Source organism: Sus scrofa, chromosome 5 (genome assembly GCF_054392235.1).
Source record: "Sus scrofa isolate SSC_HxYL_T2T_F1_AM1 chromosome 5, Sscrofa_HxYL_maternal_Yorkshire_Landrace_v2.0, whole genome shotgun sequence".
Taxonomy (NCBI): Eukaryota; Metazoa; Chordata; class Mammalia; order Artiodactyla; family Suidae; genus Sus; species Sus scrofa.
The window spans coordinates 54,380,845-54,452,933 of record NC_139387.1 but is presented as its reverse complement, the minus strand read 5'-3'; the positions used below and the strand labels follow the sequence as shown (position 1 = coordinate 54,452,933).

The window sequence follows — 72,089 nt, the reverse complement described above, 5'->3', positions numbered from 1 at the left end:
TTTGGGTAGCAAATGTGGTTTGAAAGAAATTGGCTGAAGATGATGGTTGGGCTGGGAGAAATGTGGTACCATTAACAAGATTAAAAGATAGAGAAAGAAAGTAAACTAGCTTTTTTTAAAGAAAGAGTCTGAGCCTAGTTTTTTTCTTTTTTTGTCTTTTTGCTATTTCTTGGGCCACTCCTGCGGCATATGGAGGTTCCCAGGCTAGGGGTCGAATCGGAGCTATAGCCACCGGCCTACACCATAGCCACAGCAACATGGGATCCGAGCTGCGTCTGCAACCTACACCACAGCTCAGGGCAATGCTGGATCGTTAACCCACTGAGCAAGGGCAGGGACTGAACCCGCAACCTCATGGTTCCTAGTCGGATTCGTTAACCACTGCGCCACAACGGGAACTCCTGAGCCTAGTTTTGACCCACTAGTAATTTAAGATAATGGTGGGTCATCCTACATCAAATGTCTAGTTAGCTGATTAGACATATAGAATTCTAGGGAAACTTTTGAAAAGTAAGCATTTCTTTAGTTTTGAAACTCCCAAAGAATTTGATTCTGCTTTCTACTAACAATTTTGGCTCTTTGTTTTAGCCTCTCAAAAACAGTTGGAAGGCTCTCAGTTAATATGCAAATTAATGTTGCCTAATAATATTGCCTGAATTTTGAGTAATGAAAATCACTCATAATAGAGGATATTTTTTGAAATATATTAATTAGGTTTTCTCATATATTTTCCTTATTCTTCCAGAAGCATCCATTTGCCTTGAGAGGATTTAGGAATGTTATAGAAGGAAAGAACACAACAGGCTGGGAGGGATTAGAATTTAGCTTTTAACAGGAGTTCCTGTCATGGCACAGTGGAAATGAATCTGACTAGGAATGATGAGGTTGCAGGTTTGATCCCTGGCCTTGCTCAGTGGGTTAAGTATCCGATGTTGCCATGAGCTGTGATATAGGCCGGCAGCTACAGCTCCGATTAGACCCCTAGCCTGGGAACCTCCACTTGCTGCGGATGTGGACCTAAAAAGACAAAGGACAAAAAAGAATTTAGCTTTTAACATTAAGATAGGGTTTCAAAAAGACAATAGTCATTTAAGCCAGATTCTTCCCAGAAAGAGTTTTCTGAATTTCTTTAACTATCAAGACAAGCTATAATAATTCATATCACAGATTTTCTTCCATAATGCAGAGGCAATAGCCCTTCCTCTTAAGACAGTTAAACTAAAGGATGGAAGACTAAGGAGAAAAGAGGATATGACACAACGACACAGAGGAAGCAGAAAGTCTGAGTCCTGCCCCTTTTGGTCCAGGGAAAGGAAGACAAGAAATTTGAGGAGGTTAGATACCAAACTCACACTCCTACCTCCCATGTGAGGTTGAAAGCTCAGTAAGTTAGGTTTTGGAGACCTCCAGATAGGTATGTGGAAGCTGAGGGACATTTGAACTAAAGTTTTACTTCTCTAAGGTTAGTGTAGGAGAGGCTGTGGCTCCTACAGAAAGCTCCAAGATAGCATGAAGGAGTTGGCACTGGAGTAGAGGACAACGCGGCTCAAGAGATGAGCAACTGGTTCTTCCTGAAACAGGTGTGACCTTAAAGTGGACCCTCACTGAAAGGTCTTGGGGGTGTGGAAAGAGCCTGTAAACCAGCAGAGGCTTAGACACAGAGAGGGGAGTTTCAAGAATGTGAAGGCTTAGCGGCAAATGACCTGAACAACAGATTCCAGTGTTGGGAACTAAGTTTTCACCTTCAAAAGCCAGAGAGAACCTGTCGCACCTCAGCAGCGCCCTTTTCGTCTCCCCTAAGCTCATGTAAAGATGCACAGCCTCAGCCCACTTTCTTACAACCAGAAGCTTCCAAAGAGAGGAACAGAGGAGGGAGGCAACTTCTGAATAGCTGAGCACCGACCTGAAATTATGCAAGCAGAAGTTGAGTTATCTGAGGTGATGGTGCCAATGACTGGATAGGATAAACCTCTGCAGATTAAACCTCACTGGCCAACCCACCCTCTCCAGTCCCCCAACAAAGTAGAGACTTAAGAAATCTGACAAGTCAAAATGAAATAAAGAAACTGCAGGGTTTTTGATACATTTGAGTGTATACCATGTGAGTGAAAAATCAGTGCTACTGAATCATTATTATTAAGATGAGAAGTTAAGTGAGGAGTGACTGCAATCTATTATTCTCAGTGTAACTCAATAGGATACAGTATAGGATAAAGCTGAACTAAGAGACTTGTCTTCAAAACATATGGCAATATTTCCGATCGCTCCAAGAATTGTTCTAAGCCATTATCAGACCATCTTCCTTCGGTGACATTAAAACAGACTTCAGTATATAGAGCTAATTTAAGAGTCTTCATGTGTTACTAAGAGCCAAACAAGTAGATTGATTACCATTATTGAAATCCTTTCAAAGTAACAAAGCACTATAAAAATGTCTATACAAACATCCCTGAATTGCATGCTTTACCTCTTGTTCTCTAATCATCTATAGTCATTACTCTAATATTTCCCTGTGGTCCATGATTTGCTAATTCCAATTAAGCTTGAGAAAATTTGCTTTGATTCAGAATCTGATATTTGAAATTTTGAAGTTCATTGAGTAAAGAATTGTTGAGCAAGTCCCTCTTCCGAGGGAGGTTTTTCCCCACTTTAGCCCCTATTAGTCAAAAGGTAGATTGAGAGAATGACAGCTTTGTCCACTCAGTGACAGAAGAAATAATAAATGTAAAAGTGCTCATCATTTGTCCAGCATTGTAAAATGATTACTTTATGTAAATTGCCATGTTTCACTATTACAGTAACTCTATAAATAGATATTATTTTAATCCCTATTTTACAGATCAGGAAACTGAGATGTAGAAATTAAATATCTTGCTCAAAAATCAGGCAGCTAGTAAGTGGCAGAGATGAGAATCCAACCCATTCACCTGCTAGTTTTTCTTGACAGCGTGATTGTACTCTAGCGTGGTTGCTCTACTTCTTCATTGGCGCATTGGTAGCTAACACTATTGTGGTATATTGCTGGGCTTCGTTTATCTATTTATCCCACAGTGATGGGTATTTCCTAGGTCTATAGCCCTGTATTAGGCACTAGGTGGGGGCTGGACCACAGATGGATTTACTTAGTAGAGTATATGTATTTGTCAACAACTATTACACAAACGGTAAAATTAGGACTAAGTTAGGTTCAAGGAATGGATTGTGGGAATGACATCGAAGGTGATTGAATTCTTCCTGGGGAGGCCATGGAAAGTGTCCTGAAAAAGTAAAATTTAAAGTAGAGTCTGGAGTCCCCTGGAGGTCTCTGATTCCCTTTCAGAGGGGTTATAAAGTCAAAACTATTCTCTTAATGTTACTAAGATATTATTTGTTCTTTTTATGTGTACAGTGGAACCTTCCCAGAGGCTACCGCATGTGTATTATCACAACACAATGCCTGCAGAGCAGTTATGAGAACCCAGCTGTCTTTCATCAATCCAAAGATTCATGAACAAAATAAAACAATGTCCCTGTTTTTGCTATATTTTTTTGTTTTGGAAATTATATTTATTAAAATATTTATGTTACTATTTGGGTTTTTATTTTGCTTTTAAATGGATTAATAATATCTTAAAAGATCTCAGTTTGAACTTTTAACACTGTAAGTATTAGCAGATGTGATCCACATAAACAAAATATCATTGGGATTCTTACTAATTTTTAAGAGTATAAAGGAACTGGGAAATCAAACATTTGAGAACCACTGATACAAAAGAAATAATATTGAAGTTGGCACTGGAGAACTCCAGCTCAGGCTTCACCTCTGCCACTCATTCCCCTGTGTCTGGAGGGAGATGTCTGGCCCCAAACATGTCTTGATTTTTCCCTGATACAAGAAAGTAGCACCTTGGGAGTTCCCCTCATGGCTCAGAGGAAACAAATCTGACTAGTATCCATGAGAATGCAGGTTCGATCCCTGGCCTCGCTCAGTGGATTAAGGATCTGGGGTTGCTGTGAGCTGTGGTGTAGGTTGCAGATGTGGCTTGGATCTGGTGTGTCTGTGGCTATGGTGTAGGCATGTGGCTACAGCTCTGATTCAACCCCTAGCTTGGGAACCTCCATAGGCTGGGGGTGCAGCCCAAAAAAGACAAAAGACAAAAGAAAGAAAGAAAGAAAGAAAGAAAGAAAGAAAGAAAGAAAGAAAGAAAGAAAGAAAGAAAGAAAGCAAGCAGCACATACACTGCTGCTAAGTTTAAATCTCTAGGCTTAAATCAAATGAGATAAATTATGTGAAATTGCCCAAATCATGAGAGTCTCTCATAACTGTTGATGGGCAGTTGATCCTTCTGTTTTCAGTGTGATGTAATACACTCATTTTAGAATTTTTAAAACTTGTGAGAAAATAGTTCAAGAACATGGTAAAAAATCCAAATATTCCAGAAGGATTTTTTGGGGGGTGAGGGGTGGGGGGACTCCTGGTCTTCAGGCCAATCGCTCCCGCTTCCCCAGGGGTAGTTCTTATCACAACTCTAAATAATAGGCTTACTCCTTTTCTACAATTGGCAATTTTAAGCAGTATCTGAAGGTCCCTTCTTTGAAAGATGGGGATACAGCTCACTGTATTATCCCTAAATAGATGCTAATGTATCATTTTAAGAATAAATAAGATAATTAGACCACTACTTGCTGTCCCATTACTTCTTTTTCCTTTTTAACCTGAGTTTGTTGACTCTACCCTATGAAAGAAGAAGACAGAACTTTCATAGCCGTCCCTCCATCTTCATTCTTCTCTTCTATTTCCATATTTCTGCCAGTATAACTTCACATTGTCAAAACTGAGAACATCAATTTTTTATCTTGTATCAAGATCTTTTTCCTTTATCCTATCTATTTGTTGATTGAAAGGTCAACAAACAGCTGAAGGTTTGGAGATGGTTTCAGCATATACTCAAAAATATCCTTTTTTTTTTTTTTCCATGCCTGCAGCATGTCTAATTTCCTGGGCCAGGAATCAAAACCTTGCCACTACAGTGACCCGAGCCACTGCAGTGACAACTCTGGATACTTAACCCACTGCACCACAAGGAAACTCCCCCAAAGACACTGATTTTTTTTATCTTTTTTTTTTTTTTTTTTCTATTTCTTGGGTCGCTCCTGCAGCATATGGAGGTTCCCAGGCTAGGGGCTGAATAGGAGCTGCAGCCACCGGCCTATGCCAGAGCCACAGCAACGCAGGATCCGAGCCACGTCTGCAACCTACACCACAGCTCACAGCAACGCCGGATCGTTAACCCACTGAGCAAGGGGAGGGACCGAACCCGCAACCTCATGGTTCCTAGTCGGATTCGTTGACCACTGTGCCACGATGGGAACTCCAAGACACTGATTTTTAATCATTAATTACAAGGAGTCTACTCTTTTACAGAGGACTCTCTCATTTTCTCTCTCTGAATCATCTGACCTCTTGTTCCAATCCATTGTTTTGAGAGCTTCCAATTCTTATTTTATGGATGCTATATCGTCACTGATAGTCCAAGGACAGTGATTAAAAATTTTAACCAGTCCTCTTCTGTTTCCCCAGTACTCCTGTCCCTTTTGAGAACTGTTCATTTTGATCCTTCTGTTCTGTGCTGTTGACTTTATTTACACAATGTGATCCTTGGTTGCCTGTTCATACGTAGACAAAGGGACAGGACATCATGAGTGGCAGGCTTCTGGAACTGGGGAAATTTTACTCTGGGGCATGACCTTCCATCCTAGGATCTCAGTTTACTTCATTTCTTTCTTTTTTTTTTTTTTTTTTTTTTTTGTCTTTTTGCCATTACTTGGGCCACTCCCGTGGCATATGGAGATTCCCAGGCTAGGGGTTGAATCGGAGCTGCAGCTGCTGGCCTATGCCCAAGCCACAGCAACATGGGATCTGAGCCGAGCCTGCAACACTGGATCCTTAACCCACCGAGCAAGGCCAGGGATCGAACCCGCAACCTCATGGTTCCTAGTCAGATTCGTTAACCACTGCACCACGACAGGAACTCCTTTACTTCATTTCTTTAGAAAAAGACGTGGGATAAATGTCAGGGTGGTTTTTAAGGATGCTGTTCTGCATCAAAGAGTGGAGGTAGAGATGGGGCTGATGGGTGCCGATGTTGCCAAAGGAGAGTTTTAATTACAACCCCAGTTTTCAGGTCCACCTCTGACCTTGGCCCTCTATTCCTGCAGATTCAGAGCCCAGAGCCTCCCAGTGGCTCTTCTGAGTACCCTGACTCTAGAGCCTTCCTTTTGGGGGACCATTGGGGCTGCTTCTTCTGTCAACACGCTCCCTTCCTCTTCTCAGGGTCCAGATATTTGTTGATCTCCTTTAAATGCTGATGACTCCTTCCCATCCTCTTTACTCTTATCTTTTTTCTGCCTTTTTTCTTTTTTTCCTATAGGGCCGCACCCGTGGCATATGGAGGTTCCCAAGCTAGGGGTCTAATCGGAGCTGTAGCTGCCGGCCTATGCCAGAGCCACAGCAACTCAGGATCCAAGCTACGACTGCAACCTACACCACAGCTCACAGCAACGCCGGGTCCTTAACCCACTGAGCAAGGCCAGGGACCAAACCCATAACCTCATGGTTCCTAGTTGGATTCATTGACCACTGCGCCACGACAGGAACTCCTCTCTTTACTCTTATAATTGGTTCCTCCTCCCTTCCTCCTCCCCTGCCCTCCCCTCCGAATCTCCTTTTCCTCCTCCTTCTCCCCCCACTCCTCCCCCTCCTCCTTCTTTCTGGCCATTTTAACAGGGTCTTGAGAAAGAGGATAGGCAAATACATATGCTCAACCATCTTATATCAGAAGCCTATGGTATTTCTCTTAAAAGGCTACTTACTTTAAGGATTGATAGACTAGCCATTATCTCTTCAAATTTTATATATATTTCAAAAAATTTGGAAGCTAAATCCCAATACATTAAAATACATTGCCCAATCATTTTTCTTGTCTCTTTTTGCTGTTATATTGACTGTGGCCCATGTATGTGGATGATTAAACTTAGTGTCTTCAAGGATGAATGAAGAAATGGAGATTTATTTAATATCATAAAATCATTAGACAAGGGTAAATTCATTTGCAACCATCTCAAAAACACAAAGGAAATATGGGATGCGTGTGATTTCTGTATTGAGTTCATAATTTTTTTTTTTTTTTAGTGGAACATCCTAGGACATGGAAGGCAGAGCTCTCATGGTTAAAAGCATCCTAGGGAGGAAATGGCCAGGGTTTCATTGGTCACGAAGAAAATAAATACACTTTGTTTACAACTGAGTAAAGATGAATTAAAAATAAATCAGGAAACTTCCTCACAGTAGCCACAAAAAAAATGTTAAACTTTTGAAGGTTGGACTCATACTTTCAGGGCATCATCACAAACTTATTTACACATCTGATCTTTAAACACCCTCTTGGTTGAATATTGATTATTCTTCAAGGCTCCACTTAAACCATAAATATTGGCCACGTTTATTTTTTTTATTTTTAAAAGCTTTATTGAAGCATGATTGGCACATGATAATTGCATATATTTAAAGCGTACAATTTAATAAGTTTTGACATATGTATACACCCGTGAAATTGCCATGACAATCAAGATAATGAACATATCTATCACCGTCTAAAAACCCAGCCCTCCTGTCCCTCCCCATCTCCACTACCTTCTCCAGGAAACCACTGATCAGCTTTCTGTAACTAGAGGTAAGTGTGCATTTTCTAGGATTTCATAGCACCATAGGTACGTTTTCTGTCTGGCTTTTTTTCTCTCAGAATAATTATTTTTAATTCTGCCGTGTGATTATTTCTACTTTAGGGCTGCTACAAAAGTTTCTATGAACATTCGTGTACACATCTTTGTGTGGACATGAGCATTCATCTTTCTTGGCTGGTTCACACGAATATATAACTTTTTAAGAAACTATTAAACTTTCTTCTATAGTGCTGGTACTATTTTGCATGCCCACCAGCTGTATATGAGAGTTCCATTTCCTCCACATTCTTATCAACACTTGGAATGCTGATTCTTTTAAATCTAGCCATTCCAATGAGTGTCAAGTGAATCTCATTGTGGTTTTAATTTGTATTTCCCTAATGAGCAATGATATTGTATATCTTTTAAGGTGCTTTTTCCATCCATATATCTTCTTTTGTGAAGTTCTATCCAAATCCTTTGCCCATTTAAAAAACTGGGTTATTTGTTTTCAACTATTGAATCAGAGAGTTATCTATTTATTCTGGGTATGTCTTTTATCAGTATGTGATTTGCAAATATTTTCTTTTTTTAAAACAGTTATGACAATCATATCATATCAGGTTTGGTTGTCTTAAAGAGCTACATGGAAAATCTGAGGTGATGCCTCAGCATTTCAGACTTATATTTCCAAGAGGTAGTTGACTTCAACTGTCAGTTATATGGGTAATACAATTCTATATAATTAATAGCCTTTATTTCTTAAAATTGAAAAATTACCAAAGCTGTATTTTCATGTTTTTAAAAGTGAGTTATATTCTGAGTATAAAAATGTATTTTGAATTTCTTAAATTATAGAAAAAAATTCAGATGCAGGAATTCTTTTAGCTTGGTCTGTCTCTTTCTACTTTTTTTCATTTAGATAGTTTTTTTTCTTTATTTTTCCTTTTTTCTTTTTTTTTTCATTTTCATAGTTTAACCCAAATTGCTCCAATTAAGTCATTTATTCAGTCTCTCTTTCATCCTCTTTATGGATAGAAGACTCATAATCATTAGATTGGCCATAGACAGTTGGTCTATATGAATCACATTCAGTAATAAATGAAAGGAGGATTATGAATGATGGCCCTGTCCCTTTTACAAGGCTCTCTATATTTTTATAAAGATAAAATTTCTGCTAAGTTTAAACCTAGAATTAAAAACAAATTCTAGAGAAGGGCGTTCAAGCAGTATATTTTAAAGCCGGCAGCCTTGACTTGGTTATACTGCTTTCTGCAGGCAATGGGAAGCTCAGCATTACTGGGCAACTCTACTCAGTAACTTCTTTATAAAAAATCTTCTTTATTCCTCTTATTCTTAAAATCTTGATGCTTGTGCAGAGTAAAAGTAGATATTCCTTCAAAAAAGGTTGAAGCTGCATCATCTAGATATCCTTTGGAAAATGACTTAATCCTCTATCATGGAAACACCATCCCCACATTGCTTAAGTCAGACACTTGGGCTCTGTTTTCTCTCTGCTCTCATCCCCAGTTCTCTGCCTTGTCCAAGCCACCACCGTATCTCTTCTGGATACTCACAGAAGCCTTCATCCTGATGTCCCTGCCTTCATTCTTTCCTTCTATCAGTCCATTATCTCCATTATCCACACTGATGCCGGGTTATGCTTTCAAAATATAAATCTAAACACATAACTTTCCTGCTCAAATCTTGGCCATAGCTTTATATTACTGTAAGACTCAAATCTAAGGTAATATAAAGTTTAAATTTCTTAATATGACTTCACAAGGCTCTTCATATTGAACTTTATTTTTATTTTTTATTTTTGGCCTCCCCTGCAGCATATGGAAGTCCCTGGGCCAGGGATCAAATCTGAGGCTCATCTGCAACCTATGCCACAGCTGTGGGAATGCCATATCTTTAACCTGCTGTGCCATTGAACTCCAATTGAACTTTATTCTTAAGGAAATAAGAATATAAGAACAGAGGAAGATAGAATTAAAAGAAGTTCAAAATATAAAATGTGCAAAGCTCAGTGACTGAATGCATATAGGGTTGTAGCAAGGGTCCAATGAAGTGATTTAAAAAAAGGCTTTGTGAAACATAAAACATTATTTTAATGACAGTTTTACATTAGTATTACTTTCTGTCTATCAGTGAATTTCTGGAATTACTGAATACCAGAATTTTACTCTTAGGTGGCTTGCTATTCCAGGCTAAGCTTGTGAAACCCTGGCATGTGAGGTTGGTTGCTACATGGCTCTGAACACTCAGATAATTGCTGTACCATTGGGTATTTGATTTGCATCCCCAGTCCTGATAGGTGTACAGCCTTGAGCCGTCATGCTGCCTCATGGCTATTCAGGATCATCCTGGGGGAGGGACCATGAAGGTAATGGGAGCCCTACCCCCACCCTAGAATCACACGGGATTAAACCCACTTAGCACACCTGTCGCTTTCCCTCCCCTCAACAAGCTCCTTATTTCCCCCTTTTCTTGGGTTCATCTGGGAGGACCAACTGATGGCCTTGGGGACCAGAAATCTTGAGGCAATGGGTATTAGTCATAAATCCTTTGGTTAGAAGGAGCAGAGATCCCAGAAACTGGGAACTAGAAACATCAGGAATTGGAGTTAGTCTCCCAGTCTTAAATGCCACATGGTCTCTCTCACATCTGTTTCTGACTATATGTTCTGCTCATCTACCTTAGACAGCTCTTGACTTTAGTAAGCACTCAAGAGCCAACATGACACCATCCAATTCTCTAAATACTGTGTATATCAGGACTGACACCCACTAATGACAGGACTAGGTGCGCATTTCCCAATTTCAGAGTTTCAAGAGAGGAATCTGATTGGTCCATATTGTCACTGGAACATGGCCCCAAGTCTCAATTCACTGCTGGCCTAAGGATCAAATCTCCAGCCTTGTCTATTTAGCAGTTGTCCTTGAGGCCATGAAAGGCAAGGTCACCTACTTTTATGCAAGGAGGGACTTAGAGTGAGGATTCCTACAGAAAATGATGTGTTTAAGGCAACAATGGGCATCCCCAACACATGAGAAACAACAAAGTGCAGTTAAATGGCAAATATTTACTTGGCACTAGCCGTGGGCTGGGCTCTGTGCTGGGGATGCAGCAATAAATATGTCAGAGCTCAGATTCACAGGCTGATAACTGAGGAGGGAGCACGGCATGACACAAAGGATTAACTGTGACATGGGGACTTTTTTTTTTTAACTTGTTTTTAGGGCCACATTCATGGCATATGGAATTTCCCAGGATAGGGGTTGAATCGGAGCTGTAGTTGCTGGCCCATGCCACAGCAACCATAGCAACGCCAGATCTGAGCTGCATCTGTGACCAACACCACAGCTCACGGCAACCCCGCATCCTTAACCCACTGAGCAAAGCCAGGGATTGAACCTGCATCCTCATGGATCCTAGTCGGATTCATTACCTCTGAGTCACAAAGGAATGCCGACATGGGGACTTTCGAAGGAGAAGCAGAGATGCTTTTAGAAAGGGCTTGAGGGGTGGGACTGACCAAGGCTTCAGGGTCAAGCTTCAGGCTTCCTTGGAGATGGCTGGGGGAGGGAGAGAAGGGTGTTTGGTGCATGGAGAGCAGAGGGTTCAAAGTCAAGAAGGGAGCAGAGCTTGCAGAAGGAAAGGACCCTCCTGCGGCTGGAGGCTGGACAGAGAGAAGTAGAGCATGGAGGGATTGGCAAGGGAGTCAGGCTAAGAAGGCAATGGGAAGGGACAGAAGAGATGAAGCCTGTCACTTCTAGACTAGATCTCACTCACACTGATGGATGCCCTCTCCTGTTTTGCTTGGGAGAGGAGCCAGGCATGACCTCCCATGGGAGGCAGGCACAGAGATGTGGTACCATCTGGACATAGGGGGATTCAAACGCCAGGGGATTCAAAAGCCAGGTGGGCTTATGGCAGGAGAAAGCCCCTCTACTTCACAATTTGGTTTCTGGGATCTGTGTTCCTTAAACCATCACCAATAAACCAAAGCTCTGCATGGCTATATTTTTGGTTTCTTGTGACTGCACCCATCACAGCATTGGAAATACTTGCCTTAGTTCTCAATTGCCTCCTAAGAGGACTGACAAATGGTGCCAGAAAACCAGATGAAAGTCATCAAGAACAAACAAACTAAACTTCAAGCCCTTAGTTTAAGGCTACCTGCTGAAGGAGGCAAAAAAGACAATTCTGTTTGGAGCTACGTACACCCTCGTGGATCTCAATCCCCCCTCACACATGTAGAGAACTGCAGTCTCTCTGCTCAGGTCAGCACTTGGGTGATGGAAATCTTTAGAGTCAGATCCTGGGTTTAGCCAGGCTTTTAAAAAAATTAATTAATTAATTTAAGTGTCATAGTGAAGTATTTTCTTGGGATGCTGTCCTTTTGTATGAAGAGGACTCAGCTGGTCCTGATGTGATGAAGGGTGCCCTGTGCTACGTTTTTATCGGCACAGCGGAAGATCGCTCCCCGCCCACCCCCCACCCCCCCACCCCCGCCCCCGCTCCCTGACTGTTTCTCACTCTCCTACAAGCCCTCTTGGAACCAGAGAACCACCAAAGGGTGTAGTTGAAAGAAGCTGGTGAATTTATGTTTTATCTTCTTTCTCCATTTCTTCTCCTGTAGGTGTGAACAAATAATGAAAGTGCTAAAAAAGAAAGGCAGCAAGCAAGAAGGAGACCTCACAACCGGCCCTTGGAAATTCAGAATCTAGATCATTAGCCCTGAATCCGAGTTGGAGGTGCTGAATATTCATTCACACGATCGTGCACAAAGCAGCGAGGTTTCTTTTCTTGACACAATGAACAGAGTGTCCTGACACCTTTAGACACTTGGGGGCCTGCAGAACCTCCTCAGAGGCGACAACAAGGGAAGAGATTTTTTAATTTCCCTCCCATACCTTCCTCAGAAGGCCCCGCCGTCATACAGCATCAATTACCTACTCATGCTGCAGGATATAAACGGCATCACTAAATTTAAGAAATTCGATTCCTCCCATTCATCCTGGGTTTTCTCGGTACCTAGCATATTTTCCCCCAACTTAAAATTTAAAGTTCATGGTTTCATAACAAAGCAATTTTAGTCCAGAGAGATATTCTGGGATGAAAGAAACCTGACTTTTAAGATACACAGAAACTTGAAAGGGGCTTGAGATCTTTTTAGAGGTATGGAAAGGACATTAGATTTTTGTCTTTTTGTTTTCTCCTGAATCATATAGCATCTCCTATAAGTAAGGGACTCAACAAATGTTAAGTTCAGCTCTAAGCTAAACATCTGTCAAGTATTGTTTCCATGTATAGTGCATAGTGAGGGTAAGAATAAAAGTGGAGAGAATTTATGGGTCTGGAAAGAAGAATTAAAATTTTCCAAGGGGGGAGTTCCCTTTGTGGCTCAGGGGGTTAAGAACCCAACGTAGTGTCTGAGGATGTAAGTTCGATCCCTGGCCTCTCTCAGGGGGTTAAAGGATCTGTTGCTGCAGCTATGGCATAGGTGGCAATAGCAGCTCAGATCTGATCCCTGGCCCAGGAGCTCCATATGCCCAAGGGCAGCCAAAAAAGGAAAACAAACAAACAAAAAACCCTACAGCTTCTCTTGGTTCTACCAGAGAGTTTACACAAGGCAGTTAGGTAGGCAGTCTGGCAGTCATATCTAAAAATGTGCAAACGTGAAAACAGAGACAACAATTAATTACAAATCAAAGTTTAGTTATCTTTTTTTTTCTTTTTTTTTTTTTTTTTTAACTTGTAGGGATCTGAGCCAAACTTGTCCAGTGAGTGCATGGCCTGAAGGAAACTAAACCTGGCACATTGATGCCTCTCCTGGAACATCTGTAAGTGGAGGGTAACATATATTGTGCAACTTAGAAATAAATCAAAGGCTGGGTTTTGTAAAACTGGAAATTATATGTAGAAACCAATGAGGCCCTTTCAAAGTAGTCATTTTGGAAGGCATTCCACTCATGTGGTGTTACTGTTGCTCTGAGTATTTTTTCATTATATTTTGAGAATTGATTTTAAACCCTGTTATTATTATTAGATTTTATTTTATTTTATTTTATTTTATTTTATTTTTTGCTTTTTAGGGCCACACCTGTGGCATAAGGAAGTTCCTGGGCTAGGGGTTGAATCAGAGCTGCAGCTGTTGGCCTGCACCACAGCCACAGCAACTTGGGATCTGGGCCTCCTCTGCAACCTACACTGCAGCTCACGGCAATGCTGGATCCTTAATCCACTGAGCGGGGCCAGGGATTGAACCCAAAACCTCATGGATACTAGTTGGGTTCTTAACCTGTTGAGCCACAATGGGAACTTCTAATCCTATTTTTTTTTTTTCTAATGCGCTCTGTGGAAGCCAATAGCATTCTCCAAGGATGGATTTAACACTGGGAACAATCAACAGTTATTGGGAGGTGAGTAAAGCATGTGTTGGAATAGGAGGAGTGGAGAACAGAATGGGTTCACCTGATTTTGAGTCTCCATGTGCCTCAGGTGTGGCCCTAGAAAAGACAAAAAGACAAAAAAAAAAAAAAGAATCTCTAGAGGAAGGTTTGGGTCACATGTGTTTAAAAAGAACATCCTGGGTAATTCTGATATATAGCCAGGGATAAGAACAACTGGCTTATTTTAATACCTTTTAGAAAAAATACTTTCAGAAATGTTTACCTTTACCTTAGTGTATTATATCTATCTCTTCTTTTCACAAAGCTTTCTTTTAAAAATATTGTCTTAGCAGCATCTCCGTATAGAAACTAAATTCGATTAATAGATGAAGCTTTTGTCCAGAGAGAATTTCTCTCTCTACCAAGTGTAATATCTTTTTAATTGAGCATCTACTTTGTACCTAATTCTCCTTTGTTTAGGTGACTGTAAAATAAAACTAAGACCCAGTCTGTATTGCATTGAATTTCTTTTGAAAACAAGGGTATTGGGGAGGTGTTTGATTTGTTTTGTTTTCGTTATATCATAATATAATGTGTCCATTAGAGGGCAACAACAAAAACAAAAAAAATAGGAGGAGGAAGAAGAAAATATTATCCATGTCCTGCTGCCCTCAGGCAACTACTGTTAGTATCTTGATGAGTTTTTTCTTAGGAGGTAGTTTCATTCTTATTAAACTTCAAGTAACTTCCTTCAATAAGCCCTTCATATTCCCTCCTTTTTCTTGTGTGCCTTCCCCTAACTCTTTGAACAAGATGCAAAGAAGATTAACATATTTTGATTTAAAATATGGATTGTTTGGGCTTTTAGGAACAGAACAAAAACTAATGCACCATACTGAAAAAATGCCCCTTCCCCAAACTAGCATAATATATTACATGTTTATTTCAGATGGCCGAGAGATTCAACAAAATATGACTAAGTAAAAAATTGATGTTAAAGACGGTTGCAAATGATTGCTAGGCGTGAGGTTCATGAACTCCAGCAAGACCTTGGTTCTTTAGTATTCAGGGGGGCCGAGAAAGGGCTGTCCTCCTCGGGGGCAGCAATTTGCTTGGGTACTGAAGGCTTTGTCTCCAAAGACTAGGCACAGGGAAAGAGCTGTTGGCTAGGTGATATGGTGTGGTAACTGAGCCAGTAGGTCAACCTGACACATTCCAGAGTCTGCAAGGCTCAATATCTTGTAATAACCTGTAATTGAAAAGGATATCTATCTATCCATCTATATGTGTACCCTTGTGATTAAGTCACACTCTGTGTGTGTATATGTGTGTATACATATATATATATATATATCTGAATCACTGAATCACTTTGCTGTACAACTGACACTAATATGACATTGTAAATCAACTATATTTCAATTAAAAAACCCTACAAGCCATGAATGGTTACTCTGTTAACAAGTTTCCCAGGTTCACAGGCTGTGTGCCTTAGTTTGTGACATGCTCTAGTAGCGTCACTTTGCCCTTGTGCCTTGCTGTATCTTACAATTCCGTCCTTGCCCACAGAACACTTTATCACACTTACCTGTTTTTTGTTTTGGTCACACCGTAGCATATGAAGTTACAACCTAAGCTGCAGCTATGGTAACACCTGATCTTTAGCCCACCCTGCCAGACTGGGGATCAAACCCGAGTCCTTGTGCTCCCAAGAGGCCACCGATCCCATTAGGCTGCGGTAGGAACTCCTCACACTTCTCTGTTTTTGTGTCTGTCTCCCTCCCATTGAATGTGAGCTCCCGGAGAGCCGGAACACACCTCCATTTCATCATCAGTGCCTACTGGTTTACTTGGCCATTTCAGGCAGCCAATAAATGTTTACTGAATGAACTTGAAAAGAAAAGTTGTACAGGCAGAAAAAGGTTGAGAAAGAGATACCAAGAAGAAATAATATGATAAAGTTACAGTTAGTATTTGAAAAAGGAATGTTTCCTATTGCCTCAGGGGATGGCAAGAGTGTTGAGTTTAGCTTGGGGTGTGTCTTGGGCAGATTTTCAGAGTGTGACTTAATCACAAGGGTACACCCCAAACATACTAACTGCCTAGACTCCACCTTGACTATCACTAAGTCAGGCATTAGAAATAAAAACACATTTTAAATATTCTAAAGGTGATTCTGACCTGCACTTCTGGCTTAAAAGCCATGCTTAAGCATCTGTTGAGCTACTGCTTAATTTTATGATTTAAGCTAAAGAAAGAGCATCAGAAGTTCCAGATATAATTAGCTAGTTGAGCAAGATGCTCATACAAATTCACCTAAGCTGAAGGTGGTGTGGGTTGTAAAGTAGCACTTGGCATTTCCTCATATGCCACATGGCAAAGGTATCGTAAATAGACACCTTACGAAGTATCTACCCTGCCCTACAATGGCTTCATAGCTTCCTATACAATTTGACAGAAAAAAACCCCATGTTGCCTCTGTATTTTAACATTTTGATCTTTGGAAACAAACTCTTTACTCACCTGTCACTTTTCTATGTTTTTCTTTTCTTCCTTTCTTTCTTTCCTTTTTTTTTTTTTAAGGGACATACCCATGGCATATGGAGGTTCCCAGGCTAGGGGTCAAATCGGAGCTGTGGCCAGCCTACACCACAGGTGCAGCAACGTGGAATCCGAGCTGCATCTGCCACCTATACCACAGCTCAGGGCAACACCAGATCCCCAACCCACCAAGCGAGGTCAGGGATCGAACCTGCATCCTCATGGATATCAGTCGGGTTTGTTAACCATTGAGCCATGACGGGAACTCCTTCTATGTTTTTCTTCTGTGACTGCAGGTCTGTTACTGCAGAGATGAGGCTGCTCATGGGCAGTGCTGAGAGATTCACCTGGGTGGGCGTGTTCGTCAGGGTACCTTCAGTTTCAAGGGATAGAAGTAATTAAGCAAAAGGAATATCTGTTGCCTTGTTTACGTATTTAACCGCTTAGCAACTACTGAGTGAGCACTTCCCCTATGCCAGGGAGGGTGATGCAGTGTGAACAAGACCACCTCCTGCCTTGGAGCTTCAAGTATCCATTAGCTGTTTTCCAGTGCAGTTGTTTTTGGAAGCTCAAAGAATGTCATCAAACTTCTCTCTCTATTTGCCCCTCACCCACCATCTTTTTTGGCTCTTGTAGCCTCTGTTTCTCTTTGCTCATTGGACTTACTCTTATTTGTCATAGAAAAATTCCCTCCAGTTATGGGAAAGAAACCCTACAACTGGTAGCCTTCTTTCCAAAGGGGAGAGAAGACCACAAGCATTCAGGATCCTTATCTTCTGCCCAATGGGAGAATTCTGATTCATCCTGCTTTGAATTAGTCCTTCATGTGTCTGGCCCTTAGACACAGGGTAGGTAGCAGGGTCGGACTATGTCCAAAGCCCCGCTTCTATGGTCGGACTATGGCCAAAGCCCCGCTTCTATGGTCATGGGGTGAGCAGGCGTCAGGGTGCTAAGGGGTCATTTCCCTATTAAAGAGGAATTTTAGGCCAAAATCAATGACAACTGCCACACCGTGTATGCTATTTGAGGGAATATAACATTTGAGAAATGTGAACTTTTTCTCTGTCACTAATCTTTCTCATTAATCTAGCTTAATGGTAGATTAACAAACCATTGTTTTTGAAGTGCCAGCCATTCCATAATTTTTGTGAAATAATTTGAAAACAATTGGAGAAATAAAGTGTGAATTTCCTATTTATTTTGATGTAACCTGATAAAGGGCATAGCAAAAGGTTATAAATAAAACAGCAGTCCTCTTATTAATGAGATGAGTGACAGAGAACATTAGAGTCTGGTCACATCCCTGAAGCAGGGGGTGGGGTCAAAGGTCAGAGGGGGCAGCACTCTAAAGAAACAGAAAACACTAGGAGAAGGGGGTAGGGTGAATCACCTTTCTCTAGGGGTTAAGCTGGAAAAGTTCCAGTTTCAGAATTGGGTGCACGTACAGAGAGTGGTGGTGAGGAAAAATAAAATCACGCTGTGAAGCAAAGCACTAATTCAGTAGCTGAAATTCAGAGCTATCAGGCAGTGGGCATAAGAGAGGAGAAGGGAGGGTTATACTTTCTGTGGGAAGTGTAAGAGGAGAACCAATGACAGAATTACCAAAGAGATGCTTCAGAGAAAGGTAATGCAGAGGAAGAGAAAAGTGAATAAGAAAAAAGGGAGAGACTAGGATAATAGCTAACAATTACTGGTTACTATCCATCTCAATAGGTGTTTTCTGAATCTTCATGAATTTTGTTTTTTTATTTTATTGGAGTATAGTGGACTTACCATGTTGTGTTAGTTTCAGGTGTATAACAAAGTGAATCAGTTGTACATATACATATATCCATTCCTTTTCATATTCTTTCCCCATATAGGTTATTAGAGGGTATACTGAGTAGATGTCCCTGTGCTATACAGTAGGTCCTTTTTACTTAACTATTTTATATACAGTAGTGTGTATATAATTTTTCCTCCCTCCCAACATTTGGTTTTGAAATCTTTGAATCTGTTTCTGTTTTGTGAATAAGTTCTTGTTTATCATTTTTTTTTAGATTCCACATATATAATTGATATCATGAAATGTTTGGCTTATTTTGCTGAGTAAAATTATCTCTAGGTCTATCCATGTTGCTACAAATGGCATTATTTCATTCTTTTTAAAGGCTGAGTAATATTCCATTATATATATGTGCCACATCTTCTTTATCCATTCCTCTGTTGATGGACAGTTAGGTTGCTTCCATGTCTTGGCTATTGTAAATAGTGCTGCAGTGAACGTTGGGGTGTATGTGTCTTTTTGAATTGTGGTTTACTCTGGATATATGCCCAGGAGTGGTGGTGTTTGATCATATGGTAGTTATGTGTTTAGTACTTTTTTTTTTTTTTTTTTTGTCTTTTTGTCTTTTTTTTTTTTTATCTTTTTTTTGTTGTTGTTGTTGTTGCTATTTCTTGGGCCGCTCCCGTGGCATATGGAGGTTCCCAGGCTAGGGGTCGAATCGGAGCTGTAGCCACCGGCCTACGCCAGAGCCACAGCAACGCAGGATCCGAGCCGTGTCTGCAACCTACACCACAGCTCACGGCAACGCCGGATCGTTAACCCACTGAGCAAGGGCAGGGACCGAACCCGCAACCTCATGGTTCCTAGTCGGATTCGTTAACCACTGCGCCACGACGGGAACTCCAGTGTTTAGTACTTTTAAGGAAACTCCATACTGTTCTTCACAGTGCGACCTGAACTATTGTATTTATACTTCATAGAGACCTTCTGAGGTAAGTACTTTTAACATTCACATTTCACAGAGAGGAAATCAAGATTTAGAGAAGTGGAGGAACTTGTCCACATCACAAGTTACTGTTAGTACAGCTGGTAAGAATTAGGGCTGGGATTGGAACTCAGGCAGTCTGAGTTCAGCATTTTCACTTATTGCTGCATAAAAATGAGAGAGAATTCAGAAAAGAATTGTAGGAGGCAAAGAACACAGCCTAAAAGGTTTGTCGTAGGGCCAAAGATGTCTTAAAGGGGGTTATGACTGCATAGGAAACCAAATACAAGGAGTTGTAAGTAAATGGAAACCTTTATATCATAAAAATGAAACAAAGATGTCAGTCAGGCTTAGGGTCAGCCAGTAACTCAGTTACTCTAAAAAGGAAGATTAGTGGTCAGAGTGAAAATAGTATAGTTTGCTTATAACATATGATATTTTAAATGACTTTATGGTGTTTGTAACATTATTATTTAGAAAAGTTGATTATAATTCATCCAAAGTGTCTTGACTGAGTTACTCCTAAAGACAATTCTTACAAGAAAAATAATAATGAACAAAGTATGAGATTCAAGGATTTTTTTTTTTTTAAAGCCCTTTTGTCTTTTTTAGGGCTGTACCCATGGCATATGGAGGTTCCAACTCTAGGGGTCGAATCAGAGCTGTAGCCACTGGCCTACACCACAGCCAGAGCAACGCCAGATCCTAGCTGTGTCTGTGACCTACACCACAGCTCACAGCAACACTGGATCCTTAATCCGCTGAGCAAGGTCAGGGATCGAACCCACAACCTTATGGTTCCCAGTCGGATTGGTTTCTGCTGCGCCACGATAGGAACACCCAAGTGTCTTAAAGATATGATGTTTATATCAGAAATATCTGAATCCAGATGAATCTTGTATGTACACGGTATGACTATTTAGGATCTATAAAAATTTATCAAAACCATACAAAGGTCTTTGCACTGTGCTGGGCACTAGGGAGATGATGATTCAAAGAGCAAGATGTCTGCCTTGTGGTGCTTATGGTCCAGACTCCATACAGCATCTGTCCTCACAACCCCTGGTCTTGGCAGGGATGTCTATGCAGAAGGCACTGTAGGCCCTAGTGATATTGTGATTTATAATAAGAGATGATATATTTTATTTTGGTCCCCATTTCTGGTACAGAGCTCCTAAAATCCTTGGAATTTCCTAAGTGGAGAAAGTGATAAAGTTGTCTTCTGTTATGTTAATAAGATAACTTTTGGACCTCACCTAAGTATGTGGGGTGGTTGCCAGGAGAACCAACCCTGTGATTAGAGAGTTGGAACTTTCAGTCCTACCTCTAGGCCCCCAGGAAGGGGGAGGCCCATAGGTTGAGCCAATCACCAATAGTTATAGATTCAATCGATCATGCCTATGAATGAGCCTCCAAAAAAAAAAAAAAAAAAAAAATCCAAAAAAAAACTGAACTCAGAGAGTTTTCAGGTAGGTGAACCAGAACACTTCCACAGGCCACCATGCGGGACCCCAAGCTCCAGTGGACAGGCTTCTGGCTCCTTTGTTTGAGGCCTGGCCCTATGCATCTCTTCATCTGGCAGTTGAGTTTGTCTTTTCATATCCTTTGTAATGAACAGGCGATCTAGTGAGTAAACTATTTTCCTGAGTTCTGAGATCTGCTCTAGCAAATTAATCAAACCCAAGGATGGGGTTGTGAAAACCTTGGCTTTATAGGCAATTGGTCAGGAGCACAGATTACAACCCAGACTAGCGATTTGCATCTGAAGTGGGGACGGTCTTGTGGGACCAAGCCCTTAACTTATAGAATCTGATGCTGTCTCTGGGTAGACAGTGTCAGAAACAAACTGAATCTTAGGACACCCAGCTGGTGTTAGAGAACTGCTTCCTGGTGTGGGGAGAAAACCCACATGTCAGAATTGGGAGCATAGCCCTATACATACACATTTAACATATATATGTTAACATGTTTCACATGTATGTTAGCACACACATGCCCTTACCTTGCATGACTGTCCATGTGTACAATGTATTAATGCCATTTCGCTATGCAATAAAAGTCAACTCATCAAGAGAGATAGATAGATGTTAGATAATTTGTGCATTTTTTATATATCAATCATATTTCAAAACAGCTGAAAAAATCCAAGTCATTTAGCTAAAATATGAATGGAAAATGCATTGGAAAATGAAGCCATGGAATGTGCAGCATAAATGCCATTTCTCTATGCAATAAAAACTCAACTCATCAAGATAAATACATTAACTTTGTGCAATCTTTTTTTTTTTTTTTTGCATCGATTATATCTCAGTGTGGTGATATCTAGATTTAGAGCAAGAACAAAAAAAAAATGTAGCCTTGAGCAAGTCACTTAACCCCTGAAGAAATTTCCATTTCATAGGGTTTCGGTTAGATTTAAAGAGTAATCATTTGAGTACTTTGTAAACTTTATATGTATATATATTCCTGACATCATTAGTATCGCAATTCATAGAAAACTATATTTTTGTTCTTTTAGAGAATTTTTTCTGAAAATGATGCAGTCTCATGAAATGTTATAAAAACATATGAGGTACAGCAATAAAATGTGCTATGGAATAGGCTAAGGAAGAAGAATGGCTCTGTGTCTAAAATCTGTGTCCCTTAGAATATTGGTACTATATTCATTGTATAGACATCCTAGAAGAGGCCAAAAAGATGAATTCCTTCAATTGCCTTCCTCCCACACCTGCTACTTAACAGTGTTTTATCTAATCTTGCATTCTTTCCTCCTTTCTCAGCCTGTGAAAGGACTTCCCTTCTGACTAATTCTCCCACCTCAAGGAACTTGTCTGATCAATTCTTCAAAAAAGGAGAGGTAAACTTTCCCTCAACTTTATATTAGCCCTTTAGTTACAGATTTCCCTCTTTCTTTCCCTTCAAAGCTAAGCTTTTCCATAGATATATTGTGTCCCTGTGGTCACCTCCCACTCAGTCTTAAACTCACTGGAATCTTGAAATTCTATGTAGCATTGCTCTTGGCAAAGGCAACCAATGACTATCTTGTAACTTTAGTGCCAAGACATTTTGTATTTGTCTTACTTGATTTCTCTGTAGAATTCAAGGATTGGGTGAATCTGAGGTACCCTTGGGATATTCAAATGGAGATGTGAGTAGGTATTTACATTTGTAGATCTAGAGCTAAGGAAAGAAGTCTGTGCTCTTTAGATAGATTTGGGACTCTTTGGTGAAGCCATGGAATGTGCAGCATAAATGCCATTTCTCTATGCAATAAAAACCCAACTCATCAAGATAAATACATTAACTTTGTGCAATCTTTTGTTTGTGTGTGTGTGTGAATCTCATCTCAGTGCGGTGATATCTAACTCTGGTGGTTTTAAAATATGTTTCTGATACTCCTTGAAAAGGTCTTTAATACCCTTTCTTTCAATAGGTACATCTTAATTCTTTTCCTCTTGAATGTGAGCTGGATTTAATGACTTCCTTCTGAAGAAAAGATTGTGGCTCAAGTGTTGCTAAGTGACTCCTGAGGCTTCATCATAAAAAGGATCGCTTTTTTTTTTGGGGGGGGGGCACAACTGTGGCATATGGAAGTTCCCAAGCTAAGGGTCGAATTGGAGCTGAAGCTGCCCGCTTAAGGGTCCGGTGTTGCTGATTGATGGCAGCAACACTGGATCCTTAACTCACTGAATGGAGCCAGGAGAGAACCCACATCCTCATGGATACTAGTTGGGTTTGTTACCTCTGAGCCACAAAGGAACTCCCAAGGATCACTTTCATCTTGTTCTTTCAATCTCTGAATCTCTTGTTCTCACTGAAATCAGCTGCTATGTTGTGAGGATACCCAACTAGCCCTGTGGAGAGGCCAATACATGGAGAGGCCATGGGGAAAGGAGCCAATCTGCCAGCTAGAGGAGTGAGCCACCTTGAAAGCAAAGCTTCCTGCCTCACTCAAATCTTCAGATTTTCCCAGGCCCCAGTTTTAAAGTTTTTCAGCTGAGACCCCAGAAAAGGTGAAGAAATAAATGATCCCTGCTGTACGGTCTTTGAATATTGGACACACAGGAACCATGAATTAACAAAGAACTACTATTATTACAAACCACTGAATTTGGGCTGATTTATTAAACAGCAAGAGATAATTAATGAGGAATAAGAATGGCAGCAGAGAAATGAAGAGAGTTTAGTAGGATAATTTAGATTAAAAACTTCACTTTTTCTATTGTTAATAACTGATGGATATACAATGACTCCCTGTATTTTTCTTTTTATTACATTTCAGAGATTGACATATCATTACATATAATAATATGAGGAGATCCTAAGTGTTGTTCAGTGAATTTTCACAGTTGTTTACACCCATGTAACCATCCAATCCAAGATATAAAAGACTTCTATCACCCCAAACGATTCCTGCCTGCCTGTTCCTTTCAATTCTCTCATCCCAACTCCACAAGCACTTTTAAAATGCAATTATCATAGATTTTGCCTTTTTATTTTTATTTATATATAAACAAAATTATGCAGTATATATTCTTTTGTATCTAGTTTCTTTCACTTAGCAAACTGTTAGTGAGATTCCTTCAAGTCATTTCCTATATCAATGGTTCATGCCTTCTTATTAGCAAGTAGTAGTCCACTGAATGGATATACCACAATTTGTTTATCCATTCTTCTCTATGCATCTCTTAATTATAATAAATTTAGTTATTTCTACTTCATCATATGCAGTGGACACATCACAATTATATAGACAGAAATATATGTACAAAAACGTGAAAAATTTGATACTATAAATAACATCATATAAAGAGGTAAAATGTATTAGGACTGGATTAACAGCTATCATTGCTACAGAATCTCTATAGCCCTCTGTTGACCATAGTGGGCACATTGCACATATGATGTTGAACTTGGCAACACAAGCTGTCATACAAAAATCATAAATGGGTCAATTCTTTTGAGTTAAAATTGAGCCAAAATACAGATTTAGAATTAATTATATTGAATTAAAGAACATAGGAACAAAAATTAGAGATTTTCTTTTTTTTCTGTCCACACACATTCACACATGGATCAATAATATTCCTAGAGTCACTTAAGATATGGAGGCCAGAGAGGCATTTAGGCCAATGGTGCTGCAAATCATAAATGAGTTCTCCATTGGTCTCTGCAGAGCATTTGATACTTCTTGAAATCAAATCTAACTGAACATCTAAGATATGTTTAATTACCTACTGAAGAGACTTGACACGGACCTTGAAATTGTAATAATTTTTCTGATGAAATCTTTTTTGTTCCTGGTGAGTTTAAGATCATGTGTTTTGAAATATGGTGGTTTAAAGATTACTTTCTAGTTGTATTTCCTAAGGACATCTTGTTAATGACACTGATTTTAAAGAGTGTTATGATCTTCCCATTTCTGAACTTCTGAAACATAAATATGTCCAAATGTTGAATTGGAGAGACAGCAAACACAGAAATGCTAAACTTAATTTTGTTTTTTTCCCCAGAGGATCAAAATCATCCCAATCCTTATACTAACCACACTCCTGCAATTTCTAATTTATAGTCTCTGTCCGTTTTGAGTTACAGAAGCAGCCAATAGAGTATCTGAAGACACTTCGTTTCTACGTTGCCTTCTTCCCCAGTAATATAAATATCTGAAGAGGATATTGCTTAACCTATAAAACAGAGACATTGTAATTTATGAATACTAAAAAAAAATAATGCTCATTTCTGTTATGTGATGAGAGGGAAATGGTGATTTTTCTATGGAAAGGAGATATTAAAGGAAGAGCTTTTTTGTTGTTAAAAACTCTTTGATCCTATTTTATCCTTGATTACTCTCTATCACTAAACTTTTGACAACTTTTCTCACCCTCTTCTTTGTTTCTACTTCCCCACATCAAGTAAGTAAAAATACCATCCTCAGTGCTATCGCCTCCTGATACTGGCCCCTCAGACACAGATTCAAGCATGTGGTTGGGAGTCTGAGTAGGTGTAGGCTCTGATTACTGCTACTGCCTTCCTTTGCTGGAAGCTGAAAATTGAGGTCGGCAGTTGTAAACAGCCTAGAAGGATTACCATTTATCTGGATTGTTGTTCACTCTTACTGGTTTCATTGGTAACTTGTCTCAGTAGGCAATTAAAGTAAGCCTTTAATAATAAGAAATTATGTACAACTGTAAGCTACACACACTTCTGAAACTTAGAAGACAAGCGTATAGGAATATCCTATTATTTTGTTCACCTATTCTAACTTACACCTAATTTAAGATATTGAGGAAAAGGCTAAGAATATTTTACCCTTAACTGACAGCCCAGCAGTATTGGTCAGCAAATAGAGCTTGTATCTCATTATAACTTAGTAATAGAAATAATGGTCTCAATCAACAATCAAGTATATTATGGTGGTGCATTGAGATATTTTTCTAGTCAAATACTCTTAGGTTCAAGGCTAATAGCTAATTCTATGATAGACAATATACTCCCGATGATCATTAAATTGTTCAAAATCACAAATGATTTAAGCAGTCCACCCACTTGTTTGACAAAAGGAAGTAATTAATAAAAGAGGGAATCCACAAGTGTTCACGCGTGCTTCCCCTCACTCATCCCTAACTAGGTAAGTGGCTTAATACCCTGGTTACTTAATAACTCTGATACTCAATTTTTCATCTTTAAAAGTAAACATTACAATTCTAAGGTGGTTATAAGGAGTAACAGCCAGCGAGGTAAAGCTCCTATCATGTGCTAGTTACAGACTAGATAGATACCCAGTAACTAGTAACTATTATTTATAAGAACAAATAATTAATTCCGTGTAGTCAGTTAGTTTCCTAAAAATGTTTTCTAGGTTTATGTAGAAAAACCAAGTACTGTTCTCCTTTGTCTTTTCTGCTGTTCTCAGTCAGACACAAGTCACATGGGTACCTTGGTGTAACATCAGCTTTTGTCTGTTCTCACTAGAAATCCTAATGGTGAAATGGCCTTAAAGCTGACAATGACCTTATCTCTGCCCCTCTGCTCCTCTTGTGAGAGTGAGCGCTGCTTCTACTGCTTCTAGGTGGACACTGGGATGTGTGGTTTGGTTTCTCCTTTTTAAGCTACTGCATTTGTTTCATGGACCACATTTTTTCACTGATCCAGAAGAAAGGTATAAAGAACGCACTGAAGTTCATTAAAGAAAAGAAAAAAAAAAAAGAATATATTTCAGGCCTTCAGAGGTAACTTTTTGGGGACTTGGCAGTTTACAAAGAGAATTGATGATGATTAGTTTCTAGTTCTGTGGAGACGAAGCAGGGAGTTAGATTTTCTTTAAATTAGCTGATAGCAAACAATCTAGGAGGAAGCTTTATCCTAACATCTTGGTGACATCATTTTTTTTTAATACAGCTTTCTCAATGCTCAAATGACCATACCAAAGTAGATATAAATACTCCAAAGTAATGGGATCATTTCTTAGTGGTTTCACTGAAATTTGCTTTAAGTGCTACTGAGGAGAGGTATGTGGGAATAAGAATAATCGCTTTTATTGATTTGTTCGGGGACATTAGACAGGAACCAAATCTACCTCGGGCATCCTTATTTTCTAGCACATTGTAGGTGCTTTAAAAATATCTCGAAAGTGGACTGAGTTAAATTGTACATGTCTAAGGTGTAAAACAATCCCCAGAGGCACTGTTGTGATCAGCCAAGGCCAGGCTGGAGACTGTATAGACTATTAAGAGAGCTTTGAAAAAGAAATACACGTGAGAGAGTTCACAATTGGCCCAGTGTCTCTATAAACAGTTATTTCAAAAGCAAATACTTCACTGGGAAAAATACCTTGATTTGTCAACTGGGTTGCAGAATTTAAGAGAAGAGCCCACGCCTTGGTTGGAAAACCGAGAACAATTTAACTTTTGGAAACAACTTCACAACTCGGAGCCTAGCAACGCCTCTTTTGGATTCAACTGTCTGTTAATTAAATGATTTAAACATTCATCACCTTGGATTGCACCTCTCCCAAAACGAAAACAAACCCGAAAAAATCCTGGGGTTTGGAGTGAGGAAAATAACACACACAGACGCGCACACACGCATATGCGCACATACAGGCGCGGGCACCCGCAGCCTGCCTAAAGCGCGTCGGGTTTAGGAGGCACCGGGCAACCCCGCCCGGCCAGGCAGGCGCTGCGTCCCGCCCGGCGTGTTGGCAGTTGATGACCCCCCTCGACTCCCCCTTCGCCGCGGGTCCCCGTGGCCTTCAGAGGCTCGGCGAGTCCCTCCAAATGTTTTCCATATTTGTTCAGCCTCCGTAACTCGCCGAGCAGTGCTGGCGCGGCCCGCCCCGCGCCGCCCTCGCTGCCGCCCCCGCAGCCGCCATGGGCAGGGAGCTGCCCGGCCGAGGCGCGCGGAGCCAAGGGGGGCCGCCGGCCGCTGACGCCGCCGAGCCCGACGACATGGGGCCGAAGAGGGGCGCGGGGGCCCCCAAGGAGTGCGGGGAGGAGGAGGCCCGGACGTGCTGCGGCTGCCGGTTCCCGCTGCTGCTGGCGCTGCTGCAGCTGGCCCTGGGCATCGCCGTGACCGTGGTGGGCTTTCTCATGGCCGGCATCAGCTCCTCCCTGCTAGTCAGAGACACTCCATTTTGGGCTGGGATCATTGTAAGCATCGAGTCTGTTTTGCCTGAGCGCGTTTGCCACACAGGAATGCCACGCCGCATGGTCGAGTTACCACTAACCCACCTGCATGCGCCCTTCCCCGGCTCCACGCCTCTAACTCGCGCTCCGCTTAGTGACCGATGCCCGCCGCCCCGGGTCCGCCCAGGGCGGCGGAGCTCTTGCCCTTGTCCTGCTTGTCGCTCTCAACACCTCCGACAGGCCTGAGCCTCACGCGCTGGAGCTGGGGAGGCGAGGCACAGGCTGCTTATTTTGATCACATTGAACAGCCCCGGTAACAACAGCAGATTCACTTCTGGCGTTTTTCTTCTCCAGACCCCACCTCGTCCCTACAGAAGTGGCGAAAAAGTGAATAAGTTCTTCCTGTAAAAGCAAGTTAGGAAAAAAGCCTGTACTTGGAAGGGCCACATCGGGTAGAATCGATTCGATTTTTTAAAGTCTGAGGTTCCATTAGTAAGTTTTTATTAAAACAGTGGTCGAAGGCAGGAAATGCAAATACAGCAAGTACTGCCTTAATCCACTGGAGTCTAAAGTGGGATAAGCCCGGGGCGCTGGCCCTGGCGGGAGTCTATTTGGGACTCTGCTAACGGATGTACTGTTCTAAGCAGAGCACGATTCAGCTGTTGTGCGTGCATGTTGGGACACAGCATACTTGCCTTAATTGCATGGATTCTCTGATGTGAAATGGGTGCCATTTATTGAGCACCTACTGTGGGCCTGTCCTGCTGGACACCTTACGTATCTGTTTTGTAATCTCCACAGCAGCCTTATGGAGTAGTTATTATCCTTTGATTTCCCAAATGAGAGAACCAAGGGCAGACTCACCCCGGGTCGTGAGGTGGCAAATCAGAGAAGTTGATTCCTTTTTGCAGCAGGCTCCATCTGTATTTTCCTCATTGAGCCGCATTGCTACCAGATTTTGTTTGCGATTTTAATATGATAGCGCCCCAGGCTTACAAAATTCTCTTTCATGTGCACTATTTCATTGGATTCATGAAACAACACTTTGAGGAGGGAACTGTTATCTGTGGACAGGAGGAAACAAGCTACGGGAAGTTAAATGACATTCTCAAAGCCCAGAGGTGAAAAGTGGCAAAGCCGAGGGAGACCTGAATGGACCCTCTGGCTCCTAGTCTCATATGGCTTCATTACTGCTATCACTGACCACACAAACTAGAACTCATAAAACAACCCTCAAAATAATTGTGCATTGGGGACAGGTGTTAAAAAACCTGATTAAATATGCATCGATGCAGGTATTTTCTAATTAAGAGTATTTGAGCTCACAAATTCTTGCAGAGTAATTTAAAACTTTTAATTTGTGTACGAAGAATCCCCCTGAAATTATCATGATTGGAGTTTTCTAAATCGAGTGATTTTAAAAATAGCTTTTCGCTAAGATATATTGGGTATGTTAGTCACTTCAATAACTGTCAACATACTCAGAGGGGGGAAAATGTGTCTTTAAGGCTAGGTGAATTAAAAGCAGAAAGGGACGAAAACTTCTCATTCGAGGATTTTAAATATCATTTGCATATACATTATCTCTCCTTTCTTTATTTCAACTTTAAAAAGTCCAGGAATGAGAAAGTAAATTGATCGGGGGGAAAAAAAAATTACGCAACTCTGAAATTTCGGGAGTTCCATGTATTGCTGTGGAAACTCCCTGGGTGTGGTATATAAGCATTATCTATAGTTAGTTTTGTTTGTTTGTTTCTTTTCTTCCTTCTTTCCTCTCTTCTTCCCTTCTTTCCTTCCTCCCGCCCTCCCTCCTTTGGACAAACACTTCTCATTTGAGTGTTTTGAATATCATTTGCCTGAGCATTTTCTCACTTTTCCTTATTTCAACTTTAAAAAGTCCAGGAACAAGAGACCAAATTAGATGGGGAAAAAATCATGCAACTCTGAAATTTTAGGAGTTCCTCGTATTGCTCTGGAAGCTCGCTGGGTGTGGTACATAGAGCATTATCCACAGCCGGTTTTGTTTCTTTCTTTTCTTCCCTTCTTCCTTCCTTCCTCCCTTCCTTCTTCTTTCTTTTTAGTTTTCTATGTTATAATCTGAGACCCACTTGGAATTTTTCTTGTAGTGATGTCTGTCCTGATGATATTTGTAATCTTTTCTTTCAACAGAGAGCATGTGTAGAGCAGGGCAGTTAGTGGAGATAGCCAGAGACAAGTGAGGAAGGTTAGGGGGCCAGGCGAGAAAAAACCTATCCCCACCTAGGCCAGAGCTGCAGGCAACTCCCACAAACACACCATGCTTGTTGCACTCTCACACTGTCAGCAGTTGGTCCTGGGGTGCTCGTCCCAAGCTTTGAGGGAAGGGAAAAGGCAGGGAGGCAGGATGGTGAAGTAGAGAAGCATAAACACTGCACCTTGGCCGTTATTCACTGAATAACTTGGGGCAAGTGACTTAACTTCTCTGGGCTTCTGTTTCTTCATGGATGAAATCAGAATGGTCATAATCATTCCCACCTCTTCGGGTTGTCTATTCTAAGGAATAAAGAAATGAATCCATGTTCTAAAACTTAGAACATAGTAAGCATTCAGTGAACTGGTGCTTTTTATCAGTGACAGTGGAGCAGTCATCAAGAGTGGCACTCTTCGAAGTACAGGTGGCTCTGTTTTATCTCCAGTCATGCAGAACAGTCATTTTGGACTTGCTCCATTTCCCAGACCAGTCTGAACCCTCAGGGAGGTATCAGCTCGGCCATCTCACCTTTCTCTGTTCTCAGCCAAGTTACTAGTAGCAGTCTTTATGGTGTTAGATCTGAGTCCCATAGTTTCTTAATCTTTCTGGAGGTTTATGCAAATTAACTTGGGTGAAAAGAGCTTCCTAGGGTCATTTTCCCTAGGGACGTGGTTTGATTCTGGTCTGGTATATCCCTTAGGAAATACTGGAAAGTTTGTCCTGTTTAGCAGACCTGCTAGACCAAAGCAGTGTAGGTCAGTCCCTGGGGCTGAGGCAGAGTCAAATCTGCTTCTGGAATTTACACTCAATTCAAGCAGGGCCCCCTGACTGAGGCACCCACTCCATCAACAATTTGATCTGCTTCACTCTTCTATTTCCCTTTATATTAGTTGCCTCTGACCATATGGTGCTTCATTCTACAATGTTTGCCATCCCGTGACTTTGGGATTTGGGTATTATCACCGTTCCTATGATGGAATCTAGGCATGTGGATAAATTCACAGGGCAACTTCTTTTTGACCAATGTCTGGGTGACTTGATGAATATTCAGTGAACTTCCAATTATAGAAAAAGCCATTGATCATCTCTGATAAGAAATTTATGTCCAGTGGGATTTTAGAAAAATAAATAGGTTATTCCTTACCTAGCTGTAAAATATGACTCCCTCACTCTCCATCAGAGAGATAACTGAAGTCTTTTTTACCTCAATTACAAAAGATTTCCGTAAAGGGAAAAAACAAAAGATGGAGCCATCAAGGAAACCATGTAACCTATACAAGTGCCATTCTTTACTCAAAATTCTTTCTATGTGGCTTGAGGGTTGCACGTGACTCCACAAGGACCATACAAAGTGAAACAGGATCTTTGAGGATGACCTTGGCTAGGGGCAAGGAATCCTAGGAAATAGAAGTTTGCTCTGCATTTTATTCTATTAATGGCCTGACTAGCTAGGCCAAATGAATAGGTGTTCAAGTTGGCTCATCATTCCAGAATTCTTACTGATGAAAAAATATGTTTGGATTGAAGGAATCTAAAAAACTCTGGGGTCTTTACTTACTTTTTACTCAAATGAATACCATTTTGATTTAGGTGAAGCGTAACATGTTTGAACTTTGGCTTCTTTTTCTTTACTCAGTAACATTTGCTGGGGATGTCTGCTGTGCTAGGCATTGATCTAAAAATAATGAATCATATACAAGGAGGAGCTCTCCAGAGAGCCTGATGGACATGTGCCCTTATCATATCTGACAGTAATGAATACTTCCGATTAGAAAATTTGAACTACACAAATATTTTTAAAGTCCATTTACCTTTCAGAGTATTTCACTTAACGGTGATTTATTTGCTTTGGCAACTCTACTCTGAAGTCAATTTCAGAGCAAATTCTTGCTTCTCATCCCTCCAATGGGGATGCTTAGTATTTTTTAATCTCTTGGTCCCTCCCTGTAGGCAATATTCCCATGAAAAGTGGGAATCTATTTGTCTTATTGTGGTTTTTAGTTGTCCTCACTCTTGCTCCATTGTTCCCATATCACATCCAGCTGGAATACGATCCTTGAGTTATGTACCACATTAATCACATTAGAAAGTTTAAGGACAAGACTTAAAGGAGAAAATATTTCCTTTCCTTAATGTCATTCATAAAACTTATCGTGTGAATCTGTAATGATTAAGAGTCTTGTCAAGAATTTCAATGATTTTCATATATTAACTTACTCTAAGGAATTCAAAGTGCAGGTGTATTTAGATTTTTTAAATCTATTTTTATTCCTGACTTAATGGAAGGGAAAATTAGGTGGTTATTTATTTTAAAACAGCATGTACCTTGAAATTCCCAAATAGATATAAGACGTATAGCAAGTAAAGAACATATATTGTCATAATCTGTTATTTGTAAGTAGAGAAATTGAGGCTTGATGATTTGGCTAAATGATTTGATCATTGTTATGAAGAGAAACTGGAAGGGAAAATGGCTTGGCTTTGAGGTTTTGGATGAATTCTAAAGTCAAGGACCAAAAAAAATGGTGTCAGTTTTCTGTACAGGTATATTGATATTTGAGAAATTTAATCTAGAATTATATTTTTAGGAAGACATTGCATGCTAGTTCTCATTGGGGTTTTAATATGATTCTAAAACTTAATACTGCATCTCTGGTACCACTGGGGAATAATTTTTATTGTAGAAATTGTCACAGGATTGTTAGGAACTGAGAAGTGATAATTACATGCCCACTAAATATATATAATAAATAAGGGTAGGGAAATTAACTTATAGGTAAATGAAGTTTTCATAATAAGTATAAAAATGGAAAGTAATTGAATTACTTTAGCAAAAAATCAATTTTAATAAGTGTATGAACATAAAAGGGAATATTCCAGAATCTGGTGACATGCTCCCTGAAAGAATTTAGGAATACTGAATAAAGAATAAATAAAGTTAATAATACAACAGAAAAGAAAACAAAAGAATAAATAAAGATGGAATGAAATCATTAGATGCTCAGAATCATTGGAAGGATACATTTTCACCTCTACTGGTAGCTTCATACTAAGCCAGATATTCGAAGGCCAGGGGAATGCTTATACAATTAGAAAGTTATCCCCAAATCTTCCTTCTCTTTTTAAGATAAAGAGGAGAAGAGACAGCTTCTGATATTTTTCAATCCTGTAGTGTGGATATATTCATCTTAGAAAGTCAATCACTAGAAACTTCTGATATGACAATCATCATTTTTTTTTATGCTGAAAATAGTAGTGCATAGAATTTGGGAATAATCAAAAAGTAAAGCAATTAATTATCTTTTAGCCATGGGGCCATTCTGTATCCCTAACACATAATGGCATCCAGTAAGCTTTGAATTGAACTCTGTTCCATACTTGCTATTATTAGAGCTTTGGTTTTAACTTGTGTATACCCATTTTTAAACTACGGTTTGAGAAATGACATTTAGTTGTATTTTCTAGTATAGAAAATTTTAAGTTTATCGATAATGCTTAAAAGAACTAAAAGGTAATAATAATGGGTATGTTATTACTCCATTTTGGGCTCTTGGGTTCCAGGAATATTCAGAACATGTTAACTTAGTATTATTGAGATATTTTATTTTATATTATAAAATGACAGCAGGATTTTATAAAGGGGGAAAAAAAGGTTGTCTTATTTTGCATTCTCCCAAACTGGAATAAATTAGGACATATTAGGATTGATGTGGCTGAAGGCTAGATGTCAACATTACCTTCTACAAAGAAAGCAATGGTTTAGGTTTCCCTAATATTTGGTCTAATATTTTCATAGATTTCCAATAGGATGTCCACTTTCAATTTGGTCTGAGGCAATGGATGTTTTCTAGACTTGTTCTTGCCATTGGCCTTGCCCATGACATTTCTATTAAGGGTGTTCTTTAGTTGGGTTCACTTGCCTCTGTTGTACCCTGACAAGTTGGCAACAACATTAAAGGAAACACACAAGGGTGTATGAAGAGTTCAGTGTGCATATTTGTGTTGCTGTAGGACAAGAATGGAATCTAGTCATTAAATTTTAATTACATAGCACGTCATTGCAAAGCACAGTTCATTTTGGAGGCCTAGATCTTGGCAAACTAGAGAAATGCTGCTCAAAAGAGTCCATCAAAATCCAGAGCTAGAGGAGACCTGGTGATGTCATATTTAACCCTCTAGTTATTACTTGCTGTGAATATTCAAACCTAGGTTTATTATAGTGAGCTCATAAGCCAAAGGTGAATTTCTTTATTTTTTATTATTTAAAATTTTTCCACTTTTTAGGGCCATATCTGTGGCATATGAAAGTTCCTGGGCTTGGGGTCGAATTGGGGCTACAGATTGCTGGCCTACGCCACAGCCACAGCAACACCAGATGCAAACTGTCCTCAGGAATACTAGTCAGGTTCGTTTCCACTGAGCCACAATGGGAACTCCATGAATTTCTTTTAAAACAGGATATTGGGAACAGTATTGGTAGCATAAACTATATAAAAGCCTATTTCACAGGCATATCCTCTTTCAGATGGTTTGGATGCTGCCTCAGATCTCATTGTATTGAGATAAAACTTGGCAGGTGTTAACTGTCAGATGCCTGAGTGAGGCAGCTCACTCTTTCACCCTGGTTGGCTCTAAAATTCATATGTGTACACTTCCACACAAAGCGATAACTAAAATACATGTTTATTTCTGTCTTAGTCTGCTCCAGCAGGTGGGGTTCTGACGAGGGCACCTTTCTTGACTTGCAGATGGCCACCTTCTAGCTGTGTGCTCACATGGTCCTGCCTTGGTGTATGTGCATGGAGAGGAGGAAGAATCTCTGTCTCTCTTCCTCTTCTTCACCTAAGGCTTAGGACCCCATCCTTATAACCTCATGTGACCTTAATTATCTCCTATAAAGCCATATCTCCAATACAGTCACTTTGAGGGTTAAGACTTATACGTGTGAATTTGAGGGTGGGGACACAATTCAATTAACAGTCCTTTCACTGAGAGATATTAACTTGTACAACCACCCCAGTGATTCCTAAGTATATTTCTCAGCTTATTCACAAAGGCCTTATGGCTTTCGTGGAACAGCTAGACGTCTGCATGTTTCTCATGAGGATTCTGAGCCAGTAACTAACACTTCGGAGTGCAGTGGGGTGGCATGGCTCTGGTTCACGCCCCGTAGTGACACTTAAAGAAGAGGGTGCTTTCAATGCATTTACAGATTGCTTTTTTTGTCAAACTTCAGTAAAAATAAAGTCAAGTAGATTCAGTTGGTGAATACAATTCTAAGGGTAGGTTAGGCATTTCATTTGCTGCCTTAGCTCTTTAAGGCTTAGGCATCACTGTTTAGTAAACCTCTGCCTTTTTTGACTACTCTGGGAATGAGTTGCTGTCAGGATTTAGCTAAATGACACCTTGGCTTGGAAATGAGGGTGGCTGGCTGGGCTGCACTGGTGGAGGAGGCTCAGATTTTCAGCAATGAGATGAGCTCTCTGGGCTCTGGGGGCTGTGATCTCAGGTTTGGTCTTTCTAGAACTCAAGGGAAGCCACCTCTCAGGTCTTCTTTATAATATGCATCTGATGTTTTTATTTTGGATGATGATTTGGAAAATTAGGTTAACACTCTTTGTTCTGTGGAATGGGTCAAAATAAAACCCTAGGGTGCTCCCACCAGCCACAGGCCCCAGCAGGAGCACACAGCTCCTCGTGGGTCCCCCATGTTTGTAACCCCCAAGGACTTCTCATCCCACCCCGTTCATCCAGCTTAGAAATCTTTAACTGGGCTCTGCTTTACTTTACTGAGTGATGCACAAACTCAAATTATCCCAGAGGGAAAGACAAGACAAGACTGGTGAGACCTCTCCAATATGCTGCCTTTCAACCCTTGGTCCAATCCCCATCCCAAATAAGTAACAAAGAAAAGGCATGGTTTAGCTCCAGAGACCTCCTATAATAGCACTGGTTTCATTTTTGAGCATATTTAAAGATGATTCCCTCCGACCCAAGGGTGCTAGAGCCACATCCACTGCCTAAGACAGTCATGAGAGTGTTTCAGTGCTCAGTTTCTGTGCTCTGGGAAAAGGCTGGTAAGTGACTGCATGTTACAAAGCAAATGATGTATTCACAAGTTAAGTGTTCTCACATTCTGCCAAAGAAATTCTGTTTGGGCTCCTTCTGTTGTTGCAGAAGTGAGCAACTCCCGTCCCCCTCCCCAGCTGGCTGGGCCAGGCTGCAGAAACCTCCAGGATGCTGTTTTCGCAGCATCCCCTCAAACGGTTGTTTTGAAAGTGTTTGATTCAGCATCTACTGTAACGGGTCATTAAAATCCCTTTAAGATAGGTTGTTATCAAGGCCTCTCTCTTGTGTAGAAGATAAAGACAGGTGACAAAAAAAGAGGGGGAATTGCTAATGTGTTAACTAGACCCTGACTAGGCAGGGAATTTTCGCTTTACTCCTAGGGAGAAACATAACACCTCCCGGCTTCCTTCTAAAGTATCAGGTGTGTGGCATACATACTAGCTGCTCCAGGAGCCAGGAACGCTGTGAAGGAGGCCTTTTCCAAGATAAGGGAAACAGCAGTTCAGCCTTCCTTTCTGTGGGAGGGTAGAGGGTGCCGCTCCATTAGGGAGAAGAAGACAGGGCGACTGTCCTGACCTCAGTCAAGGCGGGCTGTGTACAAGGCAGTGAAAGGGCAAACTAGGTCTCCGTAAGGTGCGTACCTTATAATCCATGCAAAATAATTTCTTCATGACTGTGTGCCCATGGAAGACAGAATTCGACCACCTTAGTGTGTGTGATACACATTCAGTGAGTTGATGCACGTCTCTCGCGCACTCATCTACTCAGATTCTGAAACAGAACGCTCCAACCCACTCAGGTTGGCTTTGTGCATAATCTTTTCCCCAGCAAGTAGTTGCGGATACCTACGAAAGGGTTTCGCTCAGAGTTAAGGGCTCTGAGACCAAACATAATTTAAAAAGTGGACCTAGGGTGACCGTCACTATTGTGTTCGAGCAGCTTCGATAAATAATTCGCATTCAGTCACCAAATCTAGTGCGTCACAAAATTTTCCACCTGGAGACCTCCCTGAAGCCTCTCTCCCTTTCTCCCCGTCCACACACGCACCTCACAAAAAGCTCAGTGTCTAGCTCGCCCAAGTTGCCATGGAAGGTAAGGGGGGAAATGCAGGCGAGGCTGCAGGCTGCCTGGGGACACTGACTTCCTCTTGATGGAAAGGACAAAACGCTTTTTAAAGAAGTAATGTTATGGTATATTACTTAACATTCCATTATATCCTGTTTTGTTGGGGGTATATATATATATGTATTTTGTTGTTGTTGTTGTAAAAAGTACTCTTAATTAGAAAAGCCACTTGATAATGTCTTTTAAAGGTTAAACAGAATTGTCTTCTCATTTGCGTTCCTGTTACAATGTGCTATAATGGAATTTATATTGATTTACTGTATAATTTCTGTATACTGTACTATTTCATCAATTTTTATTTATTGTACTGTTTCAGATACATGGACCCGGGAGTATTAATGTAGAATTATCTGTGCCATCATTTCTAAAGTGGGACCTAATTTGAGAACCTACTTAATTATGCCTGAATAATAAAATCCATCCCATCTCTCTACCTCTGGAGTAGGCTAAATCCACATTTATAAGATTCTTTTCTCTTCTGAGGACTTGAAAAATCCCAAAGTGAAACAAATGAACTATAGCTTATTTATTTTTTCCCACAAAAACATAGCCCTTCTACCCCCTGTGTTGATGCATGAGAAATGCTGGAACACAGTTTTGTCTCTTAGATTCTTTGAAAATGGATTATATTGCAAAGGTGGGTATTTGTAGAAACTGTTGGTGATGAGTTTCTGATAAGTCACCACGAGAGTGAGCGGGGTGGTTGGTAAGAAACAGAACAGAAGCCTATAAAAGAAAAAGTACTTCCTTGTAAAACAGAAACCTTCCACATCTAGCCTTCTTCTTGTATCTTTCCAGATGTCAGGTGCATTGCCCCGGAGGAGCTGTGTCTGGGAAAAGACACATACACACAACCAACTACCACAGAGTTAAAAAACTAAGTGTCTGCTTCCAAATGTAGCAACATGGGTGGACCTAGAGATTATGCTGCCCAGTGAAGTAAGTCAGATGGAGAGAGACAAACATCATATGCTATCACTTATATGTGGAATCTAACAAAAGGATACAAATGAACTTATTCACAGAACAGAAACAGATCCACAGACTTTGAAAATCTTATGGTTACCAAAGAGGACAGGTTGGGGAGTGAAGGATAGACTAGGGGTTTGGGATAGAAATGTTCTAAAATTAGGTTATGATGATAGTTGTACAACTATAAATACAATAAAATTCATTGAATTAGAAAAAAACTTAAGTGTTAAGATGATGCCCTGAAGAAGGTGTGATGAATCCTGCCTGGGGAGGATCAGAAAAGGCATGGGTGGGGAGGGGGGGCCGGAATGGTAGGAGGGAATGAAAACCAAAGTGGGTTGGAATAAAAACAAATGTGGGTTGAATCCCAGCTCTGCCGTTTTCCAAAAGATTTTGGTTATGATTTTTACCTTTATTTTTGCGTGGTCAACAAGTATGGGCAATTCTATATAATCCTATGATTTTAATTATGAAAATTAACTACCCCCATCTTATTCTTCTTCAAAACTGTCTTGGCAAGTTTTAGCCACATTTCTTACTTAATTATGAAAATTTCTAGGATATACTAACATATACAGAACAATAGAACAACTTCCTATTTATACCCATGTTCCCAAGTTTTAATATTTTGTCATAGTTGTTTTCATTTTTTTAAGAAGGAAAACTTTGTAATACATTAAAGTCACCTGTTTCCTTTCTTAATCATATTCTCTCCTTCTCCAGAGGTGTCTGTTACCCTAATTTTGGCATTTATCATGCTTATGCCTGTTTTCACACTTTTTATATGTATATGTCCATGACCAATAATTAATATTATTTTCTATGTTTTAAGTTTTATAATAAATAGTAGCATAATATCATTTTTGTTCAACATTATTTTTGCAATTTATTTATAATTGTTCATTGACACTGCTCATTTGTTTTTACAGTACTATATTTCATTATAGGAATATACAATTAATTAGTTTATTCTCCTGTTAATGAAAATTTAAGTTGTTTTTTTGTTTTTTTTCTTACAATTACAAACAGTGATTCAATGGATATTCTGTTCCATGGCTCTCTATGGATGCATTTCCAAGTTTTGGGAAGGATATTCCTAGGAATTGAATTATTGGGTCCTAAGATATAGGCATCTTCAACTTATTAGATATTGCAAAATCAGTACCCAAACTCAAAGATGTACTAATTTACCTTCTCGGAGGGTCAGAGTTCCCACTGATCTACATACTTGCCAACTTTTGTTACTGTCAGACCATTTTAATTTTAAAAATTTTTTATTAAAAAAATTTCATACATTAAAGGTTACTTTTCATTTACAGTTATTACAAAATACTGGCTCTATTCCCCGTGTTGTACAATACACCTTTGAGCCTATCTTACACCCAAGAGTTTGCACCTCGCACCTCCCCCACTCCTATCTTGATCCCTCCCCCTAATCTGGTAACCAGGAGTTTGTTCTCTGTATTTGTTTAAGTCTGCTTCTTGTTTGTTATAACTGCTACTTGTTGTATTTTTTGGATTCCACATATAAGTATTTGTCTTTGCCTGACATCTCACTTAGCATAATGCTCTTCAAGTCCATCCATGTTGCTGCAAATGGCAAAATTTCATCGTTTTCTATGGCTGAGTAGCAGATTAATTGTGTGCTTATCTTGAGTGCAAGGATAACTTTTTCAAATTTATGATTTTCTGATTACTGCTGGAATTGAACATATATGTTTATTGATCATTTTATTTTGTTTTCTAACCTTTATTTATCCAACAGATTTTTTATGGGTTGTTTTTCTCTTACCGATTTACAAGATTTATTCTCTTTGTTACTTAACCTTTGTGATTTTAGGTACTGCAAATATCTTCTCCTAGTTGGTGCCACGTCTTTTTAAAATTTTTAATTTTAATTTGAAAACTTTTTTTAACAAATGTTTTCTGAGAACAGACTATGTGTCATGATATGACAAGGTACTACGTCTTACTTTTGTTTATGGTGGTTTTGTTGCAAAAAGATTTAATTTTAATATATTTCCATATGATAACCTTTTTATGGTATGTTCTTTGATATATTTTTAAGAAGTCTCTCACTACTCCAAGGTCAAAAAGACATTTTTCTATATTGTGTTCCAAAGGTGCTGAAGGTTTGCTTTTGCATTTATACCTTTAATCTAAGTGGTCTAACTTTTTGCGTATGTAAGTAGTGTCCATATTTTATTTTTGTATTGTTAATTGTCTTAGTACCATAAATAATCAGCCCTTTCATACTGACCTGCTATTTCCATTTATCATCTGACAAGGTTCCATATTAGGTTTAAGGATTGTGTCTGTGATTCTCTTTGATCCCATTGTTTTATTTGTCTAACACTGTGCTCATATCACATTGTCTAAATTTAAATCACACTATAGCGCATCTTGTGATAAAGATGATAGCATAAGCAGCCATTCCACTCCTCCCTCCCCCCGTCTTATTCTTCTTCAAAACTGTCTTGGTGAATCTTAGCCATATTTTCTTCCATATATATTTTAGAATTGGCTTCTCAAGGTTTAAAACAAAAACAACTTTTGGTATTTTCATTCAATTTTTACTTTCTATGTGAGCAAAGAATATCTCACTATTTATTTGGGTTTTCTCTAATGTCTTTCTCGGTTATCTTTTGTTCATTGATTTTGACTTAATTGCTTTGTGCTGAGTTCCTGTGTTTTCCAAACTATTGATTCTTTGATATTTTATGATACTTACTCTGTGGCCTAGGATGTGCCTATTTTTATAAACATTCTATTTATGCTTGGGAAAAAAGGTGGATTCTTTGTTTGGAAGTTTAGGGTTCTGTATTCAATTCTAAAAAATCAAGGTTTTAATAATGTTGTTTAACTTTCTATATCCTTGCTAATATTTTTCAGCTCAATCTAAAGATCAATGAGAAACGTGTGTTCCAATGTTAGGTGAATTTATTCCTCCTGTTTTCTACTGAACATTTTTAGTCTACTTAATAACAATATACAAGTTACTGAATACAAAATAGTTCTGTAGTCTCAAGTTAATAGCTATTTTCTTGCATTAAAAAATACATCATTCCATTGTCTTCTGACTTTAGTTATTGATGTTAGGCAGTTTGGTAAATATCTAATTTTTGTTCCTTTATAGACAACATGCCCCTTTCCTTGTGTTGCTTTTCTGATTTTCTCTTTGTTTGGGGGGATACTGTAGTTTAGCTACAATATGCCTACATCTGGATTCTCTTATATGTTTCCTGAATCTAAGATTTTTGTGTCTTTCATCAATTATGAAAAAAAATTCAGTAATTATCTATTTTTTCCAAATATTGTCTCTCTCTTCTCTTTAGTCACTTTGCCTGGAACTGTTATCTCACTTTATCTTCCTTATTTCTCAACCTTGCTATTATGTTTCATCTCCCTGTATCCTTCTTTACAGTATTTTAGGTTATTTCCTCAGATCTGTCTTCCAGTTCACTATTCCCTTTTTGGTTGAGTTTAATCTTCCTGTTATTTGTCTATGGAGTTTTTAATTCCAACAATGTTATTTTTCATTTCTAGAACTCCTATTTTGTTGTTATTGATGGTTTTTAATATATTCCTAGTATTTTTAAAGTGCGCTGTTCTTTATTCATGTTTTCAATTTCTCCTTTCACATCTGTTTTTTTTAATGTACTTTTAAAAATATTTATTTATTCAAATATGTTCACAGTAGATGGTTAAGTAAACAAAATAGTTACAAATCACATATGTAATGTAAAATCATTTTGTAAACAAATAGTATAGTTATATATTGAATGGATTTTTTATAGGCCCTACTTGTTAGTTCTGCTCTTTAAAATTCACGTGGCTTTAATTCTTAGAGAGAGAATGTGTGTGTGTACATGTACGCACACTTAGATGCACAAGAGTGCTGGCCTTTGCTAATGAATTGATTCTTCCTGTGTTTGCTATACTTGGTCTGTGAGTTTATTTTCTAAGAGTATTTATATGTGATAGTTTAGTATGGGCTATTTGAGGGTGTAACCCTTTCAAATGGTTTGTCTTGCCAAATGTCCCAGTGGAATGATGATTCAAGAGCCAACTTTTTTTTTCTTTTGAATTATTATGGAAAAATTTAAGCTTACTCAAAAATAGATAAAAGAGTGTAATGAACCCTTATGTTCCAATTGCCCAGATTCAGTAATTATTAAGTGATGATCAATGCTGCTTCATTTGTATATTCCTACACTCCCTCCGTACTCACACATCACACACTGGATTATGTAGAAGTAAATCCCAGATATTCTATCATTTCGTCCATAAATATTTCACTATGTTAAGTCAAAAGATGAAGACTAAAAAATAATGAAAATAGCAACCACATTTAACAAGTTAACAATTTCTTAATAGGATCAAATTGGTGTTTAAATATTCATGATTAACTCATGAATATTTCTTTACAGTTTGTCAAAATCAAGATTCCAAGAAGATCTATGAACTGAAACTAGTTCATAGATTTCCTACATTTCCTTTACTCAAAGGTTTACCTTATCTCCCTCCTTTCTACCCTCTCTCTTCCCCTCCCTCTTTCTCCCTCTTACAATTTATTTGTTGAGAAAAATAGGTGTTGCTTTTTTTTTTTTTTTTTTTTTTTTCCAGAATCGCTGTTGTGTTACTTTCAACTTCTCATCTTCATAGGTTTCAGGACCATGCAAATAGTAGAAAACCTTCAAAACCTTTACCTCCACCCCATCAGCTGAGATAGAATGGTTTTCTTGATAAATTTCAGTGCCAGTGGGTTAATTATTTTCTAGTCTTGTAAGGGTGTAGCCATTTAGACACTACCTTGATGCCATGGTCTTAGTTCCAGCTCTTGCCTATAGATGCTTAGTGTAGTTGAAAGTGTTTTATTTTTATTACTTTTTTGTCTTTTTGCCATTTCTTGGGCCACTCCCGCGGCATATGGAGGTTCCTAGGCTAGGGGTTGAATCAGAGCTGTAGCCACCGGCCTATACCAGAGCCACAGAAACTCGGGATCCGAGCCGCGTCTGCATCCTACACCACAGCTCACGGCAACACTGGATCCTTAACCAACTGAGCAAAGCCAGGGATCGAACCTGCAACCTCATGGTTCCTAGTCAGATTCGTTAACCACTGCACCACAACGGGAACTCTGTAGTTGAAAGTGTTTTATAGGGAGAAGGGTTTCATATAATACAGTCCTTAATACTATGCAGAAATGAAACCTCTTAACGCTTTAAAAAAATCTTTGGTTTGTCTTGCAAGTGTCTTAACAGCTCTAAGTCACAATTTTCTATAAAATGGGGTAATTTTTTTTAACTTATTGCATTGTTTTGGGGAACAAATGGGCTAGTGTATACAAACTGGGGAGTGCAAAAATGGTAACTTTTCTAGGTAGAGAAGATCTTTGAGTAGGGTTTAAAGAATGAATATTATTGGATTGAAATGGTTGAAGGAGGAGTGCTATATAAGGATGATAAAGAAGTAAAAGGACATTTTATTTTTATTTTTAAAATATATTTTTTTTCTTTCTTGGATGCACCCATGGCATATGGAAGTTCCCAGGCCAGGGACTGAATCTGAGCTGAAGCTGCAACCTACTCCACAGCTGTGGCAACATTAGATCTTTAACCCACTGCACCAGGCCTGGGATCGAATAAAAAGACATTTTAGGTCAAAGGCACGATTTGTGTCCTATGATTACTAAGCTCAGTTTTCAATCCACAGCCAGCTTTATTGCCCTGCAAGTCTGTTGTTTGTGCTTATTCAATATTTTGTGGGTGTAATCGCAAAATTCCAAGCAGTTCCTATAAAATATGAAACTTAGCATAGATATACAAATCTGTGTTATATAATATTAAAATAAGCCCCAAACTAAAGGGATTCGACTTGAATGTCTGCATGATAAGTCATGCAGTAGGATAGTTGTTGGATTTTTTCTCAGTTTTGTGTAAGTGATTTGATGAAACACTCAGTTGAGAGATTCACTGGTTTGAAATAACGAGCTATTTGCAATCATTTTCAAGCAAGGTTTTTGAAACTGAGGAATCGTAGCAACTTCGTGCTGGCACATCTCTTCCAGATCTCAGCTTTCCAGCCTTACTTTGGCAGGAACATCAAGGAAAGCACACTATATCCATAGGATTTGGGGGATTCATGCTCCCTTCATCCAGTGGCTGGCCACAAGTTCCAACTCCTTTTTATCAGTTCCATCAGGATAGTTTTCTAATATCTTATAAGCAACGTAGGAGATATAAGTGAACATCTGCAAAAACAATGTGTGCCGAGAAATAGGGCAGTTCACTTAACAAGCACATTTTTCTTCCTACTCTTTCTGTATCTGTACAACAGACCTGACTAAATTAGAGAGCAATGCAAAGTAAATGCAACATTGTTTAAAAATTTTTTATACATATATAAAATCTATCTCTCTACTATATATCATGAATTATACATATGCATAATCTTTCTATATATAAAGATAGATTATATAAAGATACATAGCTATATCAATATCAAAATAAACTTAGATATAGATATAAAATTCTGTATCACGATAAAACTCACCACTTGGAATTAGAAAAGATATTTTTCCCAAACAAAGGATGTCAGATTGGTATGTAAGTGCTTCTTGACCCTCCATCCTTCTTGACCAACCAATCAGAACTTTTATCACAAAGAGCAGGTGAATCCACTCTCATTGCCAGCAATGACATGAGCAGTAATTTCCTGAAGAATTGCCTCACAAATTCTTAGAAATTTTACTTCTAAAATTTATTTTCCAAAGAGATCTAAATTTAGGAAATACCTAGGTGAATAGGCCTGTTTTTGTTTTTCAATTTAATTAATTAGCATATAAATCATTAATTTTGTCTTTGCACACTCATATATGAAAAGTCCATAGTTACAGTATTCAGACATAGATCTGTCATGTATCAACCCACCAGACAAAAGACAATTATGATGATAAAGGAGATGAAAAAGATTGAGTGGATGTTGTAGATGAGGTAAACTTAGGTGTGGTTAAGCAAGTGTCTTTTCTCTTTAGACTCTGCAAAGACATAATTTTCTGTGAAAGTATTGGCCATCTAGAATTACCTTGTTGCTGGGAAATTTTGACCTGGATCTCTACCAGCTTTTTTTAAAAATAATCTTACTCCCAAACTAAAGGTTAAAAATTGTTCCCTCCAAGAAATGTGTGGAAATGCACCGATGGAGATGTGTGTCATAACCCAAAGTCTTCCTGGGCCACATGGATCTTAATCCTTAGATGAAGAGAGTATTTCTGCATTACAGCTCTTCATTGGCAATTTTTACTCTAATAGAACAATAAAAATAAAAAGAGTAAAACAGGAGTTCCCATTGTGGCTCAGTGGAAATGAGTCTGAGGACGCAGGTTCAATCCCTGGCCTTGCTCAGTGGGTTAAGGATCTGGTGTTGCTTGGTCTGTGGCATGGGCCAGTAGCTATAGCTCCAATTTGGCTCCTAGACTGGGAACTTCCATGTGTGGCAGTTGCGGCCCTAAAAAGACCAAATAAAATAAATAAATAAATAAATAAATAAAAATAAAACAATGAAGCTCTGAGGTTGCAGCTTGAAGCTCTGAGGTTATAGATTCCTAAGGCAAATAGAAAGGCATTGGATATTTTCCTAATATATGATAGGCCAAATAAAATACACCTTAGCAAGACTACTAGCTATAAAAAGTTGTTGCTAGCTATAGTTTTATTTTTAGTAGAAAAGAGGCCATTTTGAGCTTAGTTTAATAAAAACCAAGGAAAACATTTATTTCAAAATTATAATTAGTGTTCTAGGTTTAAATGCTTGTAGAATAATGCTGTAGTGTTTAGAAACAGATAGGTACAGTTTACCTTCTTATCTTTTTTTCCAGGTTGGAATTTTTCTTATTGAAGTATAGTAGATATACACTATTATATAGGTTACAGGTGTGCAATACAGTGATTCACAATTTTTCAAGGTTATATTCCATTTATAGTTATTGTAAAATATTGGCTATATTCCCTTTGTTATATAATGTATCCTTGTAGCTTATTTTATACATAATATTTAATAAATCTCAATCTCCTAACCTATGTTGTCCCTCCCCCTTTCCCTCTTCCCACTGGTAACCAGTGGTTTGTTCTCTGTTTCCCTGAGTCTGCTTCCTTTCCATTATTTTCACTAGTTTGTTGTTTTATAGATTCCACATATAAGTGATTATCATACAATTTTTGTCTTTCTCTGTCTGACTTATTTCACTTAGTATAATACCCTCCAAGTCCATTCATGTTGCTGCAAATGGCAGAATTTTGTTCCTTTTTATGGCTGAATAGTATTCCAATAATACCATTCATACTATATGAATAGTATTCCATATATATATATATCACATCTTCTTTATCCATTCATCTCTTGATGAAAACTTAGATTGCTTCCATATCTTGGCAATTGTAAATAATGCTGCTACAAACATGGGGTACATGTATCTTTTTTAATTAGCATTTTTTTTTTCAGATATATACCCAGAAGTAGAATTTCTGGGTCATATGGCACTTCTAGTTTTAGTTCTTTGAGAAAACTGCATAATGTTTTCCACAGTGGCTGCACCAATTTATAGTCCCCCCAACAGTGTACAAGAGTTCCCATTTCTCCACATCCTCAACAACATTTGTTAATTATTTTTGATGATGGCCATTTTGACAGGTTTCAGGTGATACACCTCATCGTGGTTTTGACTTGCATTTACCTGATGATTAGTTATGTTGAGCATTTTTTTTTTTTAATGTGCCTATTGGCCATTTGCCTGTCTTCTTTAGGAAAATGTCTATTCAGGTCTTCTGCTCATTTTTTGATCAGGTTGTTTGGTTTGTTTGGTTCGGTTTTTTTGATGTTCAGTCATATGAGCTGTTTATACATTTTTGGATATTAACCCCCATCCATCACATCATTTGCAAATATTTTCTCTTATTAAGCAGGTTGTCTTTTCGTTTTGTTGATGGTTTCCTTTGCTGTGCAAAAGCTTTTAAGTTTAATTAGGTCCCATTTGTTTATTTTGGCTTTTACATTTTTTTATTTTTCCTTTGCTTTAGGAGACAAATCCAAAAATAAAATAGTGCAACGATTTATGTCAGAGAGTGTTCTGCCTCTTTTCCTCTAGGAGTTTTATGATTTCCGGTCTTACATTTAGATTTTTAAATTCATTTTGAGTTTATTTTTGTGTGTGGTGCTAGATAATGTTCTAATTTCATTCTTTTACATATAGCATTGAAAAGACTATCTTTTCTCTATTGTATATTCTTATCTCCTTTGTTGTATATTAATTGACCATAAGTCTGTTGCCCCCTCATCTTGATGTTTGATTTTGCCATAAACTCTGTTTGATTTGAAATCTTCACTTTTATATACCTATCACTTTTGAAATTTCCTATTCATATCCATGTGCTAAGTTTGGCTGAAACAGTCTTTTTTTTTTTTAAAGTAGTATTAATTTTGGATCTGTTATGGATAGAAAATATTTTTAGCTATATGGCATTTTTTCAGAAATTAAATGCTTGTCTTTGTAAAACCACCATAGTATAATCAGAGAAACATAGAGAGCTTGGCGTGGTTACCAAGACTGGCATTTCCTGAGTCGTAGATAATAAATAGATTTGTAGCAGAAGAGAAAGAAGCAGAAAAAGAAGTTTCATAACTCCTTTTTTATAAAATGCAAATTATTTATGTCAACATTATCAGAAATATTTTTGAAAAATGGGTCCTTGCTATCAAAGCAAAAGTAGCCCAAGTCTGTCAATGAATGGATTCATTTATTGATTTGACAGATATGGATTGACTGCTTCCTATGTGCTGATACCATAATAAGCCTTTTACACATGCTGTCTTATGTGGTCCTCACAGCAATTTATGAAGTAGGCATTGTACTTATCATCCCACAGATGATGAAACTGGGGCTCAAAGAGGTTAGCTTGCCTAAGACCAAAAGCTAGAAAGTGGTGGAGGTGGGGTTTTGAACCCAAGTCTGTCAGATCCAGAGCAAAGATATACTTCCCCAGTTTCTGTCCTTTAGATACAGCCCATTTTGCCATCAAACTTTATGTAGTTACCTTCTGTTGCCCCTTCTTTGGGAGCACATATATGTTTTCTCTTATGGGGCCTATGAGGTCTTAGATAGCCTTCAGTGGCTGCATATTGTTGAAACAACAGAATCAGCAAGGTTCTCACAAGAAACAACCTTGAGTCTACCATCTTTTTTTTTTTAATTTAAGTATAGTTAATTTACAATGTTGTGCCAATTTCCGATGTACAGCAAAGTGATCCAGTCATACTATACATACATTCTTTATCTCCTACTATCTTCTATCATGTTCTATTCCAAGAGATTGGGTATAATTCCCTGTGCTGTACAGTAATCTACCATCTTTTATAAAGGAGTAATCTACCATCTTTTATAAAGCATTATCAATTCATTTTTTAGGGAGAACATAGTATCACTTTAAGGATTTATTGTTTGCATTTTGCTAATTATTATATGTCACATTTATGTGAAAAAGAAGCTATGATGATAAGCGCTATGTTCCCCATAGCTCTTCTCAAATAACTGACACCTTATATTTCTACATATTTACTTGTTTAAGGTCTGCCTTTCCACTTTTGAGCACTGGTTTTATCAAGGCAGTGATTTTTGTCCCTTCTGTTAACTGTGATATCTCTAGCGCCTCAAAGAATATCTGGCACAGGGTGGAGACACAGTGAAAACTTGTTAAATGAGCAGAATGAGATTATCTTTAAGATGTGATAGAGGGCTACATTTATATAACATTATATATTATAGAATATAACATTTATATATTATATTCATTTCAGATTAGGTTGTACTGGCACAGTTGGAGGTCATATGAGATGAAAAAATAATACGTACTATAATTCCAGGCACATTATTCATGATCCCTAAAACAAATTATAAGGTATTATTTTCTCTGTATTATCCAAAATAAGACTGAGTCTTAAAGGCTGTGCCCTCTTCCCCCAGCTTGACCAGTCTCTAAGTCTCAAGGTCTGATCTCCACATGATCCCTGAGAAGCAGGGCTTCCTGCCAGCCAGCACAGGAAAGGAGCAGATGACGAATGTTCTCCAAATTTCCACAGTTCTCACTTCACTTACGGGGCTGTCCAGATTCCTCCAGGGAGGTGGCCAGGATGTGTAAGGGTTAAGAGCCAGGCTCTGTACTCCGACAGACATATCTATAGGCTCTGTATTTGCTATGTGACCCTGAGCATAAAACCTTTCGGAGCTTTAGTTTCCTCATTTATAAAACAGGCTAATAACAGCAAATACCTCGAGGATTTTTATGAAGACCAAATGGGATAATTTACATAGAGTGCTTAGTTTAATGCCTGGCACGCGAAAGTGCTCAATATTAGCATTAAAATGTCAAACCTTCCAGACTTGATAATTAGTTTTTCTTACATAAATATAAAGATCACACCAAGTATCCACCACTGGTGCTAACAAAAAGCAGTGCAATATTTGTAACCAAGACAGTACATGTGTTATCAATTCTAAACCTTAAGCTGTAATATATTTCTGAGCCCTGAAATCTACTCTAAATTTGGTCTACTATAATAAACTTATAAGTGACTGTAATTGCAGTAATAATTATGATAGTAAGCACTAGCAGTTATTCTTCAGCTATTTCTTAAGGCATTATCCTAGGTCCCTTAGTTACACTATCATTAAACCTTAAATTAACCATCAAAAGAAGGCATTATCATCTCCACTTCACAGATAAGGAAACTGAAGTTAATTTTACTCTCTAGTTACAACCTAATCCCGCTTGGTAACCACACGCTTCTAAAGTAAGAGGAGGGACTCTCAGGAGGCAGATGGTGTCGCAGAGGTGCAGGGTGTGTGGTAGAGGTGCGCAGCACCTCTGATAGGCTCATGAAAGCTGATTGCATACCTATCTTCCCAACTCAGTGCTCAGTGACTTCACACTGGTAGCTTGGAATGAGCACCGGTAGAAGTATTTACACTAGAGACATTGGCAAATGCTACAAATAGAAGCTACCACCCCTGCAGCTGGTTGTTAAACACTTACCAGCACACCTGCTGGAGAGATGGTCCCATTTTTGATGATTGCTCTGCTTTGGCTTGCCATGGAGTGGGCAATGCCTGTCACCAATTAGCAGAGTGCAATATCACACTCCCTGGTGAATTAGAGATGCTCTCAAATCATCATCCACATGCAGTGAGGCCGCAGGTTCTAGAATGAGGTCATTTTTAAGTAGTGATGAAGACAAAGGGACTTTGCTGAGAAATTCCTACGATAGCTGTGGCTAAATTTATTTATGGGGAAACTCTTATTGTTACATCTCATTGTTACTTTTTTTTTTTTGTCTTTTGCCTTTTCTAGGGCCACTTCTGAGGCATATGGAGGTTCCCAGGCTAGGGGTCTAATCGGAGCTGTAGCTACCATCCTACGCCAGAGCCATAGCAATGCGGGATCCGAGCTGCGTCTGCGACTTACACCACAGCTCACAGCAACGCCGGATCCTTAACCCACTGAGCAAGGCCAGGGATCGAACCCGCAACCTTATAGTTCCTAGTCAGATTCATTAACCACTGGGCCGCGATGAGAACTCCCATTATTACTTTTAATATACAACTCTTCTACAGGAAACTCCACTAGTTACTGTATCACCCCTAACCATTCAGATAAACCCCATACCAGGTGTCTAAAGACTGTTTTGAGCTTACACTAGTGGTTCTCAAAGTGGTCTAAGTTTTCGAAATGCAAATTTTCAGTCTCCTCCATAGACCTCTTGGATCAGAAAACCTGGAGATGAGGGAGATTTCATCAAGCCCTCCAAGTAACTTTGAACTACTAGCTTAGACTTTATGTTACCAGAGAGGCAGTGGCAGTGAAAATCTAGTAAACATGTTTAAGTTACACTGAAATATTCTATCCCATTCTTCTGAAATCTTGAAGCAATAAATATCCTATAAGAGACTCTCATGAAATGTTCTCTTGTATATTGTTTAAATCTCTGACACACTATGTATTCATCATGAGTTCTCCTGAGTGATACTGCATTCATTTGACAGATTGCAATATATATATCCTTTGCTGAAAAGGATTTCTAATACCCTGCCTTAAATTTTATTAAATAGGTGAAAAAATTTAAAAAAATTCTTTTAATACATATCCAGGGAAACACGTATGGTTCTGCTCCATCTCTTGTTGATCATCTGGCTGTGCAAACATGAGAAGAGTTCATCTTGTTACTATATTGACTGAATTAAAGCACTTCAAAAGCAAAGGTGGAAGTTGATTAACTTACAGAAATAGGGCTACATTTCAGGTTCACAAATGAAAAGGGGGGATAGAAGGAGGAGAGAAACCTTGAAAGGCATTTGACAGGGGAAGGTTGTGTTCCCCAGAGAGCCCTGTCAAACAGCTCTGTCGACAACAAAAAGAAGAAAACAAATAAATTGGAGGCTGTGTGAATGTCACGAGACTGGAATATAAATATGACATGGAGAGAAGTAAATACCAATAATTCACATTTTCACGATGTTTTAGGGTGATACCTTCTTGCTAGGCCAGAATGAAAAGGAAAAAATGATATGTAGGTAAATCTCTAAGACCCGAGGCCAGCATTCACTTTTTATTCCTCATGCCAGCCCTCAAAATGCACCACTGCGGGTACAACAGGCAGAATAACACAAACAAAGGCAAAGTGTGACAAGACTCAGGACTCACGCATCTGGAAACAGATTTAACATTCAGAGGACATTGCAACTCTGCTTAACTCTCTAACTCACAAGAGGGAAGGCAGCCTTCACTCTGAGCAGACAAAGGATATCTTTAGACAGAACGTGATATTCAAGACTTGGGTTTTCTCTTCTTGCTGAGTGGATTGCAGAAACATGCATCCACAAATAGGTTTAAAATAATGGTGGTTTTTTAAAAATCTTTTTCATTAAAACGATCATTTTAAGCTTTTCTTATCAACATAATTATCCATCTGTACCTGCGCTAAATCTTAACCAGATCTTCCAGGCCAGCTGTCTTTAGAGCACTGGATTTCCCAGGGCCACCGAGTTCTTGTCTGGCTTTGTGCTCAGGGACACCAACTGTCTGCCCCTGGTCCATTGAGTGACTTCTTGAAAATCTTACATAACTGCCTTTTTCCTGTTCCATGGGCCTCACCTCACCATATCCAATGGAAGCCCTGGCTCAGGATCCAGGCATGTGGTTCCAGATAGGCCTGGTAAGTATCACTACTCTTAACAAGAGCCCCCCCCTTCCCCACCCTGGGCGGCCAGAACACCCTGTCTTCCTTGCACTCTCATGACCTGCCCACTCAGCAAATAAGACCCTTAATCTGGCGTGAGAAATCTGGTTTCCTCCCCATGGTCATAGAGCCTTCAGTTTTTATTCTTTTTAACAACAACTTTATTATGGTATGCTACATATATGATAAATTGCACCTATATTAAAGACTACAACTTGATGAGTTTTGACATGTATACAGCTAATGAAACCACAACCACAATGAAGATACAGATCATTCTTACCCTCAAAAGTTTCTGCCTGCCCTCTGCCTCTCATCCTCTCTCTACATCAGGTCCTGAGCCTAAACTGAACTGCTGCCACTATAGACTCATTTGCATTTTCTAGAATTTCATCTGGAATTATGCAATATGTATCCTCCTGCTTTCAGCTTCTGACACTCAGCATAATGCTTTTGAGATCATCCACATTGTTGAGTGTATGATATTTCGATGAAATAAATAAAGAAAAAAATGTAATTCTTTTAAATTTCTGAGTAGCAGTCCATTGTATGGATTTAATGCATTTTGTTCATCCATTCACAACGGATGGTTAAGCCCTCAGTTTTAAGTATTCAATAAATACTACTCTTCTATAAGTTACTCGCATTAGAAACTCCAAATATAAACTCTCTGATAAAGTGTCGTTTTAATATGCAAAGCTGTAGTTAAGAAAATGGTCATCCATCCCCATCCCAAAGCCTGTTGAGCCTTATCAGAAGGCCAGGAAATTAAAAGATGTTGGATTGAGGCTTTATGGCAAATATCCTATAGTCAGACCTAGGAGGCTCTATGGCAAATATCCTATATCCAGACCTAGAAGTGCAACTTTTAAAAATCTAAAAGGATAGTCAGTTTGATAAAAATTAGACATGTCATGGTGTACAACCAAAGTTGTAAGAAGTGTATTTGAAATACTTTCTGTTTAAAATATTCAGAGGGTTGGAGTTCCCATCATGGTGCAATGGAAACAAATCTGACTAGGATCCATGAGGACGCAGGTTCAATCCCTTGCCTTGCTGAGTGGGTTAAGGATCCAGCGTTCCCCCGAGCTGTGGTGTAGGTCACAGATGCGGCTCGGATCTGGCATTGCTGTGGCTGTGGTATAGGCGTGGCAGCTACAGCTCCAATTTGACCCCTAGCCTGGGAACCACCATATGCCGTGGGGGCAGCCCTAAAAAAGCAAAAAAATAAAAATAAAAATAAAAATAAAATATTCAAAGGGTCTTCATAAATGGGTCACTTCCTTGGCCCTAGACTATCACTGGGTGATCCAGCATTTCTGATGGTTTCCATTGCTTCAGGGGCTTATCTTTAGCTCAGACCTCTTTCCTGAGCTCTAGGGCCATGTAGCTGAGCTTTGAGTTAATGTGGACATCATCAGTTTCCATTCCCATTTTGCTCTTCCTCTTGTATATTGTGTCTTATTAAATGTGAACTCCATCTACTTGACAGCTCCCCCTCCTTCAGCTCTCACTTCTCTTTTTTTTTTTTTTTTTTATTATTTTCCCACTGTACAGCAAGGGGGTCAGGTCCAGCTCTCACTTCTAATCAGTTCCTAGAGCCTTGGGATTCTTCTTCCTTCCTGTCACTCAAGCACACCTACTCTCTGTCCCTACTGCTACATGAGCTCAGGCATTCATCACTTCTCTGTAGATGGGGACAAGCCTCCTAGCTGGTCTTCTCTTTCCCATCCATTCTTAACAGCCAGAAAGACCATTCTTTCTTTTTCTTTTTAATTAAAAAATTTTTTGGCCACACCCACTGGCATGTGGAATTTCCCAGGTTAGGAATCGAACATGCACTGCAGTTGTAGCAAAGCTGGATCCTTAACCAGCTGCACCACAAGGGAACATCCAATATACTCATTCTTTTTCAGATTCTTTTCCCGTATAGATTATTACAGTTTTTTTTTTTTTTTTTGGTCTTTTTGCCTTTTCTAGGGCCACTCCAGTGGCATATGGAGATTCCCAGGCTAGAGGTCTAATCAGAGCTGTAGCCACCAGCCTATGCCACAGCCACAGCAACATGGGATCCGAGCCGTGTCTGTAACCTACACCACAGCTCACGGCAACGCCAGATCCTTAACCCACTGAGAAAGGCCAGAGATCGAACCCATAACCTCATGGTTCCTAATTGGATTTGTTAACCACTGCGCCATGATGGGAACTCCTATTACAGAATATTGAGTAGAGTTCCCTGTGCTGTACATTAGGTCCTTGTTGATTATCTGTATTATACATAGTAGTATGTATATGTTAATCCCAAACTCCTAATTTATCCCCACCCCTTTCCCTTCTGGTAAACATAAGTTTATTTTTGAAGTCTATGAGTCTATTTCCATTTTATAACTAACTTCATTGTAGTATTTTCTTTGATTCTATGTATAAGTGACATGGTGTTTGTCTTTCTCTTTTGATTTACTTCACTTGGTATGAGAATCTCTAGTTACACCCGTGTTGCTGCAAATGGCATTATCTTATTTTTTATGGCTGAGTAATATTCCATTGTATGTGCGTACCACATCTGCTTTATTCATTCCTCTGTGGGTGGACGTTTCGGTTTATTTAATGTCTTGACTATTATAAATTGTGCTGCAATAAACACTGGGTGCATGGATCTTTTCAAATTACAATTTCTACAATATATGCCCAACACATGAGTGAGATTGCTAGGTCATATGGTAGTTCTATTTTTAGTTTTGTAAGGAACCGCCATACTGTTCTCCACAGTAGTTGTACCAATCTATATTTCCACCAATAGAGTAAGAGGATTCCCTTTTTCTCCACACCCTCTCCAGCTTTTATTGTTTGTAGACTTTTTGATGATGGCCATTCTGCCTGGTATGAGGTGATACCTCATTGTAGTCTTGATTTACATTTCTCTAATAACTAGTTATGTTGAACACCTTTTCATGTACTTTTTTGTCATCTGTGTATCCTCTTTGAAGAAATGTCTATTTAGATCTTCTGCCCATTCTTTTAATTGGGCTGTTTTTTTGTGTTTTTGTTTTTGTTTTTTTGTTTTTTTGTTTTTTTTTTGATGTTGAACTGCATGAGTTGTTTGTATATTTTGGAAATTAACCCCTTGTTGGTCCCTGAATTTGCAAATATTTTCTCCCATTCTGTGGTTTGTCTTTTCATTTTGTCTTTTCATTTTGTTGTACAAAAGCTCTTAAGTTTAATTAGGTCCCATTTGTTTATTCTTGTTTTTATTTTCATTACTCTTGGAGGTGGATCTAAAAAGATATTGCTTCAGTTTATGTCAGAAAGACCATTCTAAAAGGGAATACTGATCACACAATTCCCTTGCTTCGAACATGCTAGATTGAAAGACAAGTCATTTGTGACCTACTTCATGTCCATCTCTGTAAGCTCATCTTCTGCTATTTCTTCTCCCATCCTCTGCACCAAAGCTATTGGAGTTTTTAAATGTTTACTCTGCATTTCTACATGCTTTTGTACTTACTAGTACTCTCTCTACTCTTCCCCACATCCTTCTCCTGCTTACCTTTCAAAATCCATCTTCCTCCAAGAAGTTTCCCCAACTTGCCTTCAGGTTAATCATCCCTTCCGTGTATTAGAGCAGTCATGGTCCTAGTACTTACATGGCATTGTACCTTCACTCTCCTGTCTTTCCCCACTGGACTGAGAGCTCTTTGAAGGCTGAGACGGTTTTTTCACCTCCCAATTCCCAGAACTGTGAAAAGAGCCTGGACTTAAAAAATGTTCTATTGAATGACTAAGTGAAATACTCTAGAATGAGGTTATATGTTCCTGTGCAACTTCTTGCTGGAATGCAGGCTCAATTAAAGCTACAAAGAAGGAGATGCTACAGATGTAGAAAATTTGTTCAAAGAAGGTAGAGTCAGATGTTTAAGAAACTGGTCTGTGGGCCTGATTGTTGGAATGTGTCTCTCATAAAGACAAAGGGGAGAGTCTTAGCAATTGCCAACTTCACAGCAGCCTCTAGGGACAAAGACAGTCACATGGGAGAGAGCCCAAACCCATGCACCTGTGGACAGATGCTGACCAGGGAGCCCAGGCACAGGCTTAGGGATTTAACAGTCCCCACAGAAGCAGGTTTAGAAGCCTCCATCTGATTTGTTGGTAACAGACAAAAAAGGAAGTCTTTCTTTGATTGTTTCAATGCTGTAAATTCTTAATTTGAAAATATAGAGTAAGCCCTTCAAGGCCTTATCAAACTTATACCTCAATTATATATATTTATTTATTTATTTATTTTTGTCTTTTTAGGGCTGCACCCATGGCCTATGGAGGTTCCCAGGCTAGGGGTCAAATTGGAGCTGCAGCTGCCAGCTTACATCACAGCCACAGCAATGCTGGATCTGAGCTGCATCTGCGACCCACACCACAGCTCACGGCAACACCAGATCTTTTAACCCCTGAGTGAGGCCAGGGATAAACCCACATCCTCATGGATACTAGTTGGATTCTTAACCTGCTGAGCCACAATGGGAGCTCTCTCTCTATATTTTTAATTCCAGATATATTTTTAAAATGAGGTTTATAAAAACTTTATAGAGTCCCTGCTGTGGCACAGCAGATTAAGGATCCAGAGTTGTATCTGCAGCTGAGGCTTCCCTGGCCTGGCTCAGAGGGTTAAGGATCCAGCATTGCCACAGCGGTGACATAGGTAGCAGCTGCAGCTCGGATTTAATCCCTGGCCCAGAAACTTCCATACGCTGTGGGGGCAGCCAAAAATAAAAAAAAAAAAATTAAAAATAGGGAGTTCCGGAGTTCCCATTGTGGCACAGTCGTTAACAAAACTGACTAGTAACCATGAGGTTACGGGTTCAATCCCTGGCCTTGCTTAGTGGGTTAAGGATCTGGCGTTGCTGTGAGCTATGGTGTGGGTCGCAGACACGGCTCACTCAGATCCTGAGTTGCTGTGGCTCTGGCGTAGGCTGGTGGCTACAGCTCTGATTAGACCCGTAGCTTGGGAACCTCCATATGCTGTGGGAGTGACCCAAGAAATGGCAAAAAGACAAAAAAAAAAGGGAGTTCCCATCATGGTTCATGGGTAATGAACCTGACTAGGATCTATGAGGATGCAGATTCGATCCCTTGCCTCATTCGGTGGGTTAAGGATCCAGCATTATCATGAGCTGTGGTATGGTCTAGGGTTCAAGCTGGCCCTAGGGGTAAGCTATGAATATGGCCAAACCAGCCATCTAATGACTTGCAGGTGACTCTCAGCCACACTTCCTACATCCCTCTCTAGGAAAATTGGGCTTATCAGAAAGTGTAATTCTGTTGCTTATGTTTTCCATACTAATGTAGAACTTAGCAACATTTAAGGTTTCTAAAGTTGAGTGTGAATAGATATGCTTTGAATGGAAACTCTAAATCACAGTGTAAGAAACTCCAGTGCACTAAAGAGAAAATCAAATGGAATATTTTATAAAACACATTTTCTTTATCTATTCATTGGTCGATGGACACTTAGGTTGCTTTTACGTCTTGGCTATTATAAATGGTACTGCTATGAATATTGGGCTGCATGAATCTTTTCAAATTAGAATTTTCCCTGGGTGTATATATATATATATATATAAAATATTACTCAGCCATAAAAAAGAATGAAATAATGCCATTTTTAGCAACATGGATGAACCCAGTGGTTATCATACTAAGTGAAGTAAGTCAGACAGAGAAAGACAAACATCATATGATATCACTTATATGTGGAATCTAAAAAATTATGTAAAAGAACTATTTACAAACTGGAAGTAAACTCACAGACTTAGAAAACAAACTCATGGTCACCAGAGGGGATAGCAGGAATTGGGGAGATAAATTAGGAATTTGGGGATTAGCGCACAACGCACCGCTATATACAAATTAGGTAAACAGCAAGGACGTACTCTATAGCACAGGGAACTATTTTCAATGTCTTGTAATAACTTATAATGACAAAGAATCTAAAAATATATGTGTATATTTATGTATGTACAACTGAATCACTTTGGTCTATACCTGAAGCTAATGCAACATTGTAAATTAACTGTACTTCAATTTCTTAAAAATTTGATTTTAAAAAATCAAATATATTTTCTCTCCAAGTTACTAAGCCTCCTGCCAGCCTTCTTTCAGTCAGGTGTACCCCTACTTTCTGTCACTGACACTCAAGAACTTGGAGATGGCTTTCAATTTCCCTGGCACCAGCATCCTTCCATCAGTCATGCAATAGCCAAAATGTATAGATTTTACTTTTTCTACACCTTTCCTCTCACCTCTTTCTCAGCCTGTGCCCAGCACCATCTGAGCTCTGGCCCACCTGATAGATGAATCTTGCTTAGATTAGTAAAATAAGATTCTCATCAACCAACTAACACCACTGCTCATTTTCCTGAAGTGAATTCATTCATTCATGAAAATAAATCCTGTCATTCCCTTGCTCAAAATTTTTCAAGGGAGTGCCACTACTTACTAAACCAGGTCTATGCCCCCAGATTTTCAACCTCTCTTTTCTGCTCTGTATTTTGTTATTTCAACCATGGATACATGTTTGCTCGTCTTTCCACACAATTCGTACCTGCTTCACCCAAGCTACCTGGTTTGAGGGCTGGTTCCATCTTTTACTAGATTTGTGCTTCTGTTCCCTCGTTTATAATATGAAGCTCATAACAGCACCCACTTCATAGGGTTTTGTACTGATTACCAGAGGGAATCCACCCCAAGAAGAGCCCCAGCATAAAGTTTTCAGTAACTATTGTTGATTATTATTATCATCATCATCTCTTTTAAGGACCATTTCAAATCTGCCTCTTTCATGAAGGCTTTTATTTTTTATTTATTTATTTATTTTTGTCTTTTTGCCATTTCTTGGGCAGCTCCTGCGGCACATGGAGGTTCCCAGGCTAGGGGTCGAATCGGAGCTGTGGCCACCGGCCTACACCACAGCCACAGCAACATGGGATCCGAGCCGTGTCTGCAACCTACACCACAGCTCACAGCAATGCCGGGTCCTTAACCCACTGAGCAAGGCCAGGGATTGAACCTGCGACCTCATGGTTCTTAGTTGGATTCGTTAACCACTGAGCCATGACGGGAACTCCCATGAAGTCTTTTTTAATTGCCCAACTCAATGTTATTTTTTTCCTCTTTTTTGTATTTCTCTGAATAGCATTTGACATACAATGCCCTGCCTTAAAAAAAAGTGTGTGCTTATCACGGCCTGGACTGGACTGTACACTTACTGAGGCTGAGAAAATTTTGTTCACCATTCTTTACACCGAGGTACCTTGTAATACCTGGCACATCAAAATGACTTAATAGATACTGGCTAAGTTGAAAGAAATTGATTTTCCTATTTTTAAAACTCTGTTCCACAAGCTGAGAAAAAAATAGCACATAAAGATAAGCAAATGAACACCTTGATAACAAGAATATCGCTGGTGAAAGACATTGAGATGGATGTCGTTAGAATGCACGGCTTGCCCTGATAACATCCTTTTGTCCCCGTTCTCCATTGCAGGTCTGCTTAGTGGCCTATCTTGGTTTGTTTATGCTCTGTGTCTCATATCAAGTTGACGAACGGACATGTATCCAGTTTGCTATGAAAGTAAGTTGTCATTTCTCTTTCTTTTTTTATCGTGGCATAGAAAGAAATACAGGTACAAAATAAAGGAGGGCTTTTTAAGGAATAGAATATCTGATTATTCTAGAAATGGCATTTTTAGGCAGCCAAAAAATGTTTTAGGAAGCCATTCATCCAGACCCCAAAGGTATTGCTGATTTTTTTTTTTTAAGTCTTAATTTCCATGAACTAGATTGGCATGGAGCATATGAAGTCTGTCCTCCAATGCCCTTAAAAGGAATATTGAAAATTCATCAGTTCAACAAAGCACTTGGCCAGGGAAAAGGTGTCTACATCAGTGCCCACTTCCCTGTCTTGGGGGGTTTTTAGAATGTTTCAATAATGAAGCAGTCTAAGTGTATTTCCCCTTGTAGGTGGGATCACTGAGTCAGAAAAAGTACATTGGGTGCATCCAAATGACTGTGCCAAGAGTCTGAGGACAAAGGCGGGAGTCTGGGATATGCATGGTTTAGCAAGTGTATGTGTCTTTCCTGTGTGTGCCTTTTTTTTTCTGTTAGAAACGGTGCATTTGGTTGGAGCCAATTCAAGTGCACAGCATTTTCCACTGCACAGTAAAATCTGCTCCAAAGGGAAACACAGACACACCCTTTTCGAGTTTAGGGAGATAAGCACTCCACTCAGCCATCAGAGCTAGCAGAAATCCAATTCGTACATTTTCTTTCAACTCCTGCAGCAGAGAACAAAAAGCTTTCTGTAATGTTGTAGGGCCTTTTTTTGCTTTTTGTCCACTCACATTGTCTACTTTTCTTCTACAAGAAAACGTATAAAAACTGGATACTCCTTTCTTCACCCAAATAAGAAGGCATAAGGCATAAGAGTAAGTTAACTATATCATTTGGAAATTATGAAGATGCAGAAAATAAGATGTTAGTGTATTTTAGTATTTAGGCATAAATTCTATTGATATAAAAAAGCACTGTGCTGATACATACATACATACATATTTAAATCATGTTGTGAAAGAGTAATTGGTGAATAAAATATGCAAATTATTTTCACTAGCAAAAATCCCAGCTACACAAAATGTATGGTAGATCACACAGAAATTAAAAAATAGCTCTTATGTGCATAGAAAAAAAGAGTCATCTGTGAGTGATGGGATTATAGCTCCATTTTGTATTTTTTTTCTTTAATTTTGAAAGGTCCTCCAATAGTTAGATGTAACTTTTCTAATTTAAAAATTAATGGATGCTATTTTTTAAAAAAAACTAATAGAGTCAGAATTTGGGTGAATATGCCCATACTTGGAAATTTTACATTTTCTGTCTGATGGTGTTTCTTAAAAGAAGGCCAGATAGGAAGTTCCCTGGTGGTACAGTGGGTTAAGGATCCAGCATTATCACTGCTGTGGCTCAGGTTACTGCTGTAGTGCCGGTTCCATCCCTGGCCCAGGAACTTCTGCATACCATGGGTGTGACCAGAAAAGAAAAAAAAAAAAAAAAAAAAAAAAAAAAAAGACCAGATAAAATACTACATGTTCTCATGTTCCTTTTTTTGTAGAGCTCTGACTAAACCGTAAGGCTTACTGATGATTTAAAAAAAAAAAAAAAAAAAAAAAGCAGCTCTAAAGCCTAGTAAGAAATGGCCTGTTAAATTACAGGAACTTCATTCATCAGGTAAAAAGAGCTCCAAACTAGGTTCATTAGTTTAAATACCCTCTTCCCCCTCTCCTCCATGATGCCAGGAAAAAAGCATAGGCAATAGCATCACCTTCATAGAGACCCTCCAAAGCCATCTGAAGGTCTGCACTTAAAATAAGGAGCAAGGGGGAGTTCCCATCCTGGCTCAGTGGTTAAGGAATCTGACTAGGAACCATGAGATTGCGGGTTCAATTCCTGGCCTTGCTTAGTGGGTTGAGGATCCCACGTTGCCATGAGCTGTGGTGTAGGTCACAGACACGGCTGGGATCCCACGTTGCTGTGGCTCTGGCGTAGGCCGGTGGCTACAGCTCAGATTAGACCCCTAGCCTTGGAACCTCCATATGCCTCAGGAGCGGCCCAAGAAATGGCAAAAAGACAAAAAAAAAAAAAAAAAAAAAAAAAAAAAAAAAAAAAATAGCAAGGACAAAAATAAATAAATAAAAAAAAAGTCACTGCCAATGTCAGCCGGATTGAGAATTCCCCACTAGGAAGATCTCATTAGCTACTTTTTTATCTTTTTCACCTGTGACAGACATTGACAAATACAGAGACACTTTTCTCCTGAATGTGACCTTTAGCCATTCTTGCTGCCAGCTCTCTAAGGCGCCGGCTATATTATCTTCAGGTCGAAAATGAGCAATGAGCTTCAGTCAATCTCCAGGTTTTCCAAAGACACAGGTTATAGGGACGTCCATTGTGCTCCTCACATCATTTGGGGGGACGGAATAAAATGTAGTATAGTGTTTCTCACTAGCAAAACTGAATTTTAGGGCTTACGTGTTGATATCCTGGCCCAGGTTTGTCGGAGAATGTATTTCTTCCTGTTGAACGCCCAGATAGCCAGGACAAGCAATCCAGGAGTGATGACAGCATCTCACTGCAGCCTGCGCTAGCGCGCGCAAGCGCTCTCCCTCTCCCTCGCTCCCGCTCTCTTCATTCCCTTTCCTTACAGACAATAGCCACGGGGTCTTGAGTTTTGTGTTGTCTCTAGCTAGCAGTCTTCTCTGGCGGCCCTTTGGCAAGCCCTGGAAGCCGTTGGCGCCTCGCATCTTCCTCCCTGAGCTCTGCTCCTGGGCTCCGCGAGCCATTCGGCCCCGGATTGGGCTCCTACCTATCCCCGTGGCCCTGTTTTCTCAGGGCTCACCTTGATGATTTTCAGAAACGTGTCCGATTCGTGTGCTTGCAGAAACACTCCGGGGCACATTCCCCTATGAGGGCCCCGAAGGCGCAATCGCCCGGTACCCATAACCGGGAGGCCCCTGGGCTGCCGCCGCCATCTCCTCCGCCATCTCCTCCTGCTCTTCGGGCAGCAGAGGGGACTTGCCAGTCCTGCCACCAGGAAGGTAATTAAATCGACGCCTCACTGCCCTCCTCCCGAAGTCACCGAACGCTGAAGCGGTGGCCGGGTACCAATCAGAGGCGATGAGCGCGGGGCGCCGCAGTTACATAAGCGCCGGGGGCGCCGCGCCTCCTCCCGCAGCCCAGCGCCGCCCGCCGTCCGGCCTGACACGGGCAAGACGGATGCGTCCCGAGCCCCGATGGTATCAAGATGTATTTGCTCGCATTCCCAAGGTCACCATAAACACTTTCATTGATAGTTTATTCGTGCCGTGTAGGTAAAACACGCCACTTGATTTTAAATTACAGATTCAAACCCAGATGCTTGTTGCTGTCAGCTGCGTTAAAAGCCTCGAAGGAAAAATTGCTACAGCGCTGCAGAAGTAGCCCACAGGCTTTGGCGGATCAAGGCTATATTTATGTCTTGAGATGGATAAGAAACTTGATTCTGTGTCTCACTCTTGTTTACTTGGCCTGATGCTCTCCTGCAGTGGGAAAGGCGGAATCACAGGGTGTGAGATAATGCACCAGTGAAAATGTATTCACATTTAAAGGGGCAGAGGGGCATGGCTTTTGTTTCTGCTCTTGAGGCTTCTAGCATATTTAAGAGGCTCAGTTACAACTGAGCAATCTCTGTGTTTGTGTAAATGTTTGCATCCTTTCTACAAGCCAAGTCTGCATTGTTGCCCTCCAAGACAAAGCCAGTAGGGATGATATCCTAAAAGTCCTGAGAACTGACAGCTCTTTCAGGTCCACTAATGTGTTTATTTCTTTCACAAATACTCAAATAGTGCTACCTTATACCGACCACTGTTCCTTTACACATATCAAGTCTTTTGATTCTTATAATAATCCCATGATGTAGGAGCTACATGAAGAAACAGAGGTGAACATGGGATTGATTCGTTTGCCCAAGGTTCATAGTTAGGGAGGGAAGAATCAGGAATCCAACTCAGGTGTTCTTTCTCCCCAGTCCATGCCTGACAGCACCACCCAGCCCTGCTGTGCACTTGGTAAATGTCTTGGACAAATCTTTTGATCTTTGAGCCAAAAGGCTATTTTTTAAAAATAGACAGAACTCTCACTTTAGCGAATGGATTTTTGTGATGATCGTGAGAGAACTTTTTTTTTTTTTTTTTTTTTTTGCAACTATTCCAGTTATTTACAGATTGAGAATGAGGGATTCTTGTCTTGGTTTCAAGATAGTGCCCCAATCAATGTTATAGAAATTCTTTATCTAAGGATGTGTATATTGGAGGTAGGAGGGTTATGACAGGACCGCCTCAGTTCCATCCATTGATGGCAATAAATGTGTAGAGAGAACTCCAATTGGGGCCATCGTAAGTTGATGACTCTCAGGTAGGAAATTATCCCTTTAATCTGGGCCTTCCTGGCTGGTAGAGTCGCCAGAGCAAATAGTTGCCCGTTCTGAGCTGCCTGCACTGGAAAGGCAGCTGCCATGGGCAGGCGTGCAAAACTCGGCCAGCACAACTTAATGTGGCTCTTGGCATCAAGAATTTGAAGTCAGTCATCAAGCCTGAATATTTAAGAATAACCCCAAATATTTCGTATGTTCTGCCCCAGTGGTTCCATAAAATAAATCTGTAATTTTTAACCTAAGAGGTAAAGTTATGTTTCACATAACTGTAATTATGAAAATATGGCCACTGAAAATTTGGGGGACAGGCAGGACCAAGGTGATGCATTGTCACAAATTAAATATGGCCTTTTAAAAATTGTAAATGGTGCCACTGTGTGTTTTTCTGGTTCTCTCCCTCCAAGGGAGACTGAATATGTTGAGTATGTTATTCTTATGCCCCTGAGATAGATGTTTCAGCAAACTTTCATAGATGAAGAAACATGAATTATTGACAGTCATTCAAAAGATTTGAACATAAAAAAGCGAGTGTGTATGCTTAAGGTGTCTTTGATGAGACCATCCAGAGAAACCCCTATACTCTCTGCTTGTGCAGCCATATTAAGACAAAAATGTCTTTAACCAGTTTTGCTCTTTTCCTGTGCCAGTAGTTAAGTTTTCCAGCAAGCCAGCTGCACACTTCTGACACCAATACACATACACACGCATTCAAGAAAGAAAAAGTAAATTTTTAAATATTCTATATTAAAACTTGAAAACACTTGAAATGGTCCCTGTGTGGAAAGTCATTCATCTGGAGGATACATTATGTGTGTAAGAAGGCATACATATAATCTCGTATACATGTTTGTTTGCTTGCTTTTTTGTTTAGTTGCAGGTAAAGGCAAGGGAAGGGTATAATCTTTTAAAGGGTAGCTTTAATCTGAACCTGGTTGTGACTAATCTTTGAGTTCACATTCACCGCAACTGCTCTACAAGCAACTTCTGACCGTGGGAATATAAATCTTGCACTAAGAACTGGGTTCAGTCCACTAATCCCAATAGCTGGGGACTCTCTTCCTTATCTAGATCCTCAATAAGCCAGACCCTTAAGAGAAAAGTTTCCAGTAGGGAAGTCTAATCACCAGAGGATTTCTTGTTCTCTAAAATGGTTTGTATAGTGGCCATGTCAACAAGCACTCACAATTGTTGATCAAAATATTTCCGATGTAGGGTAAATGTCTGAGTTGCTCAGGGAGTCCATGGTTCTTTATTAGCAGAGTTAGACCTTTCACCAGACTTTTCCAAGCCAAGACGAATGCATAAGTCTGTTTAGAACCTTAGTGGCCAAAGGACCATTTGTGGTTTCTTTCTATGCTCAGGAACTACCTGGTTATTGGTTGACTTGGGACTTGAAGGTGATAAAGCTGGCATTAAGTCACCTACCTTTTGGAGCCATAATTTTTTTTTCCTCCCAGCAACCTCTCCTTGGGAATGTTGGCATTCCTGGACACAGTTTGGCAACCACTCCATTGAACATAGTCTTTTTTACTATCCCATGTTGCTAGTTGACCAGTCATTGCCAACTTTTGGCCAATACAGTGTTTACATTGACGAAACTTGGCTTCTGCTTTCTAGTCTTGTTTCAATCTTTATATCAGCAGCTGTTAATGTCAAAACAAACACAGCACGCCTTTCAGGGATGGTCTCTCGGGTTTGGGATTCATCTAAGCTGCCTGCTACCTCCGTATACAAACATCCCCAAATCAAGCTAATACCATTGGCTCAATTCGTGAAAAACACCCAACATCTGTATGACAAATGAAAATACCATCAGAGCTCCAGGGCTGCTCATGAATGATCCATAACAAGCCACTGCCATGTCTTAGGTACCACGTTTCTGAGGAGAGACAGCCCCTGCCTCAGGGAACTTCCTGGGAGAGAAGAACATCTTTTCCTCATTAGCTTTGTTAATATTCATCCAACATTCTCTGTAACTGGAAAGGTTTTCTTCTGCTTTCTTGCAGCTCTTGTACTTTCTGCTGAGCGCCTTTGGCCTGATGGTCTGTGTGCTGGCCGTGGCCTTCGCTGCTCACCACTATGCCCAGCTCACCCAGTTGACCTGTGGAACCGCACTCGACGCCTGCCAGTGCAAACTGCCCTCCTCAGAGCCCCTCAGCAGGACCTTTGTGTACCGGGATGTGACTGATTGTACCAGCATCACTGGCACTTTCAAACTGTTCTTACTCATCCAGATGATTCTGAACTTGGTCTGCGGCCTTGTGTGCTTGTTGGCCTGTTTTATGATGTGGAAACACAGGTACCAGGTCTTTTATGTGGGTGTCAGGATGTGTTCCCTGACGGCTGCCGAAGGTCAGCAGCCAAAGGTTTAACATTCTTGCTGAGAGATGGGAGAGAAAACAGCACCCTGACTAGCTGAGATTCAAAAAGAAAAAAAGAAAAGGAAGGGAGAGAAAATGAACTTTTGACAATAACTAATATTTGCTGTTCTAAATGAATATTTTTCTATTTTTTCAGGAAATGAAAGAACATTTCTTCAGGTTTCCATAGTGTTTTTAAAAATTCCCCAGATCCAAAGTGACTTAGGGATATTAAAGGAAGATGGTACAGGGGAAGAATGGTCTAGATCTAGCCTTAGAGTCTGGAGTCTATTCCTAATATTCATTTTATCTGTTACTTATATAATCTTCTTCCCATTCAGTCTGATTTGGATACATTTGGGCACACTTGCTACCTTGTGTGGAATCTCTCTCCAGGCTGTCCTACCTCCTGCCATGAGCATCACTACAACTCAGAGAAAGGTAGGGGTCTGGAGAGAGCTGAACAGCCAGGGTGATTCTGTTTTCTCTGGCAGAGATGTCTTCAAGGACTGAAACAGCTTAAAAGAGCAGAGTAGAAAAGGAAGAGAATTTGCAAAAAGCTACATAATTATAAACACCTGGGCTGGGGCGGCGGCCTTTTCTCCTCCTCTCTCGTAGTTTGAATCTGTAAGCAGACCACTTGCTAAATGCTTTAGATGATTGTGTTTCTCCATAATTGCAAGTTGGTGGTAGTTGTGTTCTTCATGATGTAGAAGGTTTAAAAATAATTACATTATGCTTCTATTCTATCATCTAAAACAAATCATTAAAACTAATTCCTAGCTAATTGTTCCTTATAATTATGCTCAGAAGTCTATTTAATGAGTCCTGGCTGCACTTACGTGGCACCATCGGTATTAGGGGAAATGACTCTCACAAGAGAGGAGGCTTCAAGATTCTTTCTTCGGAAAGCCCAGCTTTACAAAGGAGAAAAAAATTTTTTTTTTATTAATAGCTCAGGTTAAAAATACTCATTTAAACAAAAACAAAAGCATTTGTAATGGGAAATTTTATACAAATAGCACATTCGTGATAGGTTGTGAAGTATCTCTTGGCAGCTAAATATTTTTGAGGAAGATTGGGTAATGCTGATGTGTTCCATTCGCAAAACTCTATCTGATATGAAATCCTGTTATTAGTTTGTATGCACAGTCGACTAGAGACTTAAACTAATATTTTGAAGTCCTTATTTGAACATTTGGCCATTGATTCAGAGGGTAGTTTTTGTTTTGTTTTTAAGTGACTGTAACTTAAAATGAGCACAAGTACCCTATGGTGGGAGACTTTTCTTTCTAATTATTGTTATCATTAAATTTGGAACAATATCAATGTTTTAAGGTAGGGGCTTAGAATGCAAATTCACGTAGCATAAATGTTACTAAGACGTTTCTCTATGCGTATACTCTGCTAAAAGCAGAAACTCAAGATAATAATTGAGCTTCACTTGCATATTGCCTACTGCTCTATTTTATTAATCAGTCAATTTCACTCTAAAAGAAAATCCTTTCCTTGTTGCCTTAACAGTTAGATGAATAATTCCATCAGCTGTGATGACAGTGTCAATTATTTCATGATATAAATATCCACATAAAAAGGGAAATAAGTTAGTTGGAGAATCGTAAATATTTTTATGCCCCCCAGATAAAACACCTGATTAACAGATGTTAAAACCTTTTAATGTATTGTCTTGCTTTAAAAATGGCCTTCCTACACACTAGCTCAGGCCAAAAATACACATCTGGGAGCTTAGTGGCTGAATCTGGAGCAGAGGTTCGATCACACACAAAAATTACATCAGCGAGATACCAAGCCTCCTGATAATGACCTGAAAAATACTTTGGGCCCTGTTGGAAAAAAAAAAATTCCAATAACTGAATCCAGTTTGATTTTGACAGTTTCTTATATAAAAAAGAAAATAACTGTCTGTCGTCTCTTCTTTAAAGAATGAAAAATCAGTGCTTCAGTGCTAATTACTGTGGATCAGGCGCCATTGGAAGCACACCTTGAATACCTTGACCAATTTTTTTATAGCAAATACTACACATTCTCTCTATCAGAAAATTAAAGTCTACACAACACTAAGGTGCTCTATGCTCTGCAAGTGATTCACAGGGTATTTTAAATGGTAGAATAACTCTAGCTTGGGTGCTTCCTTTTTCTAAATAATTCAACCAGTAAGAACTGCCATGATGTTAAGTTAGAAAATAATCAGGAATATATATATATGATGAGCATACAATGAGGGTTTTGCAATTGTGTGATTAAATCATCCTTAAATCCCTAAAGGAAGAAGAAAAGGCATAAATGAAAGACAGAACAAAAAATACAATGAAAAAATTAAAAAGGAAAGAAAGAAAAGATTTCTGTTCTATAAACTCCCTGTGTATTGATACATGTGAGAATTGTGTTGCATGAATAACAAACTGCTTCAGGCTAGATTTGAAGTATTTTGAGGTTGTGTTTTGCAAATATTGAAGTTACAGTAATGGCAACAGAAAAGGAACAGATACACAGCTTTACACTTAGCAAAATGTTACATTTAAAATCTGACAAGGAGCCAAGAGGGTGACTGTCTCTTCTAAACCATAAAACAGTAAGATTTGCTCAATCCTCCTCCTCTTCCACCTCCTTCAGGAGAATTAAATGAATCAAGACTTGGGAAGGAGGGGGAACAGCCGGGACTTGGCAGCACTTGAAATAGGAGGAATACAGCAGCCGAAATGTGCAGACTTTGTAACCAAGCCCACCAGATCGGTCTGTGCCTTCACGTGACCACCATCTGTGCCTCCCTTGCTCTATCCAAATTTGTGTAGGCAGCTCCTTGGAGCCATTCCTAAAAATATAGCTGCACCAGGCCCTAGAAACTGTAGTCAAGCAACAGGCTTAACTTTTTTCCCTCCTTAAGTTAAACCTCCATACAGTTTCTTTGGAGGGTTTTCCAGCTGCCAACGTCGGGTGTGTTCTGACAGCGAGAACCCATTATATGTGTGTTTTCTATTTGTGTCTAGGACATCAGAATCTGTTCATATTCTTGTACTTCCTCTCTTGCATGCATGGTATCCGGAATATGTTTATAGGGGTTTTTTTGGTTGTTGTTGTTGTTTTTAGTAAAGGGTGGGGTAGGGGTACCCAAGGGTTCAGCAGTAGAGCGGTTAATGATAATCTGAAATCATGAAAAGGCAACTTAAAAGTTGCCCTGAAAAACCAATCACATCCTATCATGAAGCATCCCTTTACATTTTCTAGTAATTGTCATTGAACCATTGCTGTAAAGGCATCCATTTCTGTAAATCACGCTGGCCCTCAACTCTTACTGTACTTGAAGGACTTTATCATGTTTTTAGATGTACACTGTCTCTTCAGGGTACTGCTACAAAGAGCTGATGTCCACATATATTCACTCAGAGTAGAAACATCCATTTAGATAAAGGCTCAGTGGAGCAGCCTGTGACATGGATACCTGGGTTGGTTTCTTCTAATTTTCTAGTATTTTATTATCTCAAATGATTATCCCCTTCAAAAATATTGGCCTGTACTTTGGTATCGTGGTCTTGTTCTTCTGGCATTGAGGGTATTATGAGCAGAAAACAAAGTGTTTCCTACATGTGTGAGATGGTTGTTTTTAAGGGGATGTATATAATGCAGATCTTCTTTGTTAATAAAATGTTCATAATCTCTGAAAACTCTGTGTTTGGATGTACTTTAAAGTGCTGGTATGTTGCATGTGAACCGGTCTACATACAATATCTCAGCTTAGTTTTTACTTCAGAACGCTGGATTTGGAATAGCCAAGGACTAATATGAATGTTGACTTATTTGTTCCGGGGACGGTCTCTATTTTAGTCTACTGCACCTATTGTCAAAGTCAAGGTTGTAAATGCTGCCCAGGCAAAAGGGAGCCTGAGCTGGAAAAAAAATTTGCAAAAGATCCTTGGAATGCTGATCTTTATTTATTATCTATTAATGTCAAGTAAATTTGGCCTAAAGAATGGGATCAATCCATGTCCAGTGTTACCTGCTCAATCATATTAGATATTTAATTATATAGAAAAACAGATGGCCTATTCCATTTCAGATTGGAAAGCAAGGGCTGCTTCTTACCAACTCTGAGGCAATTTAAATAGTCGATTATACCTTAAAATGCAATGGTTCTTTTTCTCTAATTTAGTTAGAAAAGCTTGTTGAATGCCAAACGGAAGGGAAAACAATTTAGGACGCATACGCTGAGCAGAACTTCCTATCTTAGTGTTAAGGCTGTAGGTCCTAGGGTTGGAAATCTGATTGCTACTTTCTGGCTATGTGACTTTGGACAAACCATTTAGGCTTCTTTTTGCTTTTTTTTTTTTATTTATTTTTTTTTTTATTTTTTAGGGCTGCATCCTCAGCATACAGAAGTTCCCAGGCTAAGGGTCAAATCGGAGCTACAGCTGCTGGCCTCCACCACAGCCACAGCAACACAGGATCTGAGCTGCACCTTCGACCTACGCCACAGTCACAGCAATGAAAGATCCTTAACCCACTGAGAGAGGCCAGGGAGCCAACCCACATCCTTGTGGATAGTAGTCTGGTTTGATACCACTGAGCCACAACGAAACTACCAAACTATTTAGCCTTTAGTTTCTTCATTTGTTAAGTGGAGAAAAGCATAACTGCCTCACAGCATCATGGGCAAAGGGGCTCATAGAAGGGGCTTGAGGAACATTTGGTTTCCTCCTCTCTCAGCTACAAAGCTCTCTTGTTAATTCAGGCTCCTGTCCCCATATCCAACCAGAAAAGGGGCTCTGCTCTGCTATCTCCTTCTGGGACTTCCTTTTCATAAGCCAGAGCCATTATCAAATGGGCCTCACATAGAAATTCTGCTTTTAAAATAAGTGAATACCAACTCTTACTGATAACGTGCATGGGATCATGTGCTGGCTGATCCCTAGCTTTCACTTTACACATCTGGATGTTTCTTGAAGGTGGTCAACTTCTCTGAGCTCTTCTCTCAGGCAGAAGTAGAAGCCAAGACATT

General features: G+C 39.5%; 1 protein-coding gene across 2 annotated transcripts; it reads left to right on the top strand.

Moving 5' to 3' along the window:
- The first annotated feature begins 27,671 nt into the window (after positions 1-27,671).
- SSPN (sarcospan) lies at positions 27,672-70,758 on the top strand. Of its 2 annotated transcripts, none has more exons than XM_003126415.5 (3): positions 27,672-28,041; positions 60,237-60,323; positions 66,722-70,758. In XM_003126415.5, exons 1-3 carry the CDS (start codon positions 27,763-27,765, stop codon positions 67,085-67,087), a joined length of 732 nt encoding a protein of 243 aa, XP_003126463.1. In that variant the 5' UTR covers positions 27,672-27,762; the 3' UTR covers positions 67,088-70,758. The 2 variants fall into 2 exon arrangements, with proteins under 2 accessions (XP_003126463.1, XP_084881246.1); XM_085025120.1 differs by lacking the exon at positions 27,672-28,041 and adding an exon at positions 38,240-38,380.
- The last annotated feature ends 1,331 nt before the right edge of the window (positions 70,759-72,089 follow it).

Excerpts from the sequence above, each read along its gene's own strand:
- SSPN (XM_003126415.5), top strand. The coding sequence starts at position 27,763 with ATGGGCAGGGAGCTGCCCGGCCGAGGCGCGCGGAGCCAAGGGGGGCCG. Across the intron at positions 28,042-60,236 it reads CATTTTGGGCTGGGATCATT|GTCTGCTTAGTGGCCTATCT; the intron begins GTAAGCATCGAG and ends TCTCCATTGCAG. Across the intron at positions 60,324-66,721 it reads GTATCCAGTTTGCTATGAAA|CTCTTGTACTTTCTGCTGAG; the intron begins GTAAGTTGTCAT and ends GCTTTCTTGCAG.